The 72,089-nt window shown below is 43.4% G+C and overlaps 2 protein-coding genes across 2 annotated transcripts; one reads left to right on the top strand and one right to left on the bottom strand.

Moving 5' to 3' along the window:
- Window positions 1-13,582: 13,582 nt before the first annotated feature.
- On the top strand, window positions 13,583-58,870 carry LOC126335801 (putative cyclin-dependent serine/threonine-protein kinase DDB_G0272797/DDB_G0274007). Its single transcript, XM_049999301.1, has 3 exons — window positions 13,583-13,628; window positions 32,759-33,124; window positions 58,791-58,870. Exons 1-3 carry the CDS (start codon window positions 13,583-13,585, stop codon window positions 58,868-58,870), a joined length of 492 nt encoding a protein of 163 aa, XP_049855258.1.
- Window positions 58,871-62,106: 3,236 nt separating this feature from the next.
- On the bottom strand, window positions 62,107-62,679 carry LOC126335704 (gustatory receptor 23a-like). Its single transcript, XM_049999196.1, has one exon. The coding sequence runs from the start codon at window positions 62,677-62,679 to the stop codon at window positions 62,107-62,109; it is 573 nt and encodes a 190-aa protein (XP_049855153.1).
- Between the last annotated feature and the right edge of the window lie 9,410 nt (window positions 62,680-72,089).

The following is a 72,089-nucleotide window of genomic DNA, read 5'->3' as shown; positions in this document are numbered from 1 at the left end:
AGGACATCACACATCCATGGCCGAAGCAGCATTCGAACCTGCGACCGTAGCAGTCACGCGGTTCCGGACTGAAGCGCCTAGAACCGCTCGGCCACCACGGTCGGCGGAGACATGTCACATTTGTCTGTGGAGTACTGCTCAGTGAATTGCAAATGGACAGTATGACGTCATTTGGTATCCGAAAATTACTCAAAACACAAAACTCTAGCATCTATGCAACTGTCCGATGTTTTTGAAATACCGCACCCTACCGTGTACGGCGCTGCCATCAAAGCGATGCTCTCTGGCGCCTGTTTTCGCGACTTCAGGCGAACAGCGGCCAGATACCAGCCTTTCTCTAGAGCGACACGGAACAGTGCGGAATAGCTGGCAGTATGGGCCGACGAATGTTGAAAGCATCGGAATGAATTCTTCCTTTGTACTATCTATAGGCGTAGGAGTTTCTCGCAGAGGCCGGAAAGCAGACGGTTCCAGGGTTTGTGATGAATGTAGTGTGTGTTAATTAATGTAGTGTGTCGTGGATGACGTGTTCGGAAGCGCGTTAGCTCCACTGGGAGTGGTTTAGCAAACGACGCGTGGTTAGTGAGTAGGAGTACGTGTCTTTTGTTTGGTGTGTGAACCGCGGGTAGGAGAGGTTTTCAATTTTGTTTCGTACTTGTTTAACACCATTGGGAGCTTGAGTTGCTGGCAGCGCTTGAAACCACGGCTAGTGAAATGGTTTCGATCGTTGGCGAGGTTTGATGCCAGACGTGCCCTTCGTTATGGGATGGTAAAGTTTCCCATACTTACTAAAGGTTGGCAGGCTTAATCTTCGGAAGTTTAATCTTAGTGGTTAGTACTGTCAGCTGTATCTTAAAATCAGATTTGCACAATCTGATTGAAACCCTATATTCGATTTCCGTAGTTACGGTTGTTGCTTTCATTGAGTTCGGTCATGTGCTATGAGATCAGTACTGCGTCAGATTCCATGTAATGTGCACCTGGAACAGAAGGCATTGCTGAATTTCTTCTCTCCACTGTCACGTTGCTTGGTACCTTATTTTGAGATGTGAAAGTAAGTTACTGCCTAGCCTCGGTCTTGGAATAGCCCCAGGTTACATATTGTTACTTGCGGCAGGCACTAACAAGTTGTTGGTAGTGAAATTGCTTGGCTCGTGCTCCTAGTCCATCATGTATCACGCGTTCGAGAATCGGCGATATTTCCGTTGTGATTGGTTCCACTATGGCGTAGGATCCGTGGTTAGGCACACATGTCGTGTTTTGGTAGTCAAACCACGTAAGTAGTTTATAGTGTGAGTCGGGTAGCTTTTATTAGCTGTTCTTTTGAGGACCTCATGGCATTTGTGTGAAATCTGATTTCGCATCTGAGTGGTGTAATAGTTCACTGACGAGGAAATAAATTTAGCTAGTCACTCGGCAACAACGACCAGTCTCTTGGGTATGTACTGAATGCAATTTTAAGCAACTAAATTAAAACTAGGGGCGGTACTGGAGGTTCTATTTCACTCTGGTGATGTTAGACGGCATGTGGTTTCCCGGAGTATTAAAGTTGGTGGCTGAGTTTTTCTAATTTGTGATGATTTTCTTGGTTATTCCATCGAAGAACGCGGGCGTGCTAAGTTGGTTGTCACCTTATGTTGCTTTGCTTTTGCTTTGGATAGTCGCGTAGTGGTTTTAGTATTTACCGGTTAGCCGAGCGATCTATCGTCCGGTGGACTTGTGTCGTGGTCCGGTGAGCCGGACGGTCTGTGGAAGGTTTTTAGGCGGTTTTCCATCTGCCTCGGCGAATGCGGGCTGGTTCCCCTTATTCCGCCTCACCTCTACTATGTCGGCGATTGCTGCGCAAACAAGTTCTCCGCCTAGGCATACACCACCATTACTCTACCAAGCAAACGTAGTGTTTACACTTTGCTGGTGTGAGAGACGTTCCCCGAGGGGGGGGAGGTACAATAACCCTGGGTTCGGTGTGGGGCGGCGGAGGGGTGAAATGGCCTGCGGTAGTCGTCGTGGGGTTTCGGACCACTGCGGCTGCGGCAGGAACGGAGCCTCTCCGTCGTTTCTAGGTCTCCGGTTAACATACAATAGAATACAATACAATAGTATTTCCTGGTTTCTGAACAAACGTCCATGCATACGTCAGGTCGACGTCGTGTTCTGATTTGCGTGTGGTCTGAGATTTGTCATTATGTATTTAGCCTGCTTGTATAGAACGAGGTCCTTAGTAGATTCTTTTACATGAGCATTTGCCACACTTGGCGGTGCTGCTTATTTTACGGGCATGCGCTTATTTACTAAGTTGTACCCTTGTATTGCACTACGAAAAATGGACGTGTTCTTTTGTCATGGCCGTTCACTTTCCTCAGTGGCTGTCTTAAGCTCTCACCTGCAAATTCCTGCAGTGAAAACCGTCCCTTAATCAGTGATAAATTAGTCTACCGGTGGTTGTACTAAAGCTTCCTTCATACGCTGGGATTTACTGTTAGTGTTGATTATGCTACTGCCTATTCAGTTACTTCATTTGACTAGCGTTTTTACCGTTAGTTTATAAAGAGGTTAAGTTCCTGCTCAAAACTGCACTTCATGTACCCTCTGGCTTGAAGAAAAATAGGATCAATTGTGACGGCCTGGAAAAGGGATGGGGAGTGGAGCGCCGGGTATTTGGGGCTGAGAATGGTTGGGGTGACACATTTGTTTCACCTTCTGTTTAATCTTTCAGACTCATATTTCACTAAAACAGAATCTTCAGGTCAGTCGCCATGTCGGAACACCCGACGTCTTTGGAGTGAGGTGGGCGCCAGGTGTGAGAACCCGCCCATCTCGACCAGCTCGGAAACGATAGCGACGACCGTGGGCGCCGCTCAACCACTCATAGTACTCTCCCCTGCAGGTCTGGGTAAGAATAGGCCCGAGGTAGTCCTGCCTGTCGTAAGAGACGACTAAAAGGAGTTTCAACCGTTTCGGCCTTCCATGTGATGGTCCCCCTTGGGGTTTGACCTCCATTTTTCAAAATTCTACAGAAGTATGAGCCTTTTGGGGAAGGACGCCTTATGTGGTGTATCACTGGTCCTCAGTGCACTAAGACCTTGGCACTCAGCACTGTAACGCCGTTGTAACCGCACCCACTATTCCTCAAATTGGGCCTAAAAGCCTGATGGGTAGTACAGGTTACGCTTATAGTGCATCCCCATCTACACCTACGATCATGTTGGACTTTCCATGGCACCCAAAATCCAGCACAGTAGCCAGCCTGTTGTGGTGGGATCGTCATGTACCCTCTAGGTAGTAGCCCCCTGACAACACAGGGATCGTACTGCCGATACCTGAGCTGCACCCTCCCTACGTCAGCCAAGGAGTAGATGCCCATCTCCTTGGGGAATCAGGACTCCCGGCAACAGTCATCCTGCCAGATGGCCCTTGCTGATGCTGGATGGCGCCCGTGGGGAGAACCCCTAGTCGGAGTGGGTGGTATCGGGGCGGACGTTTCGCAGATGAAACGTCAACATATATCAGGTCGATCCGTGGCCAAGTCTTTTAAAAAGAAAGGTACTGTCTCTGGTTCTGGTTCTCCTGCCCTTTCCCCCTTGGCCACTCCCTGGGAGGAAGGACAGGCCCGCCGGCTTGGGGCGAAGTACTTCCCCCGCTATTTATTCTCGGACCGATGGGGGGACGTTCGCCACTCCAAGCCCATGTTCTTTGTCCAGCACATCGAGGACATCTTTGGGGAAATCGAGGCTCTCAGTAAAATGCGTTCGGGGTCCATTCTTATAAAGACAACCTCCGCCACACAGTCGGCGGTGCTCCAGGCGTGCGACCGACTAGGGGACATTCCAGAGTCCATTGTCCCGCATCTGGCACTGAATAGGACGAAGGGGGTTATTTTTCATCGGGACCTCCTGCTGCAATCTGATGAGGAGCTCAGGGCCAACCTGGAGCGCCGAGGCGTGCATTTCGTCCGGCAAGTCCAGCGCGGCCCCAAAGACTGTCGCATCGACACTGGGGCCTTTATCCTCGCCTTCGAGGGGGACGTTCTCCTGGAGAAGGTAATGGTGATGTGCTACCGGTGCGACGTGCGACCTTACGTCCCGCCTCCTATGCGCTGCTTTCGGTGTTTGCGCTTCGGGCGCATATTGTCACAGTGTGAAGCTGAGCCCCTTTGTGGCGATTGTGGACGTCCTCTTCGTGAGGAACGTACATGCACCCCACAACCTCGGTGCTTCAATTGTCCTGGCCTTCACTCGCCTAGATCTTTAGTTTGCCCCGCGTATCAGAAGGAGAAGAAGATTCAAGAATTAAAAACTTTAGACCGTATCTCTTATTCTGAGGCCAGGAAGGAGTATGACCGCCTCTATCCTGTGACATTGACAACTTCGTTTGCCTCAGTCGTGTCCAGTCCTTCGACAGTATCCTCACCCCTATCCTGTCCCCCCGCCACCTCCTTACCCCATCCGGGGTCTATGCCTCCGCCTCCCAAATCCCTCCCTTCCAAATCCTCCTCCCACGTGCCCCTGCCCCCTTTGCCCTAGGGGCCACCCTTCCTCCTTCTCCCCCTCCGCCGCCTGAGAAGCGATCTTCTTCTCAGGCGTCCATCAGGGAAACGTTCCAGACCCCGGCTTCCGAGGTCCGGCGTTCCAAAACGGACCCCGCGAGTGAGGACCTTCTTCCGGTCCAGCCCACCATCCCCGTGCCTCATCCGACTTCCAAGAAGGCCTCCAAGAAGAAGTCTTTATCCCTCCTCTCCACCCCGGCACGTGTGGTCTGACGCTCCATCCATGAGTCACTGCTCCCGGCCGTCCTCAGTTTCGCTGGGACGCTCTGCTGCCAGGTGCTCAGCTGGCCTGTCGTCGGCGAATGATGCTGCCCCTCCTACACAACCCAGGAATACAGGATCCGCCTCCCCCCGGTTGTAGCGTTGTTCCCTCGAAACCTGGCCCTCCACAGCCGTCGAGGTGACCAGCTCTCCACCCGTTTCGTTCCCCGTTTTTTCTGACTAGCGATGGCTTTGTTACATTGGATCATAAGAGGCATTCGATCTAATCAGGAGGAATTACAACTGCTCCTCCGCCTGCACTGTCCGCTCATCCTTGGTCTCCAGGAAACCAAGTTGCGCCCAACTGACTGTATTGCTTTTACCCGCTATACCTCGGAGTGGTCTGACCTCACCCCTGTGGACGGTATTCCAGCTCTTGGTGGGGTCATGTTGCTCGTTCGGGACGATGTCTATTACCATCCCATCTCATTGACCACCCCACTCCAAGCAATAGCTGTCCGTATTACTCTTTCTGCCTTTACTATTTCTGTTTGTACTGTCTACACTTCATTGTCATCAGCAGTTAGTCGGGCTGACATGATGCACCTGATTGTTCAGCTCCTCCGCCGTTTTTATTGTTTGGTGACTTCAGTGCCCATCATCCCCTTTGGGGCTCTCCTGCATCCTGTCAGTGAGGCTCCCTCTTGGTGGATGTCTTCAACCATCTCAATCTTTTCTTCCTCAATACTGGCACCCCGACATTCCTCTCGGACTCTACTCATACCTACTCCCACTTGGACGTCTCAATGTGTTCTACCACTCTTGCCCGTCGGTTCGAGTGGTATGTCCTTTCTGACTCCTATTCGAGCGACCATTTCCCCTATGTCGTTCGTCTTCTGAACCACACCCTATCCCCACGTCCTTCGAACTGGAACATACCGAAAGCTGACTGGGGACTTTACTCCTCCCTGGCGGCCTTTCCGGACCACGATTTTCTCAGTTGTGGCAGTCAGGTCGAATACCTCATGGCTGTTATCATCAATGCTGCCGAACGTTCCATTCCTCGTACTACCTCTTCTTCACGTCGCGTTTCCGTCCCCTGGTGGAATGAGGCTTGTAGAGACGCTATCTGTGCTTGACGACGTGCTTTACGCACCTTTCGCCGCCATCCTACGTTGGCGAATTGTATTGGATACAAACGACTCTGAGCTCAATGCCATAGAGTCATCAAAGACAGCAAAAAAGCTTGTTGGGCGTCTTTCACCAGCTCCTTTAACAGTTTTACTCCCTCTTCTGTCGTCTGGGGTGGCCTGCGCCGGCTGTCGGGCATTAAGGCCCACTCCTCGGTAACTGGCCTGACTTCAGGTAATGAGGTACTTGTTGATCCTGTGGATGTCTCCAACGCCTTCGGCCGCTTTTTCGCGGAGGTTTCAAGCTCCGCCCATTACCACCCTGCCTTCCTTCCCAGGAAAGAGGCAGAAGAGGCTCGGCGACCTTCCTTCAACTCGCTGAATCTGGAAAATTATAACGCCCCCGAACTCGAACGTGCACTTGCACTGTCCCGGTCCTCTGCTCTGGGGCCAGATGCCATTCACGTTCAGATGCTGACACACCTTTCTCCGGCAGGCAAAAGCTTTCTTCTTCGTACCTACAATCACGTCTGGACCGAAGGTCAAGTCCCCATGCGTTGGCGTGACGCTGTCGTTGTTCCTATACCCAAACCCGGGAAGGATAGACACCTTCCTTCTAGTTACCGCCCCATTTCTCTTACAAGCTGTGTCTGTAAGGTGATGGAGCGCATGGTTAACGCTCGGTTAGTTTGGATTCTTGAATATCGACGGCTACTTACCAATGTTCAATGCGGCTTTCGTCACCGCCGCTCCACTGTTGACCACCTTGTGACCTTGTTGACATTCATCATGACCAACTTTTTGCGAAAGCGCCAAGCGGTAGCCGTGTTCTTCGATTTGGAGAAGGCTTATGATACCTGTTGGAGAAGAGGTATCCTCCGCACTATGCACAGGTGGGGTCTACACGGTCGCCTGCACCTTTTTATTGATTACTTTTTAACAGATGGAAAGTTAAGGGTACTTGTGGGTTCCGTATTGTCTGACGTCTTCCTGTAGGAGAACAGAGTGCCTCAGGGATCCGTCTTCAGCGTAGCCCTTTTTGCCATAGCGATCAATCCAATTATGGATTGCATTTCACCTAATGTCTCAGGCTATCTTTTTGTCGATGACTTCGCGATCTACTGCAGTGCCCAGAGAACATCCCTCCTGGAGCGCTGCCTTCAGCGTTGTCTTGACAGCCTATACTCATGGAGTGTGTCTAATGGCTTCCGGTTCTCTGAAGAGAAGACGGTATGCATCAACTTTTGGCGATATATAGCGTTCCTTCCGCCATCCTTACATCTCGGTCCCGTTGTTCTCCCATTCGTGGAAACATCTAAGTTTCTAGGGCTCACACTGGACAGGAAACTTTGTTGGTCTCCGCACGTCTCTTATTTGGCTGCCCGTGGTACACATTCCCTTAATGTCCTCAGAGTTCTTAGTGGTTCATCTTGGGGAGCGGATCGCACTGTCCTGCTTCGCTTTTATCGGTCCATAGTCCGATCAAAGCTGGATTATGGGAGCCTCGTGAGTTCGTCTGCTCTGCCATCCCTCTTACGCCGTCTAAACTCCATCCACCATCAGTGGTTACGTCTTGCGATTGGAGCATTCTGCAGCAGTCACGTCGAGAGTCTTTATGCTGAAGCTGCCGAATTACCATTGACCTACCGGCGTGGCGTACTGCTTTGTCAGTATGCCTGCCGGCTGTTGTCAATGCCCGACCACCCCTCTTATCAGTCCTTCTTCGCCGATTCTCTCGAGCGTCAGTATGGGTTGTACGTGTCTGCCCCGCTGCCCCTTGGAGTCCGCTTTCGTCGCCTGCTTCGACAATTACATTTTGCCCTCCCTAACAACTTCAGAGAGGGTGAGAGCCCGACACCACCTTGGCTCCAGGCTCCGGTTCATATTCATCTCGACCTCAGCTGGCTGCCGAAGGAGGGTACTTCAGCAGCAGTGTATTGCTCACGGTTTGTCGAACTTCGTGCGCGACTTGCCAGTCACACCTTTATTTACACTGATGGCTCCAAAACTGACGATGGTGTCAGCTGTGCCTTTTTTCGTCGGGGCGTCACTTTAACTACCGGCTCCTCGATCAGTGTTTCAGCTTTACGGCCGAGCTTTTTGCTCTCCATCAGGCCGTTCAGTATGCCCGCCGCCACCACCATTCATCGTATGTACTCTGCTCTGATTCACTCAGTGCTCTTCAGAGCCTTGGAGCTCCATATCCGGTCCATCCCTTGGTGGAACGGATCCAGCAATCCCTCCATTCTTTTGCTGTTGATGGCTCTCCTGTCAGCTTTCTGTGGGTTCCCGGCCATGTAGGAGTGCCGGTGAATGAGGCTGCTGATGCTGCAGACAAGGCTGCAGTCCTCCTGCCTCGGCCAGCCTCCCTTTGTGTCCCGTCATCTGACATTAGTGGGGTTGTTTGTAAGAGGCTTGTGTCATTGTGGTGCGATACTTGGTCATCACTTCAAGGAAACAAGCTCCAGGCCATAAAACCGTTCCCAACTGCTAGGACAACCTCCTCCCGACCATCTCGGCGAGAAGAGTTCCTTGTGACCAGGTTGCGGATTGGGCATTGCCGGTTTAGCCACCGCTACCTGCTCTCCGGTGACCCAGCCCCGCAGTGCCCTTGTGGTCATGCATTGACAGTGCGCCATGTTTTATTGCCGTGTCCCTGTTTTAGTCAATCTCGTGTTGTCCTGTCTCTGCCATCTACTTTACGGGATATTTTAGCTGATGACGCTCGAGCAGCTGCTCGTGTTCTTCGTTTTATTACTTTGACTGGCTTGTCCAAAGACATCTAACTCTTTCACTTATTTTATCTGAATCTTTGTAAGAACTTTCTGGTGTCCCCCCCCCCCTTGTGTTTTACTAAATTCTATGTGCTCTTACAAATGTGACTGGGAGCTAATGACCTCAGTAGTTGAGCGCCCTTAAACCCCAAACAAAACAAAAAAAAGAACCTCAGTCTACTGGACGGACGGGAAGTGGAAGCACTCTTACTTTAAAACAGACCTGAATAACGTCATCTCACTACAAGTAACACTGCTGTCTGAGGCACTTAAAATCATATCAAAACATTCAATTGAGCTTTAGTCTCAATTTCTTCGGAATAGCTTATTCGAGCTCCTGGTCTCTATAAACATTAAACGTGATAGGAAAGTGCACAGTGGTTCCAAAATTGAAATTCATAGTCTAGAACAAAAGTAGTGTAGGTAGTCTTCTTAGATCTTTCACATTTCCAAAGTGTCCTGCCAATAAAACGCATTCGTTGGTTAGCCTTCCCCACAACATTTTCTGTGTGTTTCTACCAATTTAAGTTCCCAATTTAAGTTTATAGGTATTTAGATGAATTTATGATCTTTGGATTTGACTGATGTATCGTGTAAACGTGGTTTAATGAATTCCTTTTACCACTCATGAGAATGACCTGACACTTTTCTTTATTTAGGCACAGTTGCCAAATTTCGCGCTATACATAAATCTTTTTTTAAATCGTTTGCAATTTCTATTGGTCTTCTGATGACTTTAGTAATCGATAAACGGCAGCGTCATCTGCAAACAACCTAAGACTGCTGCTGAAATTGTTTCCCAAATTGTTTTTATAAGATAAAGAACAGCGAAGGGCCTATAAAACTATCTCGAGGAACGCCAGAACTCACTTCCTGTTCACTCCATGACTTTCCGTCAATTACTATGAATGTTGACCCCTCTGACAGGAAATCATGAATTTAGTCACGTAACTCAGACGATATTCGTTAGGCACACAATTTCACTACAAGCCGCTCGTGTGGTACAGTGTCAAAAGCCTTCTGAAAATTCTAAAATACGGAATAAATTTGAAATCCCTTGTCGATAGCAGTCAACACTTAGTGCGGGTAGAGAGCTAGTTGTGTTCCACAAGAACGATGTTTCCTAATTCCAAGTTTACTGTGTGTTAATTGAGCGTTTCCTTGTAATTCATAATGTTCGAACACAATATGTCCCAGAATACTGCTGTATATCGACGTTAAAGTTATGGGCTGGTAGTTCAGTGTATTACTCCTGCTACCTTACTTGAGTATTGGTGTGACCTGTGAAATTTTCAATCTTTGGGTACGCGTCTTTCGGCGAGCGAACTAACCGTAACAAGCTTTCATGTCTCACTTTGTGGCAACGGGAAAAAAGTACTGCTCGAAAGTCGTTAACCTTAGTACGCAGTGCTGCAGCAAAACAGATAGAAAAAACCTTTCCAAGTGCTATGCCAGGTAAACTTTGCTAAGCACATTATACTTCAAGCTTTAAGCAATTTTTCCGCTAAGAGCAATTCTGTGACTCCAGATTAGAAATTTAAACTTCAGTAAGGGGACAGTGAAAGAAACTGAAACTATCAAATGGTATAGAAGAGAGCAGCATTAAAAAAATATTTTATTATGAAACTGTCTTTTAAAGGTACATCAATCTTTACAAAATTATCTTGTATAAAAAAATACTTCTGCTCTGCTGCAACTCATTAATGAAATGGTAAGAGTGGTGAGTCAATGACTCTGTATCCAAGCCAGGAGAACTGATAAATTCGTTCAATCTCGTCTCGACAATGAAACTATCTGACTTGAATCAATTACGGAAAATAACACCGAAAATTTGCCTTTCTTAATACAAGAGTGTACCGGAAACATTAGCTGAATATCTTCTCATATATAAAATCGATGCTTGCAAAACAGTATTTCCGAAAACCAGCATCCTCTGCATCTGTGTGTTCTGCAAGTTATTTTTCCATACCGTTCAGCAATGTGACCGACACCAGACACTGTCATTGAATACACACGTGTGCTACACTGGCACCGACGAACTACTGACACCACAAAATCATAATGGTTGTACCCAGAACATTTTTGGCCTAACGTATAGGCAATTACAGACATTTGTCTGAAAAATATCCAGAGTTCCAGTATAAAGTATGACTCATCCAATAGACAGAACGCACATCTCTCTCAGCGACTACCGATACTAAGCTGGAGACTACATCATTTTACAACTGCACGGCGCACACAAACAGCGTCACCCCAGTCCCTACAGAGTCAGCGCGCTATTCGTCGCTGAACTGAAGATGCAGGTTTACTCTTAACTTCATTACACGGGAGTATCTTTGTTGCAGTTTCCTGGCATCAAAACGTGTTGAGAAAGAGGCACCCGACCAACGAAAAAATTGGTTGGAAGGATCTTTGTAAATCATGGTAGTAAAAACATTTTTTAGCTGTTGGTTTTGTACAAATAATAAATCTTGAGGAAGGCAAAATCTTGTCAGTGCGGGTTTGGGTATTATGGTCTGTGAGCTACTGACATTCACTAGTGGTATCCTTGGACACAGACTAAGTACACTTGTCCCCTCTGTAAGTAAACCTGTGAAAGATGACAATATCAGTTTACAAACATCAAGGCTTATTTCTGGCTTATGTACAGTTCTTATTCCACTGCATACTGCTGTACACGATAAGCCTTCTAATCACTCCCAAACGTTTGAAAAGTGTCACCTAAATCATTTACTTAAGCAATAAGTGACGTTAATCAATCATTGGCTTATTGGGTTTGTGTGTACAAAAAGTGTCGAACCAAAAGACAGACAGGCGAGAACTCAACAACATGACATTCTTTGCGTTTACTCATAAATACGTTACGATGTATTATTTTTATAATAAGCTGCTACTAGTATTTATAATTTCCATCCCTTGATTGTGCTTAACGTAAAACATAAAGAATTATTCTTAAATTGCAACACACTGCTTATGCTTAGAATTCCTTGCAGTTAGACCTCCAATTTCCAGTACCCGTGATTTCTCTAAAAAGTTTCAGTATAGCTGGCTGTTTCTCCTCAGTTGCCTTTGTGTTTTAAATAGCTATGTTACACATGTTAAACATTTCTGCATAATTGTTTTCCCTAATCATACTAATACATTGTTATTGGCAGTAATTTCGTCAAAAGGTATTTCAAGATGTATTTGCCATTACTTCACAGTGCCTTTGTGTTTATTTTCTTACTACACTCTACATGCTTGATTCTTCATTTGCCTTTGTAAAAATAAAAATGTTAATTAAACAGCATTAAATTTTATTTTAATGTCACTAGTTGCTGCAATTCACTAATCATGGTATTTTGAATGGCGCATGGTCTTGTGGATACACTGCTACAAGCAATACTCACCGTGAGACGGGTAAATGATATCAAAACTCTTTAACATTGCAGTCTTAATATCAGGTCTTTTTCAACCAAACACAAACAGAACTACCATCTGCAGTTGGTTTACAAATAAATGATCAGTTGCATATCATTCGTGACTAACATTTCGGCTGTATCTGCAGTGAATAATTCTGTTATCTAAGCAGTATTTGTGTGAAAAATGAGACCATAGGTAAGTCAGGTCATGTGAGTACATAAAAATGTTGATTTGGGAGTACTTATCTATGCTTTCTTCCTCAATTTAACGTACATAGGACAGTGACAGTGAAGAAGGAATCTAGAACTATTTATTTTAACACAGTTACAGAATTAACTTGCTTTAATCAACACTACACGTAATAAAAGTTACAAGAAAATATAAAATTGCTAAAATATCCTTGAAAAATAGTACAGGTACATGAGCACCTTTGTCAGTGACTCCCACACTGGTCGTTTGTTCGCCTTTCTGAAGTCCATTTACTTCCGAATCGTCTGGCTCCAATGACTCATACCCCAACAAGCTGGCCATGTTCGCAGCAAATCAGGTTATGAGCAAGCCAGTGTCTGTTATGTTGCAGGCTACATCAGTCAAACAACAAGGTATTACACACACACACACACACACACACACACACACACACACACACACACACACACACACACACACGTGTGTAGCGTCTGTTCATTACGGCTCAAAGGAGATCATGCCTCATAGCTCTAACAGGACATAATCAAAGCAAGACAATGTACTTCTAAATAAAACGCACCCCTTCAGCTGGGGACATTAGCATGTATTCGTGCTCTTATACTGGTGTAGCCAGTAACAGTGTGGATAGCATTGGATCCCACACAGATGTCTACTGGTCGTCAGTCCACATTCACCCATGTCGTGGTCTTCAGTCATATCCACTCGCACACTTCCTAATTTTCAGTTGGCAGGACCTATTCACACAAACGATGATCTTCAGTCATTGGAACCCATTCACATATGTCTTGGTCTTTAGTCATCAGATCCCAATTATGTGTATCCTGAATTTGAGTCACCTGATTCCATTCACTCACATCCTGATCTTCGGTCAACATGGCCATTCGTCATTTTCGGCTGTAGCTGGACTGCACTGCCTGTCAGTAGCGGGTAGGGCCGTGCTCATTCCAGTTGCTGATTCGCTAGAGTCAGGATACGCTCAAGCCTTGCCGAGGTTTTCACCACCGCTCTTATCACCGTCTTTGCACTCTTCACACTCCTTGCCCTCTTTGCTGTCTTCGACCTCTTCCCCATCTTTCCCCTCTAACCTCTTCCACCTCTTCGCACTCTTCACAGCCTGGACTCTCCCTCTCCCTCTGCCTCTGCTCCTTCGCCACGTCGAAACTCCTCTGCAGCGCCGCCTTCAGCAGCGACAGCCGCCCATCCTTGCAGCGCTGCCGGCGGCCCCTGCGCAGCCTCCAGACCCTGAGCTCCATCCACTGTGTGAAAGAAACAAACGGCTGCTTAAAGGCTCTCACTACCTGGAACTTACATTTCTAAACATGGTACACAGCCCCAGCCTCTGGACCCTGAACTACAGCCACCTGTGTGACAAACACACGGATGCTTAGAGCCTCCCCACTACCTGGCACCTAAATTTCTAAACATGGTGCACAGCCCCAGTTACAGGTTGTCTATTTCACAGTTTCCAGGGGTACCCAACTTTATTCTCAGTACTTCATAAAATTCTTAATTGAATTTAAAATTTTAAAATGCTTTGCATCTACTAACTGACAGGTAAAATGTTACCCCAAACGAGTAACAGAATAATTTAACTATCATTCTAGACCGACTTGTTTCTTTTTCCTCAGCAAGTTTCGATGTATTCAAGTAGAACAAAATAAAAGTCATGCCAATTGTGTTTCAGAGGGATTGTAAACGCTGATAACAAGCATACCGTCTCACCACTCTCACCTTTTGAATAAGTGGGAGCCAAACTAAGATATAAACAGGTTTATAAAATTTGGAAGGGTTGGAAACATTTAAAGATCGCAACTCAATTTAAATTAACAGAAATAATTTCAGTTTACGTGCAAGAAGTCGAAAAAATAAATAACTACCATTAAATAAATGTTTCTTTTTCTATTTAAAAAGAACCAGTTGTTGGCCCTTTCTAGTTATATTGAAGGAAACATTCTGCTGGCATTAAGCTTACAACAGTCGTTTCACTAGACGACAAATATGAGTGATGTAAAAATTGTCTCAGCACCACCTGCAGATCTGACCCCAAGACATTTGAAACTGAAGTGAGACACTGTCCACTGAGCCACTAAAAACGTAATAATATCCTCATAAAAAAGCCATCATATTCTCGGACAAAATACTACAGTAGGGAAACCAGTTCACTCTTTCTTGAGATTTCAGTTTTGACCTCCAGCGTCTTCGCCAGTATAAAACAACTGACGTCACATGATGCCAGAGGTCTTGTCGATATCCTTCCACACTTGTGCCACCTCTTACAGCGCCAACAAAAGACTGGATGTTGGTGTGCTCGCTAGGTGTGAAGAGTCAGCCCCAGGCACCAGGGGCATACCGTCGCAGTTGCAAGAGATGTTGTTGAACAGTCCCAGAACGCTGTGTCAGATAAGTTTTTTTTTTCATCAGACATATACTACTGGCCATTAAAATTGCTACACCAAGAAGAAGCGGGTATTCGGTGGTCAAATATATTATACTAGAACTGACGAGATTATACACTCCTGGAAATGGAAAAAAGAACACATTGACACCGGTGTGTCAGACCCACCATACTTGCTCCGGACACTGCGAGAGGGCTGTACAAGCAATGATCACACGCACGGCACAGCGGACACACCAGGAACCGCGGTGTTGGCCGTCGAATGGCGCTAGCTGCGCAGCATTTGTGCACCGCCGCCGTCAGTGTCAGCCAGTTTGCCGTGGCATACGGAGCTCCATCGCAGTCTTTAACACTGGTAGCATGCCGCGACAGCGTGGACGTGAACCGTATGTGCAGTTGACGGACTTTGAGCGAGGGCGTATAGTGGGCATGCGGGAGGCCGGGTGGACGTACCGCCGAATTGCTCAACACGTGGGGCGTGAGGTCTCCACAGTACATCGATGTTGTCGCCAGTGGTCGGCGGAAGGTGCACGTGCCCGTCGACCTGGGACCGGACCGCAGCGACGCACGGATGCACGCCAAGAACCTAGGATCCTACGCAGTGCCGTAGGGGACCGCACCGCCACTTCCCAGCAAATTAGGGACACTGTTGCTCCTGGGGTATCGGCGAGGACCATTCGCAACCGTTTCCATGAAGCTGGGCTACGGTCCCGCACACCGTTAGGCCGTCTTCAGCTCACGCCCCAACATCGTGCAGCCCGCCTCCAGTGGTGTCGCGACAGGCGTGAATGGAGGGACGAATGGAGACGTGTCGTCTTCAGCGATGAGAGTCGCTTCTGCCTTGGTGCCAATGATGGTCGTATGCGTGTTTGGCGCCGTGCAGGTGAGCGCCACAATCAGGACTGCATACGACTGAGGCACACAGGGCGAACACCCGGCATCATGGTGTGGGCAGCGATCTCCTACACTGGCCGTACACCTCTGGTGATCGTCGAGGGGACACTGAATAGTGCACGGTACATCCAAACCGTCATCGAACCCATCGTTCTACCATTCCTAGACCGGCAAGGAAACTTGCTGTTCCAACAGGACAATATACGTCCGCATGTATCCCGTGCCACCCAACGTGCTCTAGAAGGTGTAAGTCAACTACCCTGGCCAGCAAGATCTCCGGATCTGTCCCCCATTGAGCATGTTTGGGACTGGATGAAGCGTCGTCTCACGCGGTCTGCACGTCCAGCACGAACGCTGGTCCAACTGAGGCGCCAGGTGGAAATGGCATGGCAAGCCGTTCCACAGGACTACATCCAGCATCTCTACGATCGTCTCAATGGGAGAATAGCAGCCTGCATTGCTGCGAAAGGTGGATATACACTGTACTAGTGCCGACATTGTGCATGCTCTGTTGCCTGTGTCTATGTGCCTGTGGTTCTGCCAGTGTGATCATGTGATGTATCTGACCCCAGGAATGTGTCAATAAAGTTTCCCCTTCCTGGGACAATGAATTCATAGTGTTCTTATTTCAATTTCCAGGAGTGTATTTTCACGCAGTCTGGGAGCATAGATCCTGAGAAATCAGTACGCGGGACAATCACCTCTGGCCATAATAATAGCCTTGATATACCTGGGCATTGAATCAAACAGAACTTGGATGGCGTGTACAGGTACAGCTGCCCATACAACCTCAACACGATACCACAGTTCATCAAGAGTAGTTATTGGCGTATTGTGACGAGCCAGTTACTCGGCCAACATTGACCATTCAATTGGTGAGAGATCTAGTGAATGTACTGGCCGGGGCACCAGTCGAATATTTTCTGTATCCAGAAAGGCCCGTACAGGACCTGCAACATGCGGTCGTGCATTATCCGGCTGAAATGTAGGATTTCGCAGGGATCGAATGAAGGGTAGAGCCGCGGGTCTAATACATCTCAAATGTAACGTCCACTGTTGAAAGTGATGTCAATTCGAACAAGAGGTGACCGAGGCGTGTAACCAATGGCACCCCATACCATCACGCCGGGTGATACGCCAGTATGGCGATGACGAATACACGCTTCCAATGTGTATTCACCGCGATGTTGCCAAACGCAGATGCTACAATCATGATGCTCTAAACAGAACCCGGATTCATCCGAAGGAATGACGTTTTGCTATTCGTGCACCCAGGTTCGTCATTGAGTACACCATCGCAGGCGCTCCTGTCTGTGATGCAGCGCGTCAAGGATAACCGCCACCAGCTGATAGTCCATGCTGCTGTAAACGTCGTCGAACTGTTCGTGCAGATGAGAAATCGGTTGGAAACTTTCCTCATGTCAGTACGTCGTAGATGCCAATCTTGTATGAATGATCTGAAAAGCTAATCATTTACATATCACAGCACATTCTTCCTGTCAGTTAAATTTCGCGTCTGTAGCACGTCATCTTCGTGGTGTAGCAACTTTAATGGCTAGTAGTGTAGTTTTTATTCGTTACAGCTTTCTCAGAAAGCTACAAATTTTCTGTATCTCTACTTTTTGTACTGCTAGTGTTCTGCACGACATGTGGAAACTGTCATAACCGATGTAGTTGCTTCTGCACCACGGTATGCTGCATAATCCAGGGACGCTAAGGCAAAGATTCGAAAGCTGGGTGCAGCAGTGCTTTTATTTTTTTGGACGCTCGGAAAATTTGGCTTTAGTCTTGTGTGCCTAAGATTCTACCTCACAGATAACCGTAAAATTAAGTTTCATGAAACCAGAATCTCGCCCAAATTGTCTTCGCGGACACTTGTACAAGATTCTGTAGGAAGCAGAGTCTGATACTTCAATGTTTATTGGTATTGCAGCTGTAATTTTAGAGGTGCATGGAAGCGGTCTCTAGAGATTGAATACTCAAATTTTTATCACTGTGAAAAAAAACTATATCGCGTAATCAATATTTTAGCTGCTGGCAAGCACAAAAAAAAAAAAAAATGGCTCTAAGCAGTATGGGACTTAACATCTGAGGTCATCAGTCCCCTAGAACTTAGAACTACTTAAATCTAATTAACCTAAGGACATCACAAACATCTACGCCCGAGGCAAGATTCGAACCTGCGGCCGTAGCGGTCGCGCGATTCCAGACTGAGGCGCCTAGAACCGCTCGATCACAAAGGCCGGCGTAGAGGAAGACCGTAACTAAAATAAACAGAACAAATAATTGACGACGTTGGCTGAAATAAGACATTGACGTAGGAAGGAAAGTAGTTAACGGCCGTGTCAAACCAATCATAAAACATAAATCCATGACATTCCTAAAAACAATAAAGGAATACACATTACACTGTACGATTTTTTGTAGATGATGACAAAAATGGTTGCTACCGTTCTAGCATGAATTTATTATCAGTCTCTCGGGCAACGAGAGTAATTGCTGTTTTCAAGAAACGTCGTCGCATAGATGAGTTTAATTACAGGCCTGAATCACCACAGTGTGTTAGATTTTTGGAATATGTTGTAAATTTGGGTGTCAGGATCTATCCAGTCCAACCTAAATATAAAAAAAATTTAAGTCCGTGTCATAAATAGACAGTTATAAAGCTTAAATTTTCTTGTGTGCTTCAAAAAATTCCACACACCGTACGCTGTAGCTTGTAACTTTTTTTGTATTGGATATCCTTGAGGTGGATTGCGTGATATCTATTGGATAACTTAGTGCAATGATTGGAAATTGAGATTCAACATAAAGAAACAGATATTCAATATAAATTAATGTAATGTAAGATACTGCAGAACACTAATTATACCTGTACAATGAGAGTTAGAATTCGAAAAATTGGTGGAATTGGAGAAGCTGTGTTGACCACACACACATGCTCCCTGTACTATTAATCTGAATATGACTCAAATTTTTGGAGGCTATAGAAACAATATCTCCTCTACCTGAATTCAGTGGAAACTGTTGTAGCAGAGTTTGATGCTAGTGCAGTCTAAATCACTAGGAAGGTTTGTGTTCTTCCCAGTGACAACGAAGCACTGAGCAATATCAACAGAACCAGCCGTAATTAACGTGTTTACACCATCTGTTTGGCTTGCAGACTTTAACTGCAAGTGTTGGGACCGTATCCGTTTTGTTTGTTTGAAACACATTTATTTTGCTGATTTAACTCACATTGGAATACACTAAACAAATTCGGAAGGATGGGGGTAGCAATAGGTACTGGGAGAAGAAGAAGCTTGAACAGGATAGAGTAGCATGTTGTTGTTGTTGTGGTCTTCAGTCCCGAGACTGGTTTGATGCAGCTCTCCATGCTGCTTTATCCTGTGCAAGCTTCTTCATCTCCCAGTACCTACTGCAACCTACATCCTTCTGAATCTGCTTAGTGTATTCATCTCTTGGTCTCCCTCTACGATTTTTATCCTCCACCCTGCCCTCCAATACTAAATTGGTGATCCCTTGATGCCTCATAACATGTCCTACCAACCGATCCCTTCTTCTGGTCAAGTTGTGCCACAAACTTCTCTGCTCCCCAATCCGATTCAATACTTCCTCATTAGTTATGTGATCTACCCATCTAATCTTCAGCATTCTTCTGTAGCACCACGTTTCGAAAGCTTCTATTCTCTTCTTGTCCAAACTATTTATCGTCCATGGTTCACTTCCATACATGACTACACTCCATACAAATACTTTCAGAAAAGACTTCCTGACACTTAAATCTATACTCAATGTTAACAAATTTCTCTTCTTCAGAAACGCTTTCCTTGCCATTGTCAGTCTACATTTTATATCCTCTCTGCTTCGACCATCAGTTATTTTGCTCCCCAAATAGCGAAACTCCTTTACTACTTTAAGTGTCTCATTTCCTAATCTAATTCCCTCAGCATCACCCTACTTAATTCGACTACATTCCATTATCCTCGTTTTGCTTTTGTTGAAGTTCATCTTCTATCCTCCTTTCAACACACTATCCATTCCGTTCAACTGCTCTTCCAAGTCCTTTGCTGTCTCTGACAGAATTACGATGTCGTCGGCGAACCTCAACGTTTTTATTTCTTCTCCATGGATTTTAATACCTACTCCAAATTTTTCTTTTGTTTCCTTTACTGCTTGCTCAATATACAGATTGAATAACATAGGGGAGAGACTACAACACTGTCTCACTCCCTTCCCAACCACTGCTTCCCTTTCATGTCCCTCGACTCTGATAACTGCCATCTGGTTTCTGTACAAATTGTAAATAGCCTTTCGCTCCCTATATTCTACCCCTGCGACCTTCAGAATTTGAAAGAGAGTATTCCAATCAACATTTTCAAAAGCTTTCTCTAAGTCTACAAATGCTAGAAACGTAGGTTTGCCCTTCCTTAATATAGCTTCTAAGATAAGTCGTAGGGTCAGTATTGCCTCACGTGTTCCATCGTTTCTACGGAATCCAAACTGATCTTCCCCCAGGTCGGCTTCTACTAGTTTTTCCATTCGTCTGTAAATAATTCGCGTTAATATTCATGGTACTCTCGTAAAACGGTCGTACAGGAAAGTCCCTACTGGGTCGCTGCCTCGGAGGTGCTGTGTCGCATTGCTCGCGCGCCGACTAAAACACCACGTTCCAACTCACATCTTTATAACTTGCCATTCTAGTATCAGTAACCGATCTAACAGCTGTGCCAGAACCTTCTTGTCTTATATAGACATTGCCGACCACAGCGTCGTGTTCTGCCTGTTTGCATAACGCGTGCCTATATCGGTTTCTTTTTCCCTTCAGCTTATTGTTATGTGCTAGCTATTAATGCAGTACTGAAGAACTCTGGAGCTCATTAGGACATCAGGGGTGGTCAGTCCCACTGCACACCTTATTCTCTACAATCTACAGCCACAATCCATTTACTAAACACCACGTAACCCAGTAGCCAGCTTCAGTGAAATTGTGCGGAATTCGTTATAAATATCTGATAGATTTGTCACTTACCGTGGATTTCTGTTGCTGGAAGATGTCTTCGCGTAAATTTCTTCCAGCGAGTGCATGAATACCACCTGAAAATCATGACGAAAATCATATTACTTAACAACATTCGTTCGGAAGTTCGCAAAACATGAAAAGACGTTATTCTACACAAGCTGGATCTCTATGGTCCCCTGACGATGATAACATATGACTTGCAGTTCCGTTCACGCTATATACTAACTGTAACCTTCAAAGAGTATCAAAAAATGAAATGTTATATTAAATATTATCAAGATCGATACACCGTTTTCTACCTGAATGTTTAATTGCTACTTTTTAAATGAAATTTCACTAATATTTTTTCTCTTTATAGATTATCAAAGGCAAATTTGAATTTAAAATAAAACGTATAGACAATACAGTGCAGGGCGTATTACAGAGAATATAAAAGTTCGTGCATATTTAAGGAGCATTACTCAAAGGCTAAACAATGAAATTTCTGAATGACACTCATAACAAATATGACAACATATACCACGTCGCGTACACCAGTCGTTGCATTAAATGATGCGGGTTCGTATGAAAAATAGATAATGAACAGCAAAGACACTTCATCACAGTGTGTTGTGTTTACGGTGGTCGTTACGGTGCTGTGACGTGCATATTACACGTATCAACTAACATCAGCATTTGTCAAAACCACTTCAGAAAAAGTTACAAAGTAATACTGCTGTACGATCTTTGGAGCGCCAATGCCATTACCAGGAATGCGAACAGTAACGTGATTGTTTATTTGGCTTGGCGCTCGACATACACATATGATTGGCTCAGCGTCTTACAAAGGATGCAATGAATAAAAGCAGCCCTCAAAGCAGAAACATATCCTTTCCGAGATATACAACAAATTGTGATCCCAAAAGCAGTCTGCACAGATCTCACAGTATAAATCTGTAATCTACTCGCGCGGGTAAATTTACATGGAAGAGAGGGTACATAGAGATGGAAGCACATAAAACATACGGGTGTTGCATAACCCTCTGCATTAAATTAAATACAAAAATTAAAATAAAAACTTTTTATCGCTGTAGTTACGGCTTACTGTAATACTAAAATATGCATACTTGTCGTGGTTTGAAATCGTAATGCGTTAGCTCCAATTAACATATATAAAACGGGGCAGGAAGGGCACAGATATACGGCAAAAAAACAACGCCGCCTTCACACAGAATTCATCTGAACAGCCAGGCGACGCCGCAACGCTCAAGATCGGATTCAATGACAGGATACCAAGCGAAGAACAAAGTTGACGATGTTCTCTATATTACTTTTTTTTGTCATCAGTCTACTGACTGGTTTGATGTGGCCCGCCACGAATTCCTTTCCTGTGCTAACCTCTTCATCTCAGAGTAGCACTTGCAACCTACGTCCTCAGTTATTTGCTTGACGTATTCCAATCTCTGTCTTCCTCTACAGTTTTTGCCCTCTACAGCTCCCTCTAGTACCATGGAAGTCATTCCCTCATGTCTTAGCAGATGTCCTATCATCCTGTCCCTTCTCCTTATCAGTGTTTTCCACATATTCCTTTCCTCTCCGATTCTGCGTAGAACCTCCTCATTCCTTACCTTATCAGTCCACCTAATTTTCAACATTCGTCTATAGCACCACACCTCAAATGCTTCGATTCTCTTCTGTTCCGGTTTTCCCACAGTCCATGTTTCACTACCATACAATGCTGTACTCCAGACGTACATCCTCAGAAATTTCTTCCTCAAATTAAGGCCGGTATTTGATATTAGTAGACTTCTCTTGGCCAGAAATGCCTTTTTTGCCATAGCGAGTCTGCTTTTGATGTCCTCCTTGCTCCGTCCGTCATTGGTTATTTTACTGCCTAGGTAGCAGAATTCCTTAACTTCATTGACTTCGTGACCGTAAATCCTGATGTTAAGTTTCTCGCTGTTCTCATTTCTACTACTACTCATTATCTTCGTCTTTCTCTGATTTACTCTCAAACCATACTGTGTACTCAACAGACTGTTCATTCCGTTCAGCAGATCATTTAATTCTTCTTCACTTTCACTCAGGATAGCAATGTCATCAGCGAATCGTATCATTGATATCCTTTCACCTTGTATTTTAATTACACTCCTGAACCTTTCTTTTATTTCCATCATTGCTTCCTCGATGCACAGATTCAGGGCTAGGGGCGAAAGGCTACAGCCTTGTCTTACTCCCTTCTTAATACGAGCACTTCGTTCTTGATCGTCCACTCTTATTATTCCCTCTTGGTTGTTGTACATACTGTATATGACCTGTCTCTCCCTATGGCTGACCCCTACTTTTTTCAGAATCTTAAACAGCTAGCACCATTTTATATTATCGAACGCTTTTTCCAGGTCGACAAATCCTATGAACGTGTCTTGATTTTTCTTTAGCCTTGCTTCCATTATTAGCCGTAACGTCAGAATTGCCTATCTCGTGCCTTTACTTTTCCTAAAGCCAAACTGGTCGTCACCTAGCGCATTCTCAATTTTCTTTTCCATTCTTCTGTATATTATTCTTGTAAGCAGCTTCGATGCAGAGCTGTTAAGCTGATTGTGCGATAATTCTCGCACTTGTCAGCTCTTGCCGTCTTCGGATGTCTGTGGATGATGCTTTTCCGAAAGTCAGATGGTATGTCGCCAGACTCATATATTCTACACACCAACGTGAATTGTCGTTTTGTTGCCACTTCCCCTAATGATTTTAGAAATTCTGATGGAACGTTATCTATCCCTTCTGCCTTATTTGACCGTAAGTCCTCCAAAGCTCTTTTAAATTCCGATTCTAATACTTGATCCCCTATGTCTTCTAAATCTACTCCTGCTTCTTCTTCTATCACATCAGACAAGTCTTCACCTTCATAGAGGCTTTCAATGTATTCTTTCCACCTATCTGCTCTCTCCTCTGCATTTAACAGTGGAATTCCCGTTGCACTCTTAATGTTACCACCGTTGCTTTTTTTAATGTCACTAAAGGTTGTTTTGACTTTCCTGTATGCTGAGTCTGTCATATATTTTTCGATGTCTTCACATTTTTCCTGCAGCCATTTCGTCTTAGCTTCCCTGCACTTCCTATTTATTTCATTCCTCAGTGACTTGTATTTCTGTATTCCTGATTTTCCCGGAACATGTTTGTACTTCCTCCTTTCATCAATCAACTGAAGTATTTCTTCTGTTACCCATGGTTTCTTTGCAGCTACCTTCTTTGTACCTATGTTTTCCTTCCCAACTTCTGTGATGGCCCTTTTTAGCGATGTCCATTCCTCTTCAACTGTGCTGCCTACTGCGCTATTCCTTATTGCTGTATCTATAGCGTTAGAGAACTTCAAACGTATCTCGTCATTCCTTACAACTTCCGTATTCCACTTCTTAGCGTATTGATTCTTCCTGACTAATGTCTTGAGCTTCAGCCTACTCTTCATCACTACTGTATTGTGATCTGAGTCTATATCTGCTCCTGGGTACGCCTTACAATCCAGTATCTGATTTCGGAATCTCTGTCTGACCATGATGTAATCTAATTGAAATCTTCCCGTATCTCCCGGCCTTTTCCTAGTATACCTCCTCCTCTTGTCATTATTGAACAGGGTATTCGCTATTGCTAGCTGAAACTTGTTACAGAACACAATTAGTCTTTCTCCTCTTTCATTCCTTGTGCCAAGCCCATATTCTCCTGTAACCTTTTCTTCTACTCCTTCCCCTACAACTGCATTCCAGTCGCCCATGACTATTAGATTTTCGTCCCCTTTACATAATGCATTACCCTTTCAATATCCTCATACACTTTCTCATCTTCAGCTTGCGACGTCGGCATGTATACCTGAACTAACGTTGTCGGTGATGGTCTGCTGTCGATTCTGATTAGAACAACCTGGTCACTGAACTTTTCACAGTAACAGACCCTCTGCCCTACCTTCCTATTCATAACGAATCCTACACCTGTTATACCATTTTCTGCTGCTGTTGATATTACCCGATACTCATCTGACCAGAAATCCTTGTCTTCCTTCCACTTCACTTCACTGACCCCTACTGTATCTAGACTGAGCCTTTGCATTTCCCTTTTCAGATTTTCTAGTTTCCCTACCACGTTCAAGCTTCTGACATTCCACGCCCCGACTAGTAGAACATTATCCTTTCGTTGATTATTCAATCTTTTTCTCATGGTAACCTTCCCCTTGGCAGTCCCCTCCTGGAGATCCGAATGGGGGACTATTCCGGAATCTGTTGCCAATGGAGAGATCATCATGACACTTCTTCAACTACAGGCCACATGTCCTGTGGATACACGTTACGTGTCTTTAATGCAGTGGTTTCCATTGCCTTCTGCATCCTCATGTCGTTGATCATTGCTGATTCTTCCGCCTTTGGGGGCAATTTCCCACCCCTACGAGAAGAGAGTGCCCTGAACCTCTATCCGCTCTTCCGCCCTCTTTGACAAGGCCGTTGGCAGAATGAGGCTGACTTCTTATGCCGGAAGTCTTCGGCCGCAAATGCTGATTATTTATCAAAATTGAGGCAGTGGCGGAGATCGAACCCGGGACCGAAGACGTTTTGATTATGAATCAAAGACGCTACCCCAACCACAACATTGGCAAAACAGCCTTCTTATCGATATTGCCCTGACTTTCTTGTGTAAAGTCTTCGCCACAATCTCCAGATGTACTGTCCGAATTTTATCGCTTACAGAATCAGCAGACGCAGGCCTTACTGGATGCCCTTTGACAGCTCGTCCAGGGTCAACGTGCGTCGCAAAACGATGCGACAGCAGCCGCTTCACCGCTAACGTAGCCACAACACGCTGTTGCACCCACTTTTCGACCTTTTGATGCTGCACTGGAAAGCTGGACGGAGTGGTCACGTCAATTTGGATTCCATCTCGCTGCCTACAGAATTCAAGGTAACGAGCGTTAGCCATTTCTGTTGTCTTCCGTCGGCGTGAATGCGTACCGTGTGATAGTCAAATTATTTCCCCGACGCGACGTAGCAACTCTGTCCTACGAAGAAATTTTGTCTGCATTAGATGCATATTTCAAAGAATCGGGGAATGTAGTTGCCAAACGGTATACCTTCTTTCGTACAAAACGTACGGCAGGTCAGACTAATCGGGAGTGGGTTGCAACCGTGCAAGGCCTTACTAGGGATTGTGCTTTTGAGTGTCAATGTGGACTGTCTTATTCAGATACTATGGTATGTGGTGCAATTGCACAGAACATTTCTGATATTCGTATAAGGGAACGCGTCTGATTTGGACTTGGGGTGTTTCCAGGAAGATCGAAGACCGGTTATCAACGCGGGATACGCCATAACTGTGTATGGAGCGCTAACACCACCAATCGTGGAACATGTTGCGGCTGATGACTAAAAATCATATATTTTTCAAATAGTTTGAAACTTTGAGAGTAAAAAAATTAAACTTTGAGAATGAAAATATGCTTTTTCTTTTTATTGTCCGTTCAATTGGCCAGTTTCAACTGTAGATCATTTTCAAGAACATATTTTAAGCTTTATGCGTCATTTCACTTTATACTACATTGCCGGTACATGTCGACGGCTTACATCGCACATCTGCTTGTATGTGGTACAAAAACAATACAATAGTTTACATGATTACTTTCCTTAGCCGGTACAAACACCTGAATTGCATTTTACGGCACTGTCTTATTGTTTTTGTGCCAGATACGCATAGAACTATGATCTATACCTGTCTTTATCCACCAGCGATGTCTTAGAATGTGAAATGAAGCTTGAGACTTAAAATATGGGCTTGAAAACTACTCACGGTTGAACCTGCCCAACTATAGGGGTAATAAAGAGAATATGGCCTACTTGGACCACGTTTTCTTTCTCAGAACTCGTTAGGGCTGTGTAACCCCACGTAAATGAGAGTTTAAGTGGCAAGAAGCCATTTCGCACTCTTAAACAATTTTTAAATAACGTGTAAGCTCTATAAGGCTGCCACTGGATGATGCATTTGTATATACGAAGCGCGAAACTACAGTAAATTGTAGAGAAACTCAGGAAGACCAGCAAATTACCCAAGCTTGTTGCAACGACTAACAGTTGAAGATCAATGTAATTTAAAGTAATTTATAATTCATAAACAGTCGGAAACATCCAATGTTATGTGATTGTTAATCAGTAATTACAAACCTTAATAACGGTAAACCAATAGCATGCGGCAGGAGCCACCTGAAATATTATGGCCACATAAAACTAAGTGTAGCGAAAGCAGACAGTGGATTGAGAGCATCATTATAAAGCGCCTACGGAAAAATAATTTACCCACGGCTACTTCAGTTGATTTTAAGGTACTGTGAATTTCTATTGATCGTTAAGCAGGCGGGGTTCGGAAGTTAAGAGACAGAACGAAACGCAGGACGTATTTTCACTTATTTGTTTAGTAAGTGCGAGAGCTCCATATAGATAATTACAAACTCCAGACGCGTTTACATCACGAAGAGATTTACTGTTGGCTACCCGAGACCGTACCAACCGAAAAGATCTGACTATATTCACTAAAAAACGAGTGAATTCCATTTGGAGGAAATTAGTGAAGATGCAGTAACAAGAAAAGATACCATCGCAAAACCATTCAGAATTGATTATATCGTCTGGTATAGAGATATTCTCGTATAGCTTAATGGTTTGTTTTGTCCTACTGGCTAGGATTTCGCAAACAACGTAATTAAAACAAAACTGAGACGTTCAGAGAGTGTGCTGTTTATGTAGGCACAGAATCTTTCAAAATAAACAAAGTCCGCAAATAGAAACAGGGGTTTCAGAGCTACCATATCGATATATTGCCATAACAAAGCGAATTTTTTGTCATAGCTCGGGTTACAAGAACAAAAATTAATGTTATAATTTGCTTTCGTAAGAGAGTCATCTAATTTTTTAGTTAACATAGGATTTCTAGTGTCTTGACGAAAAAGTACAGCATTTAATTTTTTATTAGTTTCTGTAGAAGAAATATCAGTTAACTTCCAAGAAAATAATTTTGGTTGAATTGCGATATCATTTGCTGTCGCGTATGAACGAAGAAACAGCAGAAGAATGTCCTACGCACGACTCACAAGTAATTTAAGTAACAGATAAGAATCCAGACAAAAAATAGTAGTCGGGAAAAAAGAACACTTGCGAGAGACACGGCAGATAGATAGCCTGTCATCAATAAGATTTCTTAGGCTAAAACTTTTATTTTATTAACTATCCACTCGTCACGTAAGATGACATAGCATATTATCTTATTGTATCTGAACTTGAGATGTTTAAAGATATGATTAGGAAGCTCACGGCAAACTCGGTGTCGAGTCCCCTGATTGAACCAGAATTCTATTTGCCACGGCCCTTTCGTCCGAAGCTGTGACAGTGCGATTAAAAGCAAGTGGTATATTGCCTATGTGAAATGGCCGTTACGAGAAAATCAGAGAAATTCGTTCGAGAATTTTGGGACGTTCTTCACACCGAACATTTGTCACTGGAACAGAATAGTGACACCTGAAGTACTCTTCTCTACACATCATAAGAAGGCTTGCCGGGTACAGACGTAGATACAAAGGTCGGTTATATTACACTAGTGAGTCCGTTCTAAACAAGTATTTGTGTCACACATCATACCTCACCTCTCCCGCGCCGTCGATATTCGTAACCCCTTTAGTTTCTCGGTTTTAAAAGTAACGTTATAATTTTGATTCGGTAAGTTTTCGTTCATGTCTTTAGCAAATCATTTAGGCGCTCGCTTGAGCAAAATTTATAGCTACTGCCTAGACATTTTCACTTGTCAATGACGAAGATGGAAAACAAAATAAAATATTACACAATATCGTGTTAGTTGGGCCTAGAATCCCCACCATGCGAATGAAAATTATTAGTTTCATAAAGTATTTACATTTCCTACGGTATTTACAGGATTACTTTTAGCTCAATTCCCTTATATGATAAATCATATCAGGGTGGCTGCTCAAACTTAGAGAAAAAAAATTCTGTGAGTTTCAAATGTGAGGAGGAAGATGATGCGACGAAGCTCCTGATGCATTAAAAGCGAACGGGATCGAAGCAGCATACCATGGCTACGAGTTTATTTTCTTGTCAGCTGAGCTGTATACCAGCCATAAGCAGCAGTTTAATCGAAGTTTTAAACATCGATAATTTATACGGAATAACAATGATGTAATTAACATATTTTGCTATATTACGCATTTAAAAATGTGATTTACAGAAGTCAAAAAAATCCAGTTGCAGTTCTAGGTATAAAACACAGAATTCCCACTGATTTTATGAATTTCCTGATATTGCCTGAGATTTCACCGATTTTTGAAGATAAAATTTAATTCACAGACAACGCCAGGTTTTCAAGAGTACATGTTATCAGCAGCCAGCTCAACAGTAATAAAATAGAAGAAGGGAGACAATATTGATTAGTAAGGTACATTTGAAGATTCAATTTTGACAGTGTTGATACGTCCCGTTATGTGACGCATTTCATCTCAACAAAATGCTTTCTGTGTATGAGTTAGGAGAAGGCAAAGAGCTCCAATAACCCACATACCAGCGCACTTAGTGGTTGGAACAAACATTAAATTTCAATCTGATCGTGTTAAAATGCGCAAATATGGGCCAGAGCTCCTATTTTTAAGTTCCACACATTACATAAGCATTAAATTTCACAACTTAATAAGAGTAACATTTCTGGCCGCATCCAGATATCATAGAGCGTTGTTAACAGGCGGGGATTACGAGACTGCAGGTGTAGGCATACATAATCTAATGATAAGTTAGGCACAAAATACAACTGAAAATCGATCAAGTTAGTGTAACATACGTTTTACAAGACTAACTAATGAAAGTTAAATAGAACATTTATCCGAAAGCGGAAATCTTGCTGATAACAAACCCATTGTGTACTAATCCACCAAGACTGCTAATTTCATGCATTTGAAATTTTGGTTACCTCGTTACCACACTCCTACTACCAACAGGATCCGGTCTGAATGCTGTTCTCACCTAAACTGGTGGGGGGAATGTGAAATTAATACCGTTGAAAATGTGTTACATGTGTCCAAAATATACAGAAACCTTAACAGTTACGCAGTCCGTTTTCCAGTCTAAAGTTAGCAGATGTACTGTAGACCTGAATATACTTTTATGTGGTTTGTGGCGAGAACGTAAAGATTATTACAAAGAAAATCATGCGGGGACAGACATATGGTTGAAAGGCAAGGTCGGCATACTTGTGAAAGTTCTGCTAATGTGAAAATCATCAATTTGCCAATCATGGACAATTAGATTTTTGTAACTAACCTACTCGACACCTCTGAACAGCCAGTAAACTAAGCGAGTGCGAATCCTGCTAGCGTCGCTTCTCCGCAGCCACCAGAACGTAACGCAGCACCGCCTGAGCCGCCGCGGACTCACCTCGAAACGGCTGCAGTGTGAGCTCGGAGCTGGCGCCGCCTGCCCTCCTGGCGACGACTCCCTCGTCGGTCGCTCTGCTGTGAGAAAGACTGCGGATTCATCTGCATCGCGGCATCCACAGCTGTAAGAATGATACTAACCAATGCTGCGTTAACAAAAGACTGGTTCACCTCGAGACACCACAGTAACTGAACCACTGACCTGCGGGCTCGCACGCAGTACCTGTGGCTAGTATTGGTACTGCAAGGGAGGGTTAGTGGCACGGGTGGAGGGGATGACGCGCTGGATATTTCGGAGAGTTGTTTGCGAAACCAGCGGCATCCCGTGAATAGACTCCCCACCCCTCAGGCACCTGGACTCGAAGGAAGGCCCAAAGATTAGGGTGTCTGGAATGTGGACGACGACAGCAGAGATGCAGCTCAAACGCGGAGGTGGCGGGGATGAAAATCGGCCATATCTCTGCCTCACATTTGCAATACCTCATTCAGAAATATTTGTTAAAATCTAAATCTGAATGGCCCGACAGGAATTTGAACTCCAGACCTCTGGAATGCGAGTCTGCGACGGTAGCGTTCTCGAGGCCAGCTCTAGCACGTGTCAGATATCCTGCTGCCCTCCCTTAAAATCTGATAGCAGGTCAATGTACATGAAATTCTATGATGCAGTTGGTGGACATGTGTTTTGGCCCGACCGATTTCAAATAGCTTCAGTGACAGACCTCGTGTACAGTGGTACAAGAACTCTTTATGTATATATCTGTTCGAAGTTATAATTGCCTTACTTTACAGTGACATTGTATTGTATTTCACGTCGATGTGCACCTTATAACTAACAGGACGTGTGCTACAACGGAGTTTTGTTTACATTAGATTTTCGTTGTTAGGATTAGTTAATCAAATAGTAACTGGATTCCATTTAGTTATAAGTTGTACTTCAGATATTTAAATACCGTTTAGCGGAGTATTTCATATTTGTCAAGATGCTGAAAGCAGTAAAATCATTTACGTCAATGTGACTGCTCTTCACATTTAAGTGCCTGTCAGAGGGTTCATCGAACCACTTTCGGACTATTTCTCTCCACGATTGATTCTCGAATACGGCTGTGGAAAAAAAAAGAAAAAAGAACAGTTGACTCTTTCCGTGCAGCTTTGACTTCTCTTCTTTGTATGATGATCATTTCTCCCTACTTAGTTGGCGAGAAACGACTTTGTTTTAATGATTGCCACTCCAACTCACATAAGAATTTTTTTTCGCTCTAATACAAAACGGACTGCCCTTCTTTGAACTTTTTTGATGTTTTCCTGTATCCTGACTGATGTGGATCCCATATAGCGCAGAAATCCTTGAGAGGAGGACAGAAACATATAGTGTAGATAGTGTATGGCTTTAAATAGAGTGCTGAGATCACGAAAATAGACGGGAACACCCCCAGGGGCGATCAACGGCATTACATACAGTTCATTATATGTAATTACTAGTCACCTTGGTTTAAAATAAATTTAAGTGACAGTAAGTAACAGAAAACGGAACCATTACATTTAAAAAGAGTTACACTTATAGTGTTCACTATAAAATAATAACAAATGTTCCGTAGTCAACTCGTAAAATTCGTAAACGTATATTTCTTTTTGTTCCATAATATGAAGTATAACAATTTGTGACACGCAAAAGCTGGTGTCGTCTTGTATCATATCAATTCGTACATTACGTAGAAAACATTTGACTCAATTTATAAAAACAGCTAATATGGAAGGACTACAAGGCCCTCTATTCCTTGTGGTAAGGACGCCGTTGCCATGGATTATAAAGCGCGTATCAGGCGCCCCTCCAGTCCTTGTAGCGAGGACGCCATCGTCATGGCAGCAACTAGTGACTTCGTATGGTGTTATCTTTGCCCTGGCCACGGCGTCCGTTGCCGTGGTAGCGGTATATCATCGCTCTTCATCGACAGAGATGTCACTTATTTGAGGTTACGGAAATATCGACAATCAAGGATAACCTAAAAAATCTAAAGGTAGGATAAAAGTTTACGACACGTTTGTAGTCCCCATTAAAGGAATTAAAGTATTAAAATAATAAAAGGAACAGTAGTATATCGGTACTACGCCAACGGACGCCGTGGACAGGGCAAAGATAAAACCATACGAACACACCAGCTGCTACCATGACGACGGCGTCCTCGCTCCACAGACAAGAGGGCTGATATATGCGCTTTATAATCCATAGAATGGCGTCCTCCAAACAAGGAATAGAGGGCTTTGCAGTCCCTTCATATTAACCGTTATAGTAAATTGAATCAAATGTTTTCTACGTAAATATAAGAATAGATATATTATAATACAAGATGACACCAGTTTTTGTGTGTCACAAATTGTTTTACTTTATATTATGGCACACAATGTAATACACTTTTACGAATTTTAAGAGTTGATTAACGAACATTTGTTATTATTTTATAATTAACACCATAATTGTAACACTTTTTAAATGAAGTGGTTCCGTTTTTCTGTTATTTACTGTCACTTAAATTCATGTTAAACCAAAGTGACCAGTAATTACATATAATAAACTGTATTTAATACCGTTGATCGCCGCTGGAGGTGTTGCCGTCTATTCACGTGGTCTCAGCATACTATTTAAGCCCATACGAAGAATTAGTCTCGCACATCTCCGGCGGTATTCCGTAAGGTTACCGCCCTTCGATTGGGCAGTTCTCGCACTAATCGAAACGCTACGGTTTCAGGTGCTAGCCAGTTAGCCAGCCAGCCGAGCAACAGCGGTCCAGCCGTGCAGCAACAGCAACAGCAACAGCAACAGCAACAGCAACAGCAACAGCAACAGCAACAGCAACAGCAACAGCAACAGCAACAGCAACAGCAACAGCAACAGCAACAGCAACAGCAACAGCAACAGCAACAGCAACAGCAACAGCAACAGCAACAGCAACAGCAACAGCAACAGCAACAGCAACAGCAACAGCAACAGCAACAGCAACAGCAACAGCAACAGCAACAGCAACAGCAACAGCAACAGCAACAGCAACAGCAACAGCAACAGCAACAGCAACAGCAACAGCAACAGCAACAGCAACAGCAACAGTCCCCGCCCCGTCTGCGGCAGCAGCAGCAGCTGCGGCGGCGATCCTGCCAGCCGGCGTCGGCGTCAGCGCCAGCAGCTCGGGACTGGTCCTCCACCGTCTTCGTCCTCCTCTGTCTTCGTCTTCGTCTCCGTCTCCGTCTGTTCAGTTTTTTCGTCATGTCAGCCCCTACCACCATTACGACCACTACCACCAAAGCCATAGTTTATACTTCCCCCTCTGCCGCCGCCACCACCATTACATGGTGTGCCCAGTCTCGCCCCCCTCTTTCCATCCCTCCTCTTACCCTCCCTTCGCCCTCGCTGGGGGAGGAAATCAGAACAGAATCCCGTCTGGGACTGAGGAGAGAGAGTAGGAGCACCAGGGAAGTGTTGGCGGAGGAGGAGGGAGAGATTCTGGGCCTCAAGAAGGGAAGGATCTGATCCTTTCCCCCCCCCCCCCCACTCCCCCAGCCTGTCACTGCAGCTCCAGCCAGGGTGGTGGCCCGTCGGGCCACTGCCCATGGCCCACTCGCCCCGTCACCGTCACCATCTCTGGCGCCGACTGCTGCGTCCACGCCGGGATCTGCCCATTCCCGCCACCTCCCTACAGCCCCCGTCCCTCATATCACCATCCACCTTTCTGCCATCGTTAAGTGCCCTAGTGGCACCACCACCTCCTCCACTCCCACTCCCAAAAAAAGGCCCCGCCCGTCCATCTTCTCCCCCCCCAGGATGCCATGGATGTCTCCCCGCCTGGCCCTGCTCCCGCCGCCTCCTCCTCCTCCTCCCGCCCCTCCTTATACAAATACCTTCTCTCCCGTCCCGATCCTTCCCTTCTTGAGGCCCGGAATCTCTCCCTCCGCCAACTCTTCCTGGTGCTACCATCTCTCTCCTCAGTCCCAGATGGGATTCGGTTCTCATTTCCTCCCCCAGCGCTACCCTCCATACTGACATCCTCTCCCACCTCCCCGTCACCCGTTTTGGCCCCATGCTTCCCTCACCCCTACTCCTTCTCCATCTCCCACCCGCCAGCCCCAAACCCCGCGTCGCCCGCCGACCCTCGCTGTCGTAATCACTCGGCTCAGTCCGTCGATCACGGAGGAGGAGGTGTTGGCGGAGCTCAAGGCCCATCCCACGCTGGAGGTGCGGGCGGACCGCCGCATTTTCAACTCGGCCGGCCCCACCCGCCTTATGCGGGTTTTCTCCGAGGACGCCCCCTCCATTGACCGTCTCCTGAAGGAGGGTGCCCTCCTCTTCCACCAGAGCTACAAGGTCGACCCCTCCCGTTCTCCTCCTCAATCCCTGCGCTGCCAGAGGTGTCTGCACTATAATGCACACCCGACAGCCGAGTGCTGCAATGCTCCCACCTGCCCGCATTGTAGACAAGCGCACTTCCTCCGGCAGTGCCCTAACCTCCAATCCCTCCTGCAATACCTGCAATCTCCCCCAACCCACCTACTCCAAAAAGTGTAAAGCCCGACGCCCTCCGACCACTCCTGAACTAACCGTACCTGTCCATCCTCTGGACGCCCCCACCCCTCCTGGCAATTCCCTTCGTCCCCCCCCCCCCCACCGCTGAGGACATCATCAGGTTCCTCACCATTGTCCTACAAAACGTCCACCCTTTCCAGCGCCCTCACACCCTCCAACAGGTCTCCCTCGCCACCTGTTCCATTTTCCACTTGAAAATGTATGCCACCTACTCCAACAACCAGGCCCATTTCAACTTCTCCTGTCTTGACACCCTTGTCTAAATCCCTCTCATGGCGTGACAGCACCGTATCCTTTTCAACAACATCCGCTCCCTTCCCGCTAACAAGAATCTCTTCCTGCACACCCTCGCCACCCACCGTGTGGACGCCTTCCTCCTCAATGAAACCTTCCTCCAACCCCACCACACCATCCACACTTCGCCATACCTCCTTCACCGTTCTGATAATCCACTCCCGATTGCGCGTGGCGGAGTTGCCATTGGTCACTACCGCCAGATCCCTGTTCGACTCCAACCTCTCCTTCCCAACCCCACCGAACACATGATCCTTAGTCTCTTCTTTCCCGGCCGTACCGTTACCTGCGCCACCATCTATGTCCGCCCTAACGCCCCTATTCCCTTCGACTTCCTCTCCCATGTTGACCGTACCTTCTCCTCCTACATGATCGCTGCCGACCTCAACATCAACAGTCGTTCCGCCGCCCAGTTAAGGCGGTGGCATCGGTTCCTCTCCTCCCTTCAAGGTGACCTCATCCCCATCCCCCAGCACACCCGTCCTGAATCCAACTCCACTCCTGATGTTGTCCTTTGCTCCGCCAACCTCCTTGGCCCCATAACGGTAGATGTCCTGCAACCTATTGGTTGCGACCATCTCCCTGTCCTCCTCACCATTTCAGATGGTCGTCGCCCCCGCCCCGACAATCGTCATGACCCTCCCCCTCAGTACGTCCATCACTATTCCCGTGCCAACTGGAATGCCTACCGGGATACCCTCTCCACCCAGGTCGATTGCCACCCCTTCACCTACCATCACCCTGACGATGTAACCCATGCCGGCACCTTTCTCCAACACACCTTGTCTGAGGCTGTGGAGGCCCATGTCCCTACTGTCGCCATCCACCCCCACCGTCCTACATTACCCCCCCCCCCAGGCCGTCCTCCTCCTCCGGGAATCCCGCTGTCTCTACCATGCCTACCTCCACATGCGTGACCTGGACACACTACGACGCCACTGGCAACTCCAAGGACACATTCGTAATTTGCTCGCGACCAAGAAACGCTGGGACTGGCGACAGACATGCACCCGTTTAAATGCTACTCTGCCTATCAAATCGTCCAAGTTCTAGTCCGCCTTCCGTCGCCTTACTGGAACTAAGCCCTCCTCCTACTACCTTCTTCTCCATGATGATCACCCCTTACCTGACACCCTTAATAAGGCCAATCACTTTGCCTCCTACCTGTCTGATATATTTTCGATCCCTGATGATCCCCAGTTCGATTACTCCCTCTTCCCGGATGTCTGCGATCGAACTGACACCTCTGTCCCTCCCCTCGCGCCTGGTTTCCAGTCCTTGGACAACATTACACATACGGTACTCAATGCCCCAATCACTACACTGGATCTCATTGCTATACTCTGCACAAAACGCAACACCGCTCTTGGTCACGCTCTTGGTCACGATCGTGTCACCTATTGTCCCCTTCGTGAAGCTCCAGCCTCTTTCCTCTCCACCTTGGCCAGGCTCTACAATGTAGTCCTGTCCACCGGTTACTACCCCGACCTGTGGAAAACCTCCCATGTCCTGATGTTCCTTAAACATGGCAAACCGCCATCCGCTGTCTCTTCCTACCATCCCATTAGCCTTACCTCGCTCTTCAGCAAGGTCCTGGAATCTATCCTCACCCGCCGCATCCACCAGCATCTCTGCCAGCACCGCCTCCTTCCAGTTACCCAGTGTGGCTTTCAGCCATCCTTCTCTTCCGACGACCTTCTGCTTCACCTCACTCATCTCCTTTCCGACCAGCTTAATTCCCGTCGCTCCGCTATCTTCCGCTCCCTGGACCTCGAACGAGCTTATGACTGCATATGGCATTCTGGTCTCCTCTTCAAGCTCCAAACCTTCGCCCTTCCCATTAACTACATCCGTCTGATCGGCTCCTTTCCCACCGTCCTTCCTACGTCACCATCCATAACACGGATTCCTATACCTTTTTTTCCTCCGCTGGTGTGCCCCATTGCTCCGTCCTCTCTCCCCTTCTGTACCTTTTGTATATGGCGGACATGCCGCCGCCGTCACCCCACGTCCACCTTCTCCAGTTTGCTGATGACACCGCCTTCCTTGACCTTGCCCCCACCCTGCAGCGCTCCCAACACCTTCTCCAATCCCATCTTGACCGGTTCACTGCTTGGTGCCACCAGTGGTTGCTCAAGGTCAATCCCTCCAAAACCCAGGCGATCATTGTAGGCAAAACCACCCCTTCCTTCCACCTCTTTGATTTCTGTCTCACCATCTATGGCCGTCCTATCGCCCTCACTCCCACCCACAAGTACCTTGGCGTCCCCCTCGACCATCGCCTCTCCTGGACCCCCCCATTCCGGACAATCCTAGCCAAGGCACACTCCCGACTCCCTCTCCTCAGGCTCCTTTCGGGCAGTACGTGGGGTCTGGACCCCTCTACCATCATCCACTCCTATAAATCCCTTATCCGCCCTATCCTTTGCCACACCCATCAGGCCTGGATCTCCGCCCCCCCCCTACCTTCTATAAATCCCTTCAAATCCTTGAACGCCATGCTCTCCGATTCGCCTATCGCATCCGTCTCCCCTCCCCCACGCAAATCCTGTACGATCTCATTCCTTTCCCTAACCCCTCCTTTTCCTTGAAAGGATACGCTTCCTGTACACCTCCCGCAAACTCGACCCTCCCCACCCGCTTGTCTTGCCCATCCTCTCCCACCCCCGCCCGCTGCCGTGCCTGTATTCTATCGTCCCACCTGGTCTCCATCTCTCCACCCTCCCAACCCTCTCCCAAGGTGGCTTCCGCCAGGTCCCCCTCCCTGATGATGATGATCTCCTCCCCTCCATATACCCCTCCTACCAACTTTGATCCTCCTTCCCTCTTCCTGTGTCTGTTCCTTTGGGCACCCTCCCTCCCTCCTCCCTTTCTCCCCACTCCTCCCCTGGGCTTCCCCTCCCCTGTCCCTCTACTCCTCCTCCCATCTCCTCAGCCACTGGCGTCTTTGTTCTCCCCTCTCAACCCCCCCCCCCCCCTCCGCCCTTCTTCCCCTCTTGGCAGATCCCCGGACTCGCACATGCTACGTGGACTTTCGCGCGCCGGACATCATCGCCATCAGTGTCTCGTGTGTGCCGTCGTGTTTAGTGTTTAGTGTTCAGTGTTCACCGTCGCACTCCATCGTTCACCTGTGCCGTCGTCGTCTCAAGTGTTTGTGCGTCGTATCAACAGTTTCAATGTGGATTATCGTCGAGTGTGAACGGATCCGTGTTTGTCTTTCTATGTCAACTGTTTTCTTGCCCACCGTTCTATAACCTATGTATAATCTTTCTGTATTTCCTCATTGTGTATCCTCTGGCTGAAGAGCAGCATAGAATGCTGCTGACAGCCTGCCTGTTGTAAAGGTTTTAAAATTGCAATAAAGAAAAACAATTAGTCTCGCATTGTTTCCGACCAGCAGTCGACTAATGCGTAACATATTTTAAATTTACGTAATTTTAGCTGTTGTATAATGGAGTCTTTCTGATGGATATCTATAATTTCACAGTGTAAACGCCCATATGATGACCCCCCCTACGTAGTGTTGAAACCGGTTGGCGGTATAATAATAATAAATGCGATTAAGACTGATTTTGAATAATTGATTAATCATGCTAATCGCTGCTTTATAACATCCACGATACATATAGTTCTTTACTTATAATGTTACGAGTGGAATATGAACTTGTGGAAAATTATGTAACTCAATAGTATTCATTCAATTATGTAATTATTTATTAAAAAAGATCATTATTATGTTAAACAGAGACAATATTTGTCTCACATTCTTTGTTAATGTATTTCATTTTTTCTTTTCTTTTGTACCCTTTTTCTCGTCCTCTTCAGATGTACGTCGGCGACGCAAGACGCGAATCGATTTGAAGCCTGTTGAATGGAAAACATTTAACGTAAAATTATCGTATTTCTATGTTCGTTTGCTGGTAACAAACAAATGGAGCCAAATGCGTTAAAACTATTTATGATTAATTATAGAAAAATCACTTCCTCTTTTAATTATAATTTTGTATTAATTGCTTTATCGTAGCTGCAAGAAGCGCAGCCGTTGTTGGTTGCGATTATATAGCAACTTCGTCTGTACTTCTGGTCGAAATATCAAGGGTTTGTGTTAAATTAATTTTCAAAACAGTGTAATAATGTTTTTGGTGGCATCAATCAAAAAGATTAATTATTTATTGAGCAAAGGAAAATGTTAATTAAAAACAAATCCTTTACCTTTTGTTGGCCGGAATCTTAACGTTTATCTCAGTGGTAAATTTGAATTACTTGAAACTGCAAACAATATTCCGATGTGTAAGAAATAAATGTGAGCCGGTGGTACTGAACTTTATTTACAAAAAATAAAAAATTAAATATATAGAATCAGACTGCCTCTTCTAAGAACAGTGCTGATGGTCCTTATTGTTGGAGAAGATTTCATTGCTGATGTATGAGGCCAAAATTAAACTACGCACGAATCACAGATAAAAATATTTCTGGCAGCATACGTCAGTGTTGTGTGCGGGTGGTATTCTTTGGTTCCTTTTCATGACCAATTTTCTAAGAATAATTAAATCCATCTAAGACAAAAATTATGAATGCTCTGATGTACGATATGTAATTTTAGTGATATGAAGACAACTTACGTTCAACATTATTACCCTATTTGTGCGCCCCGGTAGCTGAGTGGTCAGCGCGACAGACTGTCAATCCAAAGGGCCTGGGTTCGATTCCCGGCTAGGTCGGAGATTTTCCCCACTCAGGGACTGGGTGTTGTGTTGTCCTAATCATCATCATTTCATCCCCATCGACGCGCAAGCCGCCGAAGTGGCTTCAAATCGAAAGACTTGCACCAGGCGAACGGTCTACCCGACGGCAGGCCCTCGTCACATGAAATTTCATTTCATTACCCTATGTCAGGTGCAATTTGAACAAAATAATTAGCCGGGAGAAGTTGTAGTATGAATATTGTATTATACATGTGTACAATATTGTCAGTATCATTTACAAAATCAAATCAATGCAACTGCTAAATGCCAGAGTGAATCAAACCGCAGAATACCATAGAGTATCATATCATCCTTATTCATTGTATTTGTCCATGTTGATGATACGCAAAACCGCCACACTGTGCCCGAACAGGGACCACCAATGTATATTTGTTCATTTATATGAAATTATGACACAAAAAATTGTAATTTATTACAGGTATAAACCGCCACAACTTATTATTTGTACGTAATGTTTTTCACTAACATTGACATCAGTCCACCGAGTTCCTGTACTGCTAATACTAGAGCTGGTGTGACAGACGAATCACATAGGACGCTGCGGAGGGGTGTAAGGGTAGGAACAGCAGTCCATATTAATTTTAACAAGTTACAGTTCCACACGGCGCAATCAACACCAGCAGCTATAAGTAGTAGAGATTCAATAAACTGCGAGAAAATTAAAGCTAAACGTGTGTGTGTGTGTGTGTGTGTGTGTGTGTGTGTGTGTGTGTGTTAGTTATATTATTATTTTGTGTTGATGTATATGTGTCAGTGCTATATACAGACTTGTTGTGTTATATTGTGTATCAAATGGTTAGGGCAAGGAAACTGGTTGAGCCTAGTGAGGATACGGAGGCACAAATGGTATCAGATCCTCCAGCAGAACAATCTGTTCACTCTTCTACTCAGTCATTAGAGAATTTAAGTACCGATGACAATTTTTAGACGATGTTCCGACAGATAGTGAGACTGAAGAGCTGCCGAAGCAAACTGGCACTCCACCAGTCAATCAGTTAGAAAATAGAGGCACTTTTTGTACCGGCCCAGAGTCACAAGTGCACAACCCACAAGCTATGCCGCTGCAGTATTATTCGACAAGTTTACTATCCAGCAAAGGGAAGAAAGTGCTAGAGAGCTGGAACGTCAAACAGCATTATTCGAAAAATTTACTATCCAGCAGAGGGAGGAAAGGGCTAGAGAGAGAGACAGGACCAAGAAATTAAAGACCAAGAGAGAGAAAGGAAATTAGTTGAAAATATCAACAACATATTTCTTAAAAGAGATGAGGAAATTGTGCGCCAGATGAATCGAAATTTAAACGAACGGGATAGTGCAATTACTAATCATGTGAAACAAGAGATCGATGCAGTGAAATCCACGATCGAACCTTTAGTGAAATTTCCAGTTCAGGTTAGCAGCCTTCAAACTTGTGGACAAACTTGAAAATCGATTGAAAGCTCTAGCCACAGCTGTCGAAACATAGTAGGAAGATATTCCTTCCGAAATTCATAGGCAAGTCAAAACCGAGATAGCCAGAGCGATGTATTCTGAAAACCGTAACCCATAAAATCTGTCAGTATGCAGCAATGGTGCTGGTGCTGAGAGGCAAACGTACACAGATCATTCTACACCGAATCTTGTTGTACCGCAAAGAAAATCAGACTTTGGTAATCAAATGAATTTGCCACAGCAATGCGTGACAAGAAACAATCATGATAACGAAACAGAGTGTACGTGTAAAAAGGTAAATGCAACACCTGCAAATGATAGCGGTTCAATGCAACTAACAACTCTGATGCATGAAGAGACTCTCATCAGGCATTGGAAGTTTCAGATCTTCAATGAAGAAAGCAAAAGAAACGTACACCCTGTTGTATTTATCCGTAATTTCAAATGTGTTCTCCCAAAGTCATGGTCAGAAGAACAAAAGATACAATTTGTGGTATAACATATCTCTGGTGATGCGTCATTATGGGCATTAGATGACGCAGAAACTTGTAAAACCTTTCATGACTTTGAAAGGGCGTTTTTAGATCAATTTTGGTCGACGTCAATTCAAGAGCGACTTCGTAAAATAGTATACGATGCCGAAGTCTATAATCCGAAATCAGGTTCATTAAGGAAATATTTTGAAAAATATGTTTACATGACCATACTAGGGTGAGCCAGATACCACTAGAGATTTGTTATGAGTACTAAAAGCTAGCCTATCAATCCACATTAGAGAGAAACTGTTCAATGTTAAAGACACCGACTTAAGAGAATTTCTGTCTGTAATCGATTCCTTGGATGTCGTGCACGAGGACGCCAGAAAAACTTCTAATGTCACCAGGAATACAAACAGTCCGAACAGAAAGAATTCATGCAATTCAAACAAAGGAAATAGGGACGAAGCTAGTCCTAAACAAAATATAAATAAATCTTATGGAAACAGCAATTACAACAATAACAGTAATAGAAACCAATGCAACCAAGATTGTGGTTACAACGATAATGATAACAAGGATTATAGGAAAGCCGAAGAATAACAACAACCGAATGGGAATCCAAGGCAGCATCACAATCAGAGTTCAAATTTTCATAGTGGCATTAATAACCTAAAAAGACGGAATGACCACAGACCAGACAGTCCGTACAAAGATAAGCCAAAGAATATGCGCGGAGATAACGAATATTGGCGGCAACCATGACCAAGCCATTGGCAACCGTCGCAAGGTTCTTTCAATACAGGCCAGCCGATAAACTATGTCCAAGCTATTCCAATATCCATCATGGTGGGATACAAGCAGGCCGCCTCCAACTCCAACAGAAAATTCACAAAATGTGAAAATAACAAAGGTACATTCTGATACCAAACAAAATTCACAGAAGCCGACAAACTATTTGCGGTCCCTGTAGGACTTCACCTGGCGACCGAGGGCAACAAGGAATGCAATAGGTCGAAGAAGCACAATATAAACATGATTCGATATCAGGATGGAAATAAATTGGAAGATGAGCTATATCAAGAACCTGTCATTTCTGATAAGATACAAAAGGAAATAATTCAAGCAAGTGTCACCGGGAGTATAAATGGGATACCAATTACAATTCTGCTCGATACAGGTGCAAATGTATCCGTAATAAATATGCAGTTTTTCAAGTAGCTTTCGCAACTAGGAAAATTACCGATTTTACCCGTCCCAAATTGCAAGGCTATTGGAGCATTGGGAAGTAAGACACAAACCATAAAATTCCAGACACAGGGGGAAGTTATCTTAGGAAATGATAGCTTGACATGCACGTTCCTATTGATAGATAACTTATCCGTACCAGTGCTACTTGGACTTGAGTTCCTTCGGCAAAAGGAAGGTATAATTAATCTCGCCCGGGGGACGTGTGATCTTAATCACCAACAGCGACGAATAACTTTGATGTTGAATCGGGAGTTCGGTGCAAACCTTCCATTAATGCAAAAGGTACACCTTTCTGTCAGTAAACAGAAGATGTTAATGTTGAACCAAGAGCACCCGCAGATAAGTAGTCAAAACCGAAATAACGATGTACCCAGCAATGCGAATGACGTCGTGGCAACAATACAAGAAAAAAATAAAGGAGACAATTTGCATTAATACTTCTGAGGCTAAGCAATTGACCGAACTATTTTCAGAATATCATGAAGTATTCGTTAAACAACCTGGTATCATAAAAGATTATCAATATAAAATGAATGTATTCCCGCACAAGACCTATTGTAAAGCAGCTTACTCGGTTCTCTGGACTAAGAAGAACGATGTCATGAAAGACATACGCAAAATGCTGGATTGGGGAGTAATTGAAACATCTGATTCACCATATAGCACTCCTCTATTAGCAATTACAAAAGCACGCAAGAGTATACGCCTCGTCCTCGACATGCGAAACATCAATAAAATTATAGTGACCGTGCGGACGAGACCAGAGAATTTGGACTAACAAATCCAGAAGTTCTTTGGAAATAAATATTTAACTTCATTGGATTTGCGTTCTTCGTTCTGGCAAATTTTACTATCAGAAGAATCTAGGAAATACACAGCTTTCGTATTTGGAGGGTGGAGCTATCAATTTCGCGTCCTTCCGTTTGGATTAAACATCAGTGCTGAAGTTTTTATAACAGCCTTAGATGACGTGCTGGGATCTCAATTATTAGATCGAGTCACAGTGTATGTGGACGATCTACTGCTACCGACAGAAAAGTGGGGAGAACACCTAGAATTAATACGAGATGTGTTAGACAAATTGCAAGCAAGAGGGGTGTCAGTAAATTTAAAAATATATATATAAATTCTCTATAGAAGAAATCAAATTCCTTGGACATGTAGTATCACCGCAAGGAATAAGACCAGAGCCTAGCAAACTGGAGGCGATAGAAAATTTTCCACGCCCACACACGAAGAAACAGCTTAAAGGTTTTATTGGATTGGCATCTTTTTTCAGAAGATTTTTAACAACTCAACATCGTAATAGCGAAGTATTTTTGGGTTTACTAATGGAAAACGCACAATGGTGTTGGACTTCGAAATGTGAAGAAAAGTTTCACAGCATCAAAAGAGCACCAATTTTACACCAACCAGATATGTAAAAAGATTTCTTTATCGCCACTGACGCATCAAACGCCGGCCGGAGTGGCCGAGCGGTTCTAGGCGCTACAGTATGGAACCGTGCGACCGTTGCTGTCGCACGGTTCGAATCCTGCCTCGGGCATGGATGTGTGTGTTTTCTTAAGGTTAGTTAGGTTTAAGTAGTTCTAAGTTCTAGGGGACTGATGACCTCAGCAGTTAAGTCCCATAGCGCTCAGAGCCATTTGAACCATTTTTTTTTTTTATGCATCAGACTATGGGATCGGAGCTTGTCTCTTTCAAACAGAAACCATCAACAACAAACTCGAGATCAAGATGGTCGGTTTTGCAAGTAGGATTTTAATTAAATGCGAACGTGCTTACACCGTGACTGAACTTGAGGCACTGGCTCTGGTGTTTGCATTAAAATAATTTAGATATTATGTTTATGGGAAACATGTTAACGTGTTATGTGATCACCAAACTCTGAGTTTCATGTTGACATGTAAATTACTACATGGACGGTTAGCTCGATGGATTCTGGCTTTGCAAGAGTATGATTTTGAGATTAGACATGTTAATGGACCAGATAATATTATTGCTGATACATTATCTAGATTACCACAAGTGTTACCATCATTTGCAAATCTAGTTGATAATTCAACAGAGTACAAAATTCTACTTATGAAGGACAAAGCAAATAGGCAAAAATATTTAGCATTGTGGAAAAAGCTGAAACAATGTCAAAAGAAGGATCCGATGTGGAAAAATATCAGGGACACATTGAAACAGCAAGCTGATAGTGCCTTCCACAAATATTACCAACTGAATAATGACATTTTATTTTACAAATCTGACTGTCCTAATAGTAGATGGCAAGTATGCATTCCATCAGACCTGCTCGATGACTTAATCTGGCTGACGCATCGGGCATGGGGGCACTTCGGTGTTAATAAATGCTGCATGAAGATAAGTCAAAATCGTTATTATCCTAATTTAAGAAGAAAGGTGCAAGAACTTATCAGAACCTGTCAAATTTGTCAAAGAGCCAAACCGAGGAATATTTGCAGGGAAACTGAGATGCATCCTTTTATAGCAAAACATTCGCGACAGATTGCAGCCATCGATATCGCAGGATCACTACCAACTGCCAGAGGAGGAGTAAAATACGTGCTTGTGGTATACGATTTATTTTCCAAATACGTGAAAATGTACCCACTTAAAGCATCGACTGCCAGCACTATCGCAAAGAGACTAGCAAGCGATTACTCCAAATCTGTCGGTTGCCCATCCATTGTCATAAAAGATAATGCTGCTTACTTCACTGGTGAAAGATGGAGAAACCTCATGAACGAACATAATGTCAAGCATATTTTAATTTCACGCTTTTCACCGAGTACTAACCCGGTTGTAAGAATTTTCACGGAATTCAACCGATTTATAAGAACGTACGCCCACAACAGGCATACTAAGTGGGTGGAAAAACTGAACAGTTTCATGGAAGCCTATAATAATTTGTCCCGGGTTCGATTCCCGGCGGGGCCAGGGATTTTCTCTGCCTCGTGATGACTAGGTGTTGTGTGCTGTCCTTAGGTTAGTTAGGTTTAAGTAATTCAAACTTATAGGGGACTGATGACCTCAGATGTTAAGTCCCATAGTGCTCAGAGCCATTATAATAATTTGCCACACATGACAACTGGATTCACACCTCGTGAATTGTCCCGGGTTCGATTCCCGGCGGGGCCAGGGATTTTCTCTGCCTCGTGATGACTAGGTGTTGTGTGCTGTCCTTAGGTTAGTTAGGTTTAAGTAATTCAAACTTATAGGGGACTGATGACCTCAGATGTTAAGTCCCATAGTGCTCAGAGCCATTATAATAATTTGCCACACATGACAACTGGATTCACACCTCGTGAATTAATGAATGAAGAGGAGGATGACGAAAGCCAATAGGTTAAACCGATTCCGAAAATTGAAGCCTAACAATTAGATTACAAGCAGAAGCTTATTAGAGATCTGCAGAATATAAATCGGAAAGCGGAGATCCGCAAGACGAAGTTTGATAAAAAACTCACTAAAACCCAACAATACTTTCTTGGGGAATTAGTATTATTGCGGACACATCGCAAGGCACATATAATAAAAAGAATGAACAAAAAGTGGCGATTACTGTATGTAGGACCTTATAAGACAGCTAACATCCCACATGAGGGGTGCTACATGCAACAGGATGTGAATTTGGGGAAGAGGAAAGGGCTATATTGCCATAAAGACATGAAAAATATTTGCAATAAAATGTTTGTATTTAGAAAGGACTAATAATAGGTGCTAATGTACTGAACAATAATAAATGTGATGTTTATTTTTAGTAATGCAATGATATTATATGTTTGTTAGTTTGTAGATTTAAAGGTCAAGTGTCACAATATAATATTCTTGAATTATTTGTGCAAGGAGTAAAGAATATCCATGATAAACACATTTTAATAAAACAAATCAGTATCTTCATAAAAGTTCAATAAAATATTATTCCATTAGATGTAATAAATTTTATTATTTATTATGTAGCGTACATATGAATCGAATACTATCTGACTGTGTACTAGTTAATGTACACTTATCTGTATGAAGTAATATAAAATAACTTATCAGGGACATTTCGGTTAAAAAAAGTCAAACGTGGATGTCTGTCCCAAGAAAGGATAAAATATGTGTATTTGCCATGAACATGGAAATGTACTGTTATCTCGATTGTTCGAGAATGATCTAATGACCACAACAATGTAGCTGATCCCTAAAGTTTACGTAACTGGATAATATTTTGATCTTGTTATTCAGTTATTGTAATGCGAAAGTATGTGTCAATGTACCGGTCCTCCTTTCATGATAGGTGTCGTTCGCATATAGACTGTGTGTAAGTACTGAGGACATGTACTCACAGCAGTCAGAAAGTTGATCTGTGTCTTACAAGAACTGCACAGAAGTCTAGTGGACACTGATTTATTTAGCGAAAAATGTGAACAGTGATAAACTGTGATCAAGAAACCTTAAGAACACTCATGTAGTGTCGAAGGTAACAGCAACGCTATGGACGTTAAGTTCTGTTGCCAATACTAGCAGTTAAAAGGAACTCGTGACCTGTAATAATTCGAAACTTCCTGGCTGATTAAAACTGTGTGCCCGACCGAGACTCGAACTCGGGACCTTTGCCTTTCGCGGGCAAGTGCTCTACCATCTGAGCTACCGAAGCACGACTCACGCCCGGTACTCACAGCTGTACTTCTGCCAGTATCCGTCTCCTACCTTCCAAACTTTACAGAAGCTCTCCTGCGAACCTTGCAGAACTAGCACTCCTGAAAGAAAGGATATTGCGGAGACATGGCTGAGCCACAGCCTGGGGGATGTTTCCAGAATGAGATTTTCACTCTGCAGCGGAGTGTGCGCTGATATGAAACTTCCTGGCAGATTAAAACTGTGTGCCCGACCGAGACTCGATATCGGGACCTTTGCCTTTCGCGGGCAAGTGCTCTACCATCAGAGCTACCGAACCACGACTCACGCCAGTAGTGAGCCAGCTGTGAGTACCGGGCGTGAGTCATGCTTCGGTAGCTCAGATGGGAGAGCACTTGCCCGCGAAAGGCAAAGGTCCCGAGTCTCGGTCGGGCACACAGTTTTAATCTGCCAGGAAGTTTCATATCAGCGCACACTCCCCTGCAGAGTGAAAATCTCATTCTGTAATAATTAGATTCGGAGCGTCTTTGCGGGTAAAATGTTATGTTACTGACTGTAGAGCCAGCCGCGCCGCACAAAAACAATGCAAATTTGGCTTCGGAGCGCGTCGCGAGAGAGAAAGTGTAATCACATTGTCCGAGTATACACAAAGCACGCTACGAACACGTGTGTGATTAACAGTGCCGTGAATGAAATGTGCATATTGTGATGTATTCCTAAATGAATCTCTACATTGTGCTGGACAGTGTCAAGATACAGGACTTACTCCAAAATAGGAAAAAGAAACTAAATTATTTCCTTCTGTGTGAATGCGAGTGATATGGACACTAACAAATTTTCTCCACAGGATGGTAAGAGTGTTTATCTTGTCGCTGACACATGTAATTTGACATTTCATGTACCCTTCTTGAACTGAATGACGAGGCACGAGAATCCAGACCTGCTGCAGGGGTAGACCCGGCCGACAGCAGATCGCAATCTCGACGCACTGGAGCATAGCCCCCTTATAAAATTCCTCCAAGATCCCCTATTCAGTGCTAACATTGTTGCCTCTTCTGAGGTTAAGCCTATTACTTCAAAATCATTCTTGAGCGAATCCAGATACCTTCTCCTTGAACTGCCCCGACTCCTCCTACCCTCTACTGCTGAACCCATGAGTCTCTTGGATAACCTTGCTTCTCCCATGCGTGTAACATGACCCCACCATCTAAGCCTGTTCGCCCTGACTGCTACATCTATAGAGTTCATTCCGAGTTTTTCTTTGATTTCCTCATTGTGGACACCCTCCTGCCATTGTTCCCATCTACTAGTACCTGCAAACATCCTAGCTACTTTCATATCCGTAACCTCAACCTTGTTGATAAGGTAACCTGAATCCACCCAGCTTTCGCTCCCATACAACAAAGTTGGTCGAAAGATTGAACGGTGCACAGATAACTTAGTCTTGGTACTGACTTCCTTCTTGCACAAGAGAGTAAATCTAAGCTGAGCGCTCACTGCATTAGCTTTGCTACACCTCGCTTCCAGTTCTTTCACTATGTTGCCATCCTGTGAGAATATGCATCCTAAGTACTTGAAACCGCCCACCTGTTCTAACTTTGTTCCTCCTATTTGGCACTCAATCCGTTTATATTTTTTCCCACTGACATTACTTTCGTTTTGAAGATGCTAATCTTCATACCATAGTCCTTACATTTCTGATCTAGCCCTGAAATATTACTTTGCAAACTTTCAATCGAATCTGCCATCAGAACTAAGTCATCCGCATATGCAAGGCTGCTTATTTTGTGTTCACATATCTTAATCTCACCCAGCCAGTCTACTGTTTTCAAGATATGATCCATAAATAATATGAACAACAGTGGCGACAGGTTGCAGCCTTGCCTTACCCCTGAGTTGTGGTCACCTTTGTGCTCATACGGCAAAAACTACCAAATCCACCGGTTAGTCCCTCAACCGTTAGGGGTAAAACCCAATGGGACTCGGCGCAAGTGAGGCTAGCAACCTGCTTCCCTGGTACTTTAAATATGAAGCTGGCAACAATCAGAGCAAAATGCCTCGGACCTTTGGAAGTGACGGAGTCCCACCTCTAACTGACAAACCAGGGACTCCTAAGATACGACTAGGCAATACAGTCACGGTTTTTTTTTTATTGCTCAATTCAAATACAATGTTCTGTGTCAAGTTACATTGAAATCAAATATTCTGACAATAAAAACAATCAATCTTCGTGGATTACGTGGACTGATAAAAAAAAAGGTGAGGAGATAAAAACATCGTGAATAAACTATTTTTTTTCTTTTATCAGCCCAAGGGGCAATATAACATCCAAGATATATATATATATATATATATATATATATATATATATATATATATATATATATATAATGTGACGAGTGGAATATGAACGTGTGCAAAATTACGTAACTCAATAATATCCAATCAATTATGTAATTATTTCCTAAAAACATGATAATTATGTAAAACGGAAACAATATCTGCCTCACATTCTTTGTTAATCCATGTCATTGTTTTCTTTTCTTTTGTACCCTTTTGTCGTCTTCTTCTGATGTACGTCGCCTACGCAAGACGAAAATCGATTTGAGGTCTGTTGAATGAAAAACATTTAACGTAAAATTATTGTATTTTTATGTTCATTTGCTGGTGAAAAACAAATAGAGCCAAATGCGTTAAAACTATTGATGATTAATGATTGAGAAATCACTTCCTGTTTTAATTATAATTTTGTATTAATTGTTTTATCATAGCTGCAAGAAGTGCAGCCATTGCTAGTTGCGTTTATATAGCAACTTCTTCTGTACTTCTGGTCGAAATATCAAGGGTCTGTGCTAAACTAATTTGCAAAACAGTATTAATAATTTTTTTGGTGGCATCAACGTAAATGATTAATTATTTATTGAGCAAAGGAAAATCTTAATTAAAAAAGAAATCCTCTCTCTTTTGTTGGCCGCCATCTTAACTTCTATCTCAGCGGCAAATTTAAATTACTAGAAACTGCGAACAGTATTCCGATGTGTAAGAAATAAATGTACACCAGTGATACTGAACTTTATATATATATATATATATATATATATATATATATATATATATATATATATATATATATATATCGAATGAGACTGCATCTTCTAAGAACAGTGCTGATGGTACTTATTGTTGAACAAGATTTCATTGCTGATGTATGAGGCCAAAATTAAACTACACACGAATCACGGAGAAAAATATTTCTGGTATCATATGTCAGTGTTTCGTATGGGTGGTATTCTGTGGTTCCTTTTCATGATCTATTTGCTAAGAATAATTAAATCCATCGGAGACAAAAATTACAAAAGCTCTTATTGCACGAACTGTAATTTTAGTGATATGAACACAACTTACAGTCAACATTACTACCCTACGTCAGGTGCAATTTGAACAAAATAATTATCGGGGAGAAGTTTTAGTATTGTCAGTATCATTTACAAAATCAATTCAATGCAACTGCTAAATATCAGAGTGAATTCAAACCACAGAATACCATAGAGTATCATTTCATGCTTACTCATTGCATTTGTCCATGTTGATGATACGCAAAACCGCCACAGCTTCATCTCCACAACCATGATGTCCAAAAATTTACTTTCCAGATTGTGCTTGACAGTGATGCGGCGTATATTTACCAGTACTCTTGCTTCGTCGGTTCTGAGTTCACGCCTTGTCATTATATGTTCTGCAGTGCTTTGTTCTGACACCCGTGTGCTGCAGCCGTGTTTGCGACAAGCCGCCCTTACCTCCTGTTGTAATCCCGTTACCTGCACTAACTGCCACCCGTGCGACGCGATACCTGGAATTTCTAATTTCGGGAGCCTCTGTCGCCTTCCTTCACTGTTGAAGGTTTCTAAACGACAATACAAAATGTACGCCGTAGGGTCAATAATTTTCTTCCTGGGTATTTGTGCCTTTCGAGATTCTCATCCGATGATTTGCTGTTCTCTTAAATCGACAGAGATGTTATTGACTTCTTGTTAGAAAATTAGAGCCAATGACGAAGCTGGTGTTTCGCTATCTACTCGTATCAGTAGTTCACTACTCCGTCATTGGCTACCCGATAAGAATTATGCTGTGCAATACGTAATTCTTACTTTGCTAGCTGAAAAAGTGGTACAATTTTGCTAACTCCAACGTACGTCATCATGTACTAATGATGGTGTGCAGTTTAGTGTTTTGTGACCTGTAGGGAGCGGTGGCCATCCATGTCGTAGCATGCACTAGGAAACAGAAAGTAAGATTAGGGTTTAACGTCCCATCGACAACTACGGCACCAATTCGCATTTGAGAAAAATGAAGAAGGCAGTAGTTTTTATACACTGCGAACCAACCATACCGGCATTTACCTTAAGCAATTTAGGGAAATGTTTAAAAACGTATATGTGAATCTGTAAAAGGAGATTTGGAACTCTATCTCAAGCGCTGTACGATGGCCGAACTATACAGACAGTATGTTATATAGACCTAATAAATAACGAATAACAAGAATGATCCTTTAGCGGCTACTTTGTTGCATATATGTGACGAGATTTGTGCATAGATTCGTGTACAATTTATTAGTTACACATCCGTAGACAGAGCGCTTGCTCACAGGACCATAAATTACCATCTGTAATACTGATTTCGTATAACCTGTGTCCATATGGTACATATCTCGACGACTTGTTTAATGGCTTATTATTCTGGCTGCTCGAATTTCCAATCCCTTCATTACGCAACGCTAATAGACCAGTGCCCTTTCTTTTACGGTGGGCTCCCCAGTGTTTAGTGCTTTTACACAGTATTCGAAACAAACGCTGTAAACCCTGGCGTGTCTATGCTCAACCGTCCATTTGCTGACACAGTACAGCGGCCGAGGGGGCTTAGTGGATTCGAATTTGAGAGGACGGCGCTCGAAATATCCATCTGGCCATCCACTTTCAGGTTTTCTGTGATTTTCGTGGGGCGCTTAAAGTGAGGGCTGGAATGTTTCTTTTGAAATTGTACTCCCTCTATGACGTCATCATCTATGCAACGTTAAACCTTGACTTTATTTTATTCATTAATTTACTTATATTGAGTGTGGCCTATTTTCGGGCTTGAATCATTCTTCAGTCCTTTTCCTCCATTCTCGAATTCGTCCATAGATGCTCTTGCAGAGTGTTAAATAATAGAAGCGTCCGTAGAATTTGTGTATACAGAGTGTTCCAGGAAGAATCTCCATATTTAGGGATATATCAGGAACGATCAATCGAAGACAAAAAAATCTAGTGAACACGGGCTGAAGAATGCGTTCCTTAGGAGTTAGGCCTATGGGTACTTGTCCATTTTTCGCTGCTGTGAAACATATCTCATCAACGAAACTAGGTCATATGTTTTAAGGCATGCGTTTTAGAGCTCGTATTTACCGGTCGACATTTTCTTGTTTTCGCCCATACCACTTTCTCCCAAAAAAGAGAAAGCAAGAAGCTTACAGTGAAAGACTTCTTTTTAAGAGTATAGAAGATGAAAAAATACTCATTACTCTGAAGGTATGCATTTTTCAGTCCATGTTTACTAGATTTTTTGCTTCGAGTGATCGTTCGCCTGAATACTGAAAATTTCTCATTTCGAAAACACAAGTTATGTATTCGTTTTCCCATCTATTTTGGTGTTGTATCCACAATTTCAAAATATGCTGTTGTTTGGTGTGTGCCGTACTCTCAGTAAACGTGCGGGCAGCACCAGGAGCTCCACCTCTCCGCACTCTGAACACCGCCACATCGCAGCATCCCTCAGGGGGCTCAGCATTCGTTTGCTGTTTACGGGCTTGGCAAACCCGGGGTCCTCGAGCTGTGGACTGGTGTGCCCCGCCAGTCTGCTGGTACCGTAAGCTCTGGGCACGCTTCAGCGACCACCGTGTGGCGCAACGGTGGAACGTTCTGTGTCTTAGGGACTGGGGATGTTGGCTTGATTGCCTGGATCGCGAGGACGGTACATACCTCTATAAATAACCCTTCAGTCTTAAGGTGTGCTGTGCGCCGATAAGATGGATGGCTGTTGACGTTGAAAAGTCGCTAGCGGGCAACCTCTGGGGAATCTGCCGCACCTCAGTTGTACAAGGCTTATCCAGGCATGCGGGGCTCTGTCTGGATGAACGTAAGTTTCCCTAGCTGCTCGTGAGACGACCATGAATACCACGAATTCTTCCTCTTATCCTCATAATTTTTCGCTGGCCAGTGGGATGGGTGGACCGCTCGTAGGCACTACCGCCCAATCCAACAAGAGGGCTAGGTTACCCAGTCCTCCTGACTCAGGCGTAGCAAACGTACAGCAGTTCAGAGTAACAGAGCACATACTGACAACCCGAATGTGTTTTTAATAATAAAAAGGAAAGGGGGTTCCTTTGAAAAGGTTTCGCCATTCTATATCCAAAAGGGTCTAGAAGGAATAGCTGGAACTTTAAAATCAGTGAAGCGTTTACGGAATGGGAGACTGCTTGTTGAAACATCAACTGCTCAGCAAGCTGTTAACCTTCAAACAGCTAAAAGCTTGGGGGGATACTCTATCGATACAGAGCTTCACAGCACCCTGAACTCCAGTAAGGGTGTTGTTACCTGTAGGAATCTCGTTGACATTCCAGTAGAAGAATTAAAAAGTGAGTGGGCTCAGGAGGGAATTGTTGATGTTCAGAACATCATGAAAAGGGTGGATGGGAACCTGGTGAAATCTGACTCCTTCATTCTTACTTTCAATACCCTCATACTCCCAGAACACGTCAAGGCAGGATTTCTTCGACTAAACGTCCGGTCGTATGTCCCAAACCCAATGCGCTGTTTAAGTGCCAGCGTTTTGGGCATACAACTCTAGGGTGTAAAGGAGAAGCGATGTGTGGCAACTGCAGTAAGGCTGCCCATGACGGAATTGACTGTTCGTCGCCTGTCAGATGTATAAACTGTTCTGAAAGCCACCCTGTTTGGAGCAGGGACTGTAGAATCTTCCTAGAGGAACGTAGAATACAAGAAATAAAAACAACTAAGCGTATCCCCTACAGCGAAGCCAAAAAGATCTTTAAGGCCATGCAGCCCCCACATTCGTTACGTCTTTTGCTTCCATTGTCCAGAAGCTGCCTCCAAAAGTCGATGCATCTACACAGGCGGAGGTTGTTAGTGTTGGCACGACCACCTGCACATGTCAGTGCACTTGCAAGGCAGCAAGTGTATTAGAGCCTGTAGCCCCTCCTAGAACAGCAGAGAAAGGTACAGTATCTAACACTGAAGAGCCCCAGGCATATCCGATTGCTGAGGATGTTCCAAAGCCCAGCATGGTCATAAACACCCCAGCTCCAGCTCCAGCAAAGCCCTCTAAGCAAAGGATAGGACATGTGAAGCAGCACCAACAGATTAAATCGGCTGGTAAACCCTCGGATCATGAAATGTAGTCCCACTAGACGCTTCATCTGACGGAGTCTGAGAATATGGGGCAATCATCTCGCCCCACGACTGAGCCTTCACCCGCTGCCGTCTCCCCACCTCGGCGGAAAGAGAGGCAGAAAATACAACCACCACGATGGCTCCCATACTACAATGGAACCTGCAAGGGTTCAGGACGCATGTGGAGGCACTACGTCTATTGATTCAGGATAGACCCATGTGTGTATGTCTGCAAGAGACAAATTTCAGTGAAACATACACCCCTGAACTACGTGGTTACGTCCTCCACAAAAAGGACGACCTGAGTGGACAGAGAGCTCGAGGAGGAGTAGGTATCATCGTCAACACCGACTACCACTCCTCGCCTCTCTCCCTCAAGACGGATTTACAGCAGTTGCAATAATAGTACATGTGCGTCATATGCTAACAGTATGTTCGCTTTACCTGCCCCCACATGATGTGCTGGACGAAAAGGCTCTCAGTGATCTTCTTCCACAGCTCCCCCACCCCTTAATCATCCGTGGTGATTTTAATGCACACAATATGCTTTGGTGCTCTGTGAGTACTTGCCCCAGGGGTACAGCAATCGAGAGGCTTCTGCTGTCTTCCAGTGCCTATTTGCTAAATACAGGTCAAAGCACGCATTTTTGCATTGCGACTGGGTCGTTTTCTGCCATTGATCTATCGCTTTGCTCTCCAACCATCGCCCACACTGCTGCATGGGAAGTGGTTGATGACTTATATTGCAGCGATCACTTCCCCATGTGGATTCACCTGCCACATGCAGTGGAACCGTAAAGGAAACCGCCTCGATGGGTGCTCGGTAGAGCCAACTGGGCACTGTGTAGTCAACTAGCCCAGTTTGAACATTGTGTCAGTGTCCAGAAATGGGTGGATCATATTACTGAGGTGATCCACAGCGCCAGTGAAGCGTCCATCCCACAGTCTACGGGACAACCGACGCGGCAGCCTCTCCCTTGGTGGAGCGATAAATGCCGCTCTGCAATCAGGGCTAGGCGGGCAGCTCTGCGTAGGTTCAAATGCCGGCCAACTGTAGGGAACCTTGCAGCCTTTCGGGTGGCGAGGGCAAAGTGTCGTCGGATTATACGAGAGAGCAAGAAGAGGTCGTGACACCAGTTCCTGAACACCATTAATCGTTCTACACGAAGTTACATTGTATGGAAGACCATCAGGAGGACTTCTGGGAGAGGTGAGAGGTGCCCTATGGCTGCTATAATGTGAAATGGCACTCTCCAAACGACCCCAAAAGATATTGCTCAGAGAGGAGCAGTTTTGACTTCCGCTCAGGCCGGCCGCAGTGGCAGTGCGGTTCTGGGCGCTACAGTCTGGAACCGCGTTGTTGTGTCAGGGCGGAAGTTAATGTTAGTGGGGATCTGCCCTCGATTTTAGCCGATGACGAGGCGAGTGTCAAGAAAGTTTTAAGGTACTGTGATGTTTCTGGGCTTCAGCCTAAAATTTTAGGTTTTCAATTTTTAGTGTGTTGCCGAGTGGCTGACCACTCCTTTCTATTCTTGTAATAGGCCAGTTCCAAACATGTGCTATGTTTTTCATTTTAACCCCTTCCCCTACGTTCTATTGCAGTTCTCCTCTTTATGTGCTGCTTTCCACTTTGCTACTCTTGAAGTGCACACTGCCTATGTAGACTGTCACCTTTAATTTTAGTCCGATTTTTGCACTTGCTGCATTTTAGTGACACTCATCCGTTGTTGTTTCCGTTCGGGCGTTAAAGACTACACTGTTTAGCGCCCATAACACCATATCCATCCATCACAATCATACTCCAGTATTTTAAAGGCCATTAAAGTGAAACTGCCGAAAAGTATGTACCTGAGAGTACGGCTATTCTGTCCTCTGTACCCAACTTGGCAACGACCAGAGTTTGATATTACTATCCCACTCAGTGCAATTATAATGGAAACTGAAATCAAGTTTCACAATGTCCCTTCTTCGGCATAGTTATCGATAGAATTCATCTATAAGATTCATCTATGACAGCTGGAAAGCCATGTGGCTAAATCACCTGATGAAGCACTATTCTAGGGGCAATAAGGTAATGCATCATATTCACACACACACACACACACACACACACACACACACACATATATATATATATATATATATATATATATATATATATATATAGGCGTTGCCGAGCGCAGCGTCTTATTCTTCCTGTTTACATATCTCTATATTTTAATACGCGTGCCTATACCGGCTTCATATATATATAGGCACGCGTATTCAAATATAGAGATATGTAAACAGGAAGAATAAGACGCTGCGCTCGGCAACGCCTATATATATATATATATATATATATATATATATATATATATATATATATATATATATGAAGCCGGTATAGGCACGCGTATTAAAATATAGAGATATGTAAACAGGAAGAATAAGACGCTGCGCTCGGCAACGCCTATATATATATATATATATATATATATATATATATATGAAGCCGGTATAGGCACGCGTATTAAAATATAGAGATATGTAAACAGGAAGAATAAGACGCTGCGCTCGGCAACGCCTATATAAGACAAGTGTCTGGGCAGTTGTTAGATCTGTTACTGCTGCTAAAACTGCAGGTTATCAAGATTTAGGTGAGTCTGAGCATGGTGTTATAGTCGGCGCACTAGCGATGGGACGTGGCACCTCCGAGGCAGCGATGAAGTGGGGATTTTCCCACACTACTGTTTCACATACCGTGAATATCAGGAATCTGGTAAAACATGAAATCTCCGACAGCGGTGCTGCCTGATGATCCTGCAAGAACGAGACCAACGACGAATGAAGAGAATCATTCAATGTGACAGAATTGCAACCCTTCCTCAAATTTCTGGGCCATCAACAAGTGTCAGTGTGTGAACTGTTAAACGAACCATCATTGATATAGGCTTTCGGAGTCGAAGGCTCACTAATGTACCCTTGATGACGACGCCTCGTCTGGGCCCATCAACAGCGACATTGGACTGTCCGTTACTGGAAACATGTTGCCTGGTCGGACTAACCTAGTCTCAAATCTTATCGAGAGAATGAACGTGTACGGGTATGGAGACAACCTCATGAACCCATGATCCCTGCATGTCCTCAGGTGACTGTTCAAGCTGGTGGAGGCTCTGCTATGGTGTGAGACCTGTGCAGCTGGAGTGATATGAGACCCTGATACGACCCAGATACGACTCTGACAGGTGACACGTACATAAGCACTTCCAATCTGCTCACCTGTATCCCTTCATGTCGATTATGCATTCCGACGAACTTGGGCAATTCCAGCAGGACAACGTGACACCCCACACGTCGACAATACCTACAGAGAAGTTCCAGGAACACGACATACACTCAAATCCTTTTTTACGATGTTATTTCAAAATGTAAAATGGTTTCAGTGCTGATCTAACTTTCAGATTAAAGTGCACTTGGTAATAACCATCATATAGTGAAAGGTACACAAAAGTTCTATGAAATTACATAGTAAGGAATAGTTTTAACAATATAGCAGCAAAACACAGCCATGTTTAAGTATATCTTAACGCATAGATTAAATCAAACAATATACGCGAGGAAATGACATGTGATACTTAATTTCAGACTCCATTGTGGTTTGCGCCAAGTCATGTACAAATATCGAAGATGTCCCCAAGTGGAGTGCAGAGGACAAGATGGCCGAATTTGGAATACATCCTGATTGTTTTGCCTTAATGGACAGGTAAAATACTGCGCAGTTGTTGGGAAATTCAGTGTGTAGGTATGTTTGTTTGTGTGTGCGCGCCTGTTATACTAAGAAACATTGTTAGATTGCTTTGAATGATTCTCAGGATCACTTCTTTACATATTTTGATAAATAATTTACACAATTTTTGGTTTCTCCAAAGAGCTATTCCACTTTGGTACAAAGATCGAGCTACTGTCGGGTCTTGGCGCCAAGTTGGATGTGCAGAGAACAGGCCACTAGGGAAGATATTGTTTCACTTAGTGACTGATAAAACACCGTGCTCTGATTTACACGTCTAAATAGGTGCGTTTTGTCTGATTGGCCAACTTCCAAGGTAAAGACTTGACTGAGGGGAGGGAAGTGTGCGTGATGAACTTATATTGCCGCTGTCACACTCCCACAATCGCTTCCAACAGCCACAGTCGGAGGAGTGGCATGCTGTATACTTAATGCGGGAAGTACTTTGCTTTCCTACTGACAGTGGTGGGTGTACTGGAACTACTGATTAGGCTTTTTCCTATGGACCTGTCTAGATACTAAACAGGTCAATAGTGTTAAAGCATGTAAGTGTCTGCTTCAGACGAAATCTGAAATGTTACCATATTCGATTGTCTTCTGCAGCTTCAGTATGTGTTTAACATTTTTGTAAACGTAACCCTCTCCATTAGACCCAACATGGAGGATCGATTGAAACTATGTTTCCCATCTTTTTACTTTACTCCCAGTCATAAGAAGATCGATTAATGGCTAGTGTGTTATTGTGTATTGTAGTTTTTCAGCATTGAAAATACTTTATTGGGATGATGTTTGATGCTATATAGCACTCAGAAACTTGTTTAAAGTATCTTGCGTTATAGGTATGTGCCGGAATGCTATACTGATGCGACGATTCGTTTCTGTGAGTGAAAGCGTTTCTTCTCTTTATATCTGCTGTGTCATAGGTGATATTACTGATAAGTTATATTAAGTAGGAGACAGGGAAGATCGTAAATAACAAATCCTGGGCCACTAGATTTTATAGTTAATGCGTAGGTGGACTGTAAGGTAACGTAAATTTGATTTGTAAGTTTCTTTTAATAGAATATCTATCTTTCTATCGACCTACATAAAAAATCTGGATCACTGCTTACAAACACGTCTCTTCATTTAATTTGTAGTGATTTTCTGCTGTGTGCAACACGTGATAAATATATGAGTGGGAAGTAATATGAACCTCTTTTACATTTAGACTACACTGGTTTCCAGGTGATAAACAACGATTTACATCGGCTGTGTTACATTACGTTGAGTTGTGTGACTGCACGTAACGCTTCTGTATTTCCAGGCGGCGACATCTCCTCAGTAATTGTGTGTATTTTCTAGTATTTCACGGAACTGTAGTGTCACCAACTTCTCAACTCTAATTTATGGCAACATTTTTTGTTCAGTAGTGTCGGTGTGCCGTATGGATATCATTTCCTTTTCCTCCAGGTACGTGTTGTGTTATTTCAGATGGTTCAAATGTCTCTAAGCACTATGGGACTTAACATCTGATGCCATAAGTCCCTTAGAACTTAGAACTACTTAAGCCTAACTAACCTAAGGACATTGCACACATCCATGCCCGAGGCAGGATTCGAACCTGCGACCGTAGTGGTCACGTGGTTGCAGACTGAAGCGCCTAGAACCGCTCCACCGGCGGGCGTTGTGTTAGTCGTCTATTGTAATTTGTGGAGAAACGTTTCAACCAACAAGTAACTTTAGAAGTATATGTCATTTTTCTTTAGAAGAAATAACTAAAGAAAACAAGGTACGGTCGCAGGTTCGAATCATGCCTCGGGAATGGATGTGTGTGATATCCTTAGGTTCGTTAGGTTCAAGTAGTTCTAAGTTCTAGGGGACTGATGACCTCAGAAGTTTAAGTCTCATAGTACTTAGAGTCATTTGTACCATTTTTGAAGACAAGGTAACCTGAAATAGCGTCTTACATGTAATAATACCTGTCAGTGTCGAAAATCAGTGTCGTTTTCGCATTGATAAGGCTGCACCCGAAAACATCCGTCATTGATATGACCAATTTGAAGAGACAGGGTTGTTTGTGCAAATGTAAGAGTCCAGGTCGACCTGACACTTCTGACGACATGGAGGAAGGAATTTGGCAAACGTTTGAATGGAGTGCTCGAACGTCTACTCACCACGCTAGCAGAGAACTGACTATGCCTCTTACGACTGTCTGGCGAGTGTTAAAGCGTTGTTTCGCTATAAAATGCACAGAATACAATTAGTAGAAGCTCTTGAGGTTCGTGATAAAAGAAAACGGGTTGACTTCTACATGCAAGACGAAATGTTTTTCCTATGGTTCATTTTCAGCGGTGAAGCAACATTTCATGATAGCGGTAGAGTAAACTGACTTAACTTTCTCATATGGGGACTCAGCAACCGACACGACAGTACTGAGAACAAAAGAAACTCACTTAAAGCGAACATATTATGTGGCGTTTCTCTTGAAAAAGTGTATGGTATTTTCTTTTCTAAGGCAAACATAGGGTCTGAAATGAGTTAGCTTCACATGCTGCAGAATTGGTTTTTTCACAACTTCTGGAGGGTTCCGATCACTTCATTTTCCAACCCGGTAGAACTCTATCACACTGATACAACAAATTACGTGAATTTCTCAGTGACACTCCTATACAACTCTGGATAGGACGCACAGGACCCCGAGACAGTGCCCTGCATTCCTGGCTTCCATTTATCTATGACCATTACTCGTGACGGAAGAAGGAAACAACAAAATAACAGCCCCCATAACTTCTCTAAAAGCAGGTACATTACGTAAAGTTTCTATTTGAAACACAGAGCATTCTGAATAGCGTAGATAAATCTTTAAGATTTTATTAGTATTCTGCAATCCATCCCACGTCTGTAGTATGTTTTTATCAGTAAATATGGAGTTCTGAAATGAAGTTAATCTTTTTAAAACACCGTATAATATGTCTTGGCTGTAGGCGTCAGACCTCAGATCACCTGTCTCATGTGATACACATTGGAAGTAAGTTTTAGTTGCAATAGATGACAGAGGACCAAATTGAAGTAGTAACTTATATTGGAGCTCTACTACATCCTCTTGGTATGGACAGGTAACTAATTGATTGCAGGAGGATGCATTCTAGTATTTATCTCGTGTGACTAAAGGGAAACAAGTTAGAGCTCCATTTATTACCAATTCTGTAGGTAGAAAGAAAATAATTACACACATTTCATACAAAATGTTTCGGAACCCATTTATTGGGTTTTGCTTTTTAGATGCACATACCTCACAATCCTCTGGATTTTACAAACACCACGAGTAATTGAGCAATAACCTATACTTACCATGCAGCTGTTAAGTAATCTGACACTGGTTTTATGTTTGCAAGATGATGTTTCCAGCAGTGAGAGCTTCTGTACATTGCACTGCTAGAAGGAGAGATATTCTATCAAAGACCACACGTAGTACTTTACTTATGAAATTGAACAAGTATCACGAGATAAGTGACTGCAGCACTAACAGTGGTTGTGAAGGTCTGGAGGTTGATGTCACAAAACCCCATGGCGGAAACTCGTAGTCTGTCCACAGGAAGTTGCAGAACATCGAGTGCTGGCCCCGGACGCAGCAGGGGCTGCAGCCTCGACAGCAACAGACCAGCTCTGTCGGTGCGCTCAGCCGCAGAGGAACACACCCAGCAGACCAACAGCTGGCGACACAGGACAGTAGTCAGGGCATACACGTTCACGACTATTTCCGCATTCCTGTCTGCTTGTGGTGTCAGGACTATGAGCCAATAGGCAGTGCAAGTCATGACGACGAAATCCCCCAAGACGGACAGTAGCAGGGCGGGTCCGAAGTGGAGGCCGCAGAGGCGGGCGCAGCGCTGGAGGGCCATCCTGGCGCGCTGCAGCCGACGCACCTCCGCTCCCGCCACCTGCGCCGCCCCCGGCTGTCCTGCTCGCGTCGTCAGCTCCTCCAGCTCAGCGTAGCTGCCTGCCGGTGGCCGGGTACTCCGCAGCAGCTGACCACAGACGACGCCCATCCTCTGTCGAAGTACCAGCACAACGGCGAAGAACTGAACTCGCCAGACCGTGACAAAGCCTTGTAGGCATAGAGTGATGGTGGCTAATTGATCACGTATGAACAAATAGGTTCCTAGTACGCTAACTGGTATGACAACCCAGGCAAGCACTGTCATGAAAAGCAAAATTGCTCTCTGTCGCGTTTTGCGATGTATTTCCGTTCTGTAAGTGGGATCTCGCATGGCGAGCAATGCATCTACCTGTTGCAACAATTCTGTGATGCTACTAAGAAAGTGGTATCCAGTACACAGAGATCTGCATAAAATTGTTGCTGGCTCCAAAACAGTCAGTAAAACAAACGACACAATTACAAAACGTAGTGTCATAATGAGATGCGGATTTATTAGGATTAATTGCATTACTAAATAACCGCAGTAAAGACCAGAGGCAGTGACACAGATAAGCCAAATCAAACATATGACGTAACTGGCGAGTCTCTTTAATGACACTGTGAAGGCTGGAGAAGCAAACTTTTTGCGGTCGCTCATGACGGGAAACAAACCAAAGATTTGAAATATAAGATACAAGGGTCTCACTGCTGTTTCGCAGCTATGACCACTCATTTGACAAATAAAACTGTATGTTCTGCTCATTATTCAACTAGCTACAGTTGTGCAACCGAACAGCTCTCACGACTGAGCTACCACCTAGTTTTCAGACAGGGCACGTTTTGACAGTTCCAATTTTGTTGATGGGATAACGATCGAAAGGCAATTTCACGAAAACGAGTAATGAGTCATTAACACTAATGAGTCGTTAACTTGAGAGGCTAAGGCCAGAAACATTTCGATCCCTGTGTAATCCTGCGGGAGTTTTTTAGAACTATGATACAGTCAGTAATATCGTAAGAACTATATCAAGGTAATACACATGTATCATTGAACATCTAGGAAATACGTTAAACAGAAATTTATAAATTTCTAACCCGACAAATTAACATTGGACAAGGTACGGTATGCAATGACAAATAGATTGGTTCATGAGAAAGACTACTGCTGTGTCTGATAGGTAGTTTGGCTGTAGATAGTTACTGCTACCCGTGCAAGGTCAGGAAGGATCACCAATACTGTATGATGGAAGAAAAGAAGTCTTTTCAATTATCTGCGACAACTATGCACTTATACGCAAAAATGTTCTGTCTACATCACACTTTATTTTTTAGAATTGAAATTTATACATTTTTCTTGATTTGAGCTGGTGTTTCGTCTAGAGGTATTACACCTGCCTTACATATCTTGCACACCAAGTGAAATTGCCTTGTTATCCCTGGTTCTTCAAGGGTTCTCAATAACTCTGAAGGATTGTCGTCTACCCTAGGGTTTTTTTTTCCATTTAGGTCTTTCAGTGCTCTCTCAAATTCTTCTTTCAGTATCATATCTCTTAAGTCATCTTCACTTACTTACCCTTCTATTTCTATTGCATTGTCCTCAAGTTTGTTTTCCTTTTATGGACCCAATATGTGTTCCTTCCATCTTTCAACTGTCTTGCACGGCGGGTTTTATCTGTATCTATCAGTGAGAAGTTAATATAATCTTCAAAGACACTAAAACAACATGACTATGAACTACTAAATGTATGCAGTATGAAGCAGTGTAAAACCATTTTGACTTTAGCTTCCATCAGTGCACAGACTGGTTCGACACAGCTCTCCAGTCTAGTTTAATTTGTGGGTCCCTTACATTTATGAATAACTACTGTAACGCAAAACAATTTTACACTACTTGTTGTGCTCATATCTTGGTCCGCCACTACAATTCGTATCTCCCCACTTCCGTCCTTAACCAAACTGACTACTTTTTCATGCCTCATGTTATGCCCCACAATCCCTTCTTTTAGTGAAGATGTGTGCTAAGTTTCTTTTCTACCTATTTCGATTGAATTACTATCAAATCTAATCCAATCTAAGACTAACGTCACTAGGGTCACCTAATGGAACCTCGCTTGGGAGTTGTGTATCTTTTTTTCCGATGCACTACAAGTATTTTATTGTAATCCTTCTATCGTCACATTTACGATACGACACGACAATTGCGTCGCAATTGAGTAGTACAGGCCTCATGATGACTTCTCTCCGGGAGGCTACCGTCGCTACAGTCACCTATCTGAAACTTGTCTGGGAGTTGTGTAGCTTTCTTCCATTGGACTACAGATCTCATTATTGTAACCCTGGCATTTTCACATTGACGATAGGACACAAAAATTGGGTCACAATTGACTACTACGCCCTTCATGATGACTTCTCTCGGGGAGACTAACGTCGCTACAATCACCTAACAGGACCTCGCCTGGGAGTTGTGTAGCTTTCTTCCGATGCACTATAGAACGTTTATTGTGTCACTTAAATCCTCACATTGATGATACGACACAAAAATTGCGTCATGACTGACTACTAAGCGCTTCATGTCGACTTCTCTCTGGGTGACTAACTTCGCTACAGTCACCTAACGGAACCTAGCCTGGGAGTTGTGTAGCTTTTTTCCGATGGACTACAGGTCTTTTATTGTAACCTTGGTATTTTCACATTGACGATACGATACAAAAATTGCGTCTCAATTGAGTACTACAGGCATCATGACGCTTTCTCTCCAGGAGACAAACGTCGCTACTCTCACCTAACAGAATCTCGTCTGGAAGTTGTGTAGCTTTTTCCGGTGCACTAGAGGTGTGTCATTGTAACCCTTATATTTTCACATTGACGATACGATTCAAAAATTGCATCGCGATTGACTATTACGCGCTTCATGGCTTCTCGGAGACTCTAACGTCGCTACAGTCACCTAACAGGACCTTGCCTGAGAGTTGTGTAGGTTTTTTCCCGATGCACTACGGGTCTTTTATTGTAATTCTTGCATTTTCACATTGACGATACGATACAAAATGCATCGCAATTGCATACTATAGGCTTCATGACGGATTTTCTCCAGGAGTCGTAGTGTAACGACGTCAGTTTTTTACAAATGATTTTCTTTTGATGTAGGAGCATGTGCAAGTTTCGTCACCTACGTCCGTTACAAAACACTTCAAATTTTTTTAAATCTTTTTAATGTTGTCTCTGATTGGTTCTTGGACGATACTGTAATGAAAACATCATCATTTGTGTCGTATGCGCAGTATTACGTCACTCAGTCCAAATTGTTTGCGCAAACTTTCTTTCTCAATTTAGATGTCGTTTGTTTCTTATATTAATGCAAGTTATCTGCTGTAATAAACTATAAAACCACATTGAATAAACTTTTAAAACTCAAACTCGCGATGAACGTTGTCAAAAATTTATTAATCTTGTCAAATAAATCAGCAATACTTCTTCCTTAATATAATTCTCCATATATAAATTCTCGAACACGTATTTAAACTTTTGTAGTATACACTAGTTTATTATCTTCATATATACTACATATAGACATGAACATGAACCTGGACAAGATAGTACTGAACATTTACATCATTAAACCTTCTATGACGTCATTGTTGTAGAAACATTACAAATTCTTATTTTTTCAGTTTTTAGAAACTCGACGCAACAACTCGGTTTCAGGATCTTCTGTTGCTCTTTGGCTGTCGACCCGCGACGTATAGTGGCCAGCAATTTCTCTCTGGTCCCGGCAGTGAAGACGCTGTCTCCGTTCGTTGCGCCGCCCTCTCCGTACATAAAGCATAAAAATAAATACAAAATTTTAGATAATTCACAAACATTACAAATATTACAAAATACATAAACAAAACACTAAATTAAACTTTTATTCACCTGCAAACTGGGCTGACACTGGTGGATAGGTGACGCTTCACTTTCGCATCCCCCTACACACCCCACCCACAAGCTCAGTTTGTCAGTTTATAACTGAAAATAACACTTCTTCTATATACAATATTTAACTGTTAATATTATACATTTTTCTCGCATTTTCCGTAATCTAATGCTCTTGCGCTTAGGTAGATTCAATCCTTTTATGGCGATATTGTTGTGACTATTTGTCATTTACTTTTAATTATGCTATTATTGTAATTCATAACTGAATATATAGAGATCACTCCTTTTCATTTAATAGTTGCTAGTAAATAATAATTTAGTACGTTCTTTAACGTTGTTACATTAGGACAGAGCGTTCAAATTGTGATAAGTTAGTTTCAGTTTTATTCATTTACCAGAGTTATTCTTTCCAAAATATATATTACTAGTAAGTTTCTCTCAATAACTAATAGTACTTTTTACTTTACGTCGTTCTTTTCCATAATGCTTTATTTATGCATGAGGTCAAGAAGAAATCAAGCAAAACTTTCTTTAGAACCTCGTCACGGCTTTCTTTTTTATCTTCGGAAACTTTGTTGGGTAATGGCAATTTATTTAGGAGAAACAAGCGAAAGGGCCCCGTTTGGTGTGTTCTATATTAACACTATTACATATCGTTATTAAAGGCACTCTGCTATGTTCTCATGAGCCATACAGCTCTGGACGCCTATGGTCCCTAAAATTCTTAACCATTCCCTTTGGTTCCTACTATCCACGTAAATATAAAATATTCAAAATTCCTTCTGACCTAATAACAAAAACTTCTTCCATATAAATCCCTTTTCAGTTATATTTCCTTTTTATGAAGTATCGGTAGATTATTGCAGAACACTTGTTTAAACTTCCTGTTATTTCTTTAAAATAACACGTAACTATCACGAAAAACTTCACATGAATAAACTATGAACGCTCGTCCATATGTAACATATACTAAATATTAACTTATTTAGGAATGAAGGGTTTAATTTGATCGACACTATATAATCGTTTAATAGTAGGTTCATAAGTTATATTCTCCATTAACTGATTGTCTTCATGAAGTAAATCTTGGTGCCAATCACCTTCCTTTTGTCAGCTTAATGATAAATTTGAATTGGGTCTTGTATAATTTTGACTAACAGTTGTATTTAGTCGACCCGTACCAAAGGACCTTACTAGTTTTCCGAACTTTCTATGATAACGTCACCTACAACCTGACCTTCATTAATTACTTGAGAATGATTTATCTCGTTATCATTGTGTAATTTCCGCATTTTAGAGTTATTACCTCGATTTTATTGGCTCTCTTTACCTTTAGTTTGACGTTTTATGCAACAAAACCGGCTATGATTGTTGTTGTTAAATTTTCGTGGTTCTGAATTATTATTATTTCGAGAATTGTCATTTCTACCAAATCTAAATTTCTCGTCTTCCTGTCCGCTATTAAGTCTATCTAACTGTTCTAAATATCCTAATAATTCGCAAGCTTGTGGCCATTCCCTTTCTATCATTCTTTCCTTTACATAATATGGTAACCTACTAATTATGACTTGTATTAGATGACTTTCAATAAATGGTTCTTCAATTAATTTAGGTCGCTTTAAATGCCATTCGAAATGATTCCTATAACCTCCCCAACGTTTATAATAAGGAGGAGGGTCTAACAACTCTAAAGTTAAGTGTTGTTGTTTTCCTCTTGACCCATAATTTTGTTTAAACTGCTTAACAAAATCATCCCAGTCCCTAAATTCAGTTATATGCAGTACTGCCCATTCCGCAGCTTCTGCTTCTAAATGTACTATTACAAATTGAATCCATTTTTCATTACCCCGTTTAGGAGATAATGAAGTTTCAAAAGCTTTTATAAAGATTATTGGGTGAAGTTCGCCTCCTGATTTGAATACAGGAAATCGACTTGCTACATTTGAATTTGTCGTTATATCATCCCAACATTCTGCGAGAGACATAGTTGGATTTTGTTTAGATTGCAGAGACGGAGTAGCGTCGGATTTGCTTGCCATGACTTTCTTATTTGTGTTGTTGTCGTCTGAGCTAGCAAACACCATGCGAGTGTTGTCTCTGATTACGTTATTACTTCTACTACTTGAAATGTTTTCATTATTATCTAATTCCGATGACTGTTTAGTAATTTCCTGTATTCGCATTTCTGTACTCTATACACGGTTAGCTAATATCGATTCTTCACTGTGTTCACGATGTGAACGCTCTGTACCTTCGTCAGTATTATTATCTTTGGAAGTCTCTAGGTTAATGCATATTTCAGTAACTCAAAATTTCATGTTTTCTATTTCAGTATGATCTTTTTCTACCTGATGAGTTAATGTCTCTAAATTTACATCATCTATTGAAGATATCTCTACAGGTTTGGTAGAAACGTCTTTAATAGATTCTAATAATTATCTACGAAAAGTTTCTGTTTGCATTGAAAATTCATCTCATAACTTATCGTTATTTTTGTCTATTTAATTTACAACTAAGATATTGACATTATCTAGTCTCTTGGTTAAGTCAGTAATATCATTCCGCATGTGACCTTTTTCCTCACACGATTCCTGGATATGTTCTTCTAACCTTTTACAATTATCAGCAATCTTATTACTATATCTTACTAGTTTTTCCTGCATTTCGAACTTTAGAAGCCTATGTTTTATCCCTTAATTCTCGAGTGGTTTATTAAGATGTGCCTGTAACCTGTCTGTAGATTTTGTTAGCTCCTCTTAAGTTCCTCTTTTAATCTCGCGGTAGATTCTTCGTTGGATTGTTTTAATTCAACTAAATAATCCCCATTAGATTGTTTTAATTTAGCGATGGCCCTAAAACAGGATCTGATGCTCCTATCGGACACAGATTGCTCGTCGTCTGACATTTCACTTCCCAACATTATTGTAAGATATTAACTAGTTACACAGGTAAACTTTTAATCAACAATCCTATTAAAAGCACACTCCCTATGTACCACACTCCACTTCCAACTTAAAACAGACTCACCAGACACTCATATTGAGGATTGTAGTTCTCTGTGATCAGTGTGCTGCTTTGGGCTGCAGAAGTAACAGCCGTCGATGCAGCCGCTGAGGTACTGCGACCCCGCTTCGGCAACCGGCAGGACGCTGAGTCGAAAACCGGAGACGTCACTGGCTGCAACCACGCCCAGCCGCACCGTAGACAGGCGATGTCCTCAGCAACACCTCTAATACGAGCCGGAGGAACGTCCCCCAGCTGACGTACTGGGCTGCTTGCCTACGATCCGTCAGATGCCCACACCTGCGAAGTCACCGCTGGCTGGTGAAGGCTCCACGAAGGCTCGCGTTTACTTCCGAAGGACTCTTGATGTTTTAATTGTTTCGTACCTGTGTGCCTTAGTTGACAAAAGTCCTGTTTATAAGGTCGCCACGGTATAGTGTAACTACATACGTTTTGTATAAATGATTATCTTTTGACCTATGACCAAGTGCAGACTTCGTCACCTACGTAAGTTACGAAACACTTCAAAATTATTTAAATTCTTTATAAAGTTGTCTCTGAATGGTTACGTCACTCGGTCCAAACATTCTTTTTCAAATTAGATGTGGTTTGTTTCTTCTCATAAATGAAATTAATGCAAGATATCTGCTGTAATAAATTATAAAACCACATTGAATAAACTTTTAAGAGTAAAAACTCGCGATGTGCGTTCTCAAAAATTAATAATCTTGTCAAATAAATCAGTAATACTTCTTCCTTAGTACGATTCTTCATTAATAAATTCTCGGCACACAAATTAAAACTTTCGAAGTATACTCTAGTTTATTATCTTCATATACACTACATATAGACGTGAACATGAGCATTGACAAGATAGGACTGAACATGTACAACATGCTTAAACTTTCTATGACATCATTGTTGTAGAAACAATACACATCCTTATTTTTTTCAGTTTTTAGAAGCACGACGCAACAACTCGGTTTCTAGATCTTCGGTTGCTCTTTGGCTGTCGACCCGCGACGTATAGTGGCCAGCAATTTTCTCTCTGTTCCCGGCAGTGAAGACGCTGTCTCCGTTCGTTGCGTCGCCCTCTCCGTACATGAAACATAAAAATAAGTACAAAACTTTAGATAATTCACAATCATTACAAAATACATAACCAAAACACTAATTTAAACCTATATTCAGCTGCAAACTGGGCTGACACTGGTGGTTGGTGACGCTTCAATTTTGCGTCCCACTACCGAGTTTCACGTCGCTACAGTCAGCTAACGTAACCTCATCAGGGAGTAATGTAGATTTTTTCCGATGCACTACAGGTCGTTCATTGTAACCCTTGGATCCTCACATTGACGGTACGACACAAAAATATCGTCGAAATTAAGTAGTACAAGTTTCATGAAGGCTTCTCTCCAGAACACCTGGTCTGGGATTTGTTTAACATTTTTCCGATGCGCTACAGATATTTTACTTTAACCCTGGGATTTTCAATTTGACAAAACGACCCAAAAATGGGGTCGCGTTTGACAACTACGCGATTCACGACGACTTCTCTCCCAGACACTATCGTTACAACAATCAACTAATGTAAGCTCGCCTATGAGTAGAGCTGTTTTTTTTCCGAAGCACTACGGGTCGTCTACTGTAACCCTCGTATCTTCACATTGACGATACGACACAAAAGATGCATCGCAATTCAGTACTACTGGGTTCACGACGCCTTCTCTCCGCGAGGCTAATGTCGCTACTTTCGCCTAACGAAACCTCGTGTGGAAGTTGTGTAGCTTTCTTCCAATGCAATACTGGTCGTTTATAGTAACCCTTGGATTCTTAAATGAACAATATGACAGTAAAATTGCGTCGGAATAGAGTACTACATTGTTCATGGCGAATTCTCTACGGGAGACCAACGTCGCTACTCACACCTTACAGAACCTGGTCTGGGAGTTATGTAGCTATTTTCCGATGCACTACTGGTCGTTTGTTGTAACCCTTGGATTCTCAAATTGACGATATGACACAAAAATTGCGTCGGAATGAAGAACTACAAAGTTCATGGCGACTTCTCTCCGTGAGACCAACGTCGCTACTCTCAGCTAACAGAACCTCGTCTGGGAGTTACTTAGCTATTTTCAGATGCACTACTGGTCGTTTATTGTAACCCTTTGATTATCAAATTGACGATATAACACTAAAATTGCGGTGGAATTGAGTACTACATTGTTCATGGCGACTTCTCTCCAGGAGACCAACGTCGCTACTTTCAGCTAATAGAACCTCGTCTCGGAGTAATGATGCTATTTTCCCATGCACTACTGGTCGTTTATTATAACCATTGGATTCTAAAATTCACGTTATGTCACAAAAATTGGGCCGGAATTAAGAACTACATTGTTCATGGCGACTTCTCTCCGTGAGACCAACGTCGTTACTCTCACCTAACAGAACATCGTCTGGGAGTTACTTAGCTATTTTCCGATGCACTACTGGTCGTTTATTGTAACCCTTGGATTCTCAAATTGACGATATAACACAAAAATTGCGTCGGAATCGCGTACTACACTGTTCATGGCGACTTCTCACCGGGAGACTAATGTCGCTTATCTCAGCTAGCAG

The sequence above is a fragment of the Schistocerca gregaria genome, chromosome 1 (assembly GCF_023897955.1).
Source record: "Schistocerca gregaria isolate iqSchGreg1 chromosome 1, iqSchGreg1.2, whole genome shotgun sequence".
Lineage (NCBI taxonomy): Eukaryota > Metazoa > Arthropoda > Insecta > Orthoptera > Acrididae > Schistocerca > Schistocerca gregaria.
The sequence above is the reverse complement of the archived record's forward strand: the minus strand, read 5'-3'. Positions and strand labels throughout refer to the sequence as shown.

Excerpts from the sequence above, each read along its gene's own strand:
- LOC126335801 (XM_049999301.1), top strand. The coding sequence starts at position 13,583 with ATGGTACACAGCCCCAGCCTCTGGACCCTGAACTACAGCCACCTGT. Across the intron at positions 13,629-32,758 it reads CCTGAACTACAGCCACCTGT|GTGCTAGCCAGTTAGCCAGC; the intron begins GTGACAAACACA and ends CTACGGTTTCAG. Across the intron at positions 33,125-58,790 it reads ACAGCAACAGTCCCCGCCCC|AGCTATTCCACTTTGGTACA; the intron begins GTCTGCGGCAGC and ends GTTTCTCCAAAG.
- LOC126335704 (XM_049999196.1), bottom strand. The coding sequence starts at position 62,679 with ATGGGCGTCGTCTGTGGTCAGCTGCTGCGGAGTACCCGGCCACCGGCA.